This window comes from Bos taurus, chromosome 22 (assembly GCF_002263795.3).
Source record: "Bos taurus isolate L1 Dominette 01449 registration number 42190680 breed Hereford chromosome 22, ARS-UCD2.0, whole genome shotgun sequence".
Classification (NCBI taxonomy): Eukaryota; Metazoa; Chordata; class Mammalia; order Artiodactyla; family Bovidae; genus Bos; species Bos taurus.
This window is the reverse complement of record NC_037349.1, coordinates 3,557,899-3,629,987: the sequence shown is the minus strand read 5'-3', so window position 1 is coordinate 3,629,987 and position 72,089 is coordinate 3,557,899.

Below are 72,089 nucleotides of genomic sequence, written 5' to 3'. Positions count from 1 at the left end.
TAACTTTCTATGAAGAAACACCAATTGCTAAGCAACACACTAGAGAATTTATAGAAGGAAATACATCCATTTGGAACAATGGGGCAATTTAAAAGATGCACACTGGTGAGTTGTTCATAATGTGCTTACATTAGGACCCATCCTGTGTTTCAATTCCAAAGCACAAAAAGGAGTATATGGCCAAACTGGATTCTAATACGTTTCTTTGCTCACCAGCAATAGTCCTCTGGCATATGTACTAAGTAGATGACAGAACACAGAGGTTTTCACATGTTTAAAACCTCTAAACCATCTCAAGGGCAACAGCTCTATCACTTTTAAATTCCAACATCACTGATAATATGTGACACATAATTAACACGTAATGATACCGTCCATCATATCAACTTTGCAGGCCCGTAATGGGTATGCGCAGGAGTAAATGAAGGATGAGGGCAGAAAGATGAATTTAAATTGGGAGCTGAGTTACCGGCTCTCCTTAATAAATGTTAGCGAATGTGCCTAATGAATAACCCAAACCCTCATTAAAGATTCATTCCAGTGTTTTCTGAACTGATAGGGATTTTGTGGAACTTTCATTTTATTCCGGCAAAGAATGCTTAGTATTTCAAAAGATTTTCAAATGTGGAGATGTAAGACGGCTAACAAACAAAGGGAGTTGACAAACATGGGAATGTGGCATCATATGTTGAAGTATATTAAATTTTCTTAGGTCAGTATGTGCACTATTATATACAATCTTATTTGTGTAATATAGAACATAGAGGCTTGTCTTTCCAGGTACAGTCATCCCTCAGCAGCCACAGGGGACTGGTGCCAGGACCAATCCACCAAAATCTGTGGATGCTAAAGTCCCTAGGCAGCCCTCTGTATCCCCAGCTCCAATGGAAAGCCAACTGTATATTCATTGGAAAAATCCACGTGTAAGTGGACATGTGAATGAAACTCCATGTTGTTCAAGGGTGTTAGGGAAATTAATCTTGTTTAGGCTTCAGAGACAAAGCAGAGCAGGCCCCTGACCTTGGCTCTAACCTGCCTGGACACTGCCCTGAGGGTGAGTGACCGCCTGCTGTGAGCGCAAGACTAGAAGCACCATAGATAAGAGGCGGGAGGAATCTTGAGAGACTGCTGAACCCTTCCAGGGTCTGGCCAGTCAAGACAGAGGCTTAACAACATTCCAAGTTTTAGAGGACAAACAAAGAGCATTAACATGAAATCGGAAGTGCAGTTTTCTCACAGATTAGTGATGGTATCAGTTTGCATCCTGGGATTATAAACGGGAACCCAGCAATCCCAAACTGCAATATTTGAAGTCTCACCCATGGAGCAGACGGGCTTCCTGGGACCCTTTCCCATTTGGGGCTCCAGATGTGCTGTGACATGGGACTTCCCAGTGCTGTTTAAGTCTGGATGTTGGTCAAAACCCAGTTTGGTCATGCATCTCCTGCTGTTTCTATTTCTCTTTTCTTTTAATGTTAGTTAGTATATTGAAAGTAAGCTAGGTAATCCTCTAACAAATATTGGTACTATTTATTTGTATATAACGAGTGGTTTATTTTGTTAACAAATCCTTTGAACTTGAGACAAAAGTGAAAACTTTCTGCAAAATAAAGGGTCACCATGTATCCCCATAGCCATTTACTCACCTCTCACTGTGTATAAATCACACAGTGGAGTTAAGCTTGTCGGTGATGGGACCACATTCCTGCCCGCTTCGGATGAAGATGCTCTGTGGCTTCTTGTACCCTGGACTCCAGCCACACAGCAGCCTCACTTGGAGCATTTCGAACTATTTGCCTCCCACAAATGTAGCTGCGGATTCAGAGCATGAAGCTTTTACTATGCTCCTTTCTGCTTGGAATGCCTCCTTGACAGCTGCCTAGCACCTCACCACCCGTCAAACATCACTGACTGATAAAAGAAATCCCCAGTGGGTGATGCATTACCTTGGAGTCACTGTGATGGGAGAGCTATCACGTGAGCAAAAGTTTTCAGTTCTATTTGCTCAGACATTAAAGAGGTGACTGCATTAGAAAACAAAACCGATCACGAATGGGGAGGGGATATATGTATCCATATGACTGATTTGTACACCAGAAACTAACACAACACTGTAAAGCAATTATGTTCCAATAAAGAAGCGTGTGTATGTATTTTCTAAAGACTTGGGCTGCGGTTTTACCATTCTGATGTAATATTTTTTAAATTTTACATGGGATCTTCATGACTGTAGAGAAAGCAAACATTTGTAAATAGCTCCCCATATGTATTTTCCAGGCCAGTAATTCAAATGGTGAAAAATACACCGTAAAATTTTTTTAAACTATCAAAGAAAAATTTTATTCTCCTAGAGCTCATTATTGATGTAATTAATGCTTTAAGAAAAAAAAAAACTATCTTTGAGATTGATAAAGTAGTTATCATAATTATTTTATGACAAGAATAATCTTTTTTTTTTTTTTTTTGGTAATGTGTTGTTTGGTTATTTGTTTTTAAACAAATCTTACCCATGTGTCTATGGAAGAAAGTTCCTGCTCTGAGTTAAAACTAATTTAAATGTATTTAAAGAACAAATCTAGGATATAACATTTACTGGAGTTAGCACTAATAGAATATAAATTCCAGCAGTTGAAGTGATGGAAATTGTAAAATGTGCTGATAACTCAAACAACGCCAAATTAAGGTCAAGTGCAGGCTAGATCTCAAAAGAAAATTGCATCAAAAAAGTATTATTTTGATTTAATAGAGTTTCCTCTTGCATTTAGATTTTAAGTTATAAAATGTATTTTTATGGAAGCTTTTTGCTCCAGCAAAATATTTTAAAGGTGTCAATAAGTATCACAAGGTGAACTCTTGTATTTAGAGGACTAAGTTCATACATACAAAGAACTTATTGGTGATTAGACTGTCCTCTCTCAATATTCTTGAAAATTTTATGAAAAATGTGACATGAATATATGCAAGCATCTCAAAAATCTACATGTTAAAAAATAACATTTCTGCTGACCCATCTTATCTCCAAGTAACCACCAGTGGCAATTTGAATGTAGCCTTGCAGGACTTTTGAAAGTATCTACTTTGTATATATTAGTATCTGTATGGTTTTTTTTCTCTCTCATGTTATTCTGTAAACTGCTTTTGTCTCAAAAAAATAAAATAATTTGCAATCCAGATAAATCTGTTTGTAAGGTGTTGAGTCCCCGGTGCCTCATTAGTGTGAATGTCCCCATATTTGTCTGTTTGTCTACTGATTGAGAAGTAGCTTATTTCCTAATTTTAATTGTCATGAGCAATTATTTTATTACTGTGCACGCCATCTCTCAACATTAGAATACAAACAATATTCCAGTGAAAATAATTAAAAATATTTGATTACATGTTAATGTGGTGGTTCAGGTGGTAAAGCATCTGCCTGCAATGCGGGAGACCCGGGTTCGATCCCTGGGTTGGGAAGATCTCCTGGAGAAGGAAATGGCAACCCCACTCCAGTACTCTTGCCTGGAGAATCCCACGGATGGAGGAGCCTGGTAGGCTACACTCCATGGGGTTGCAAAGAGTCGGACACGACCGAGCAACTTCACTTCACTTAGTGTGCTTAAAGATATCAATCCTTCTGCTAATAAAGTAAGAAGCATCACATTGAGGCCAGAAATAGAGTTTAACCTGGTGCCGTGGACTGAGTCTTAGGGCCCCCAGAGTTCACACACTGAAATCCTGCCCCTAATGGAATGGTATTTGGAGGTGGACCTCTGGAAGGTAACTAGGTATAAGGATGGAGCCCTCATGAATGGGGCTGTGCCCCTGAAGCAGTGGCACAAGGACATAAGGAAGGCGTCCATCTGCAGACCAAGCAGAGGGCGCTCACTGGGAGCTAATCAGGACCTTGATTCTGTCTTCCCAGACTCCAGAACCATGAGAAATAAATTTCTGTTGGTTAAGTCACCTGGTAGGTGGTATGTTTGTTACAGCAGCCTGAGCTAAGACAGCCTGCTTGTATCTTCAGAAAAACAATTTTCAAATTATGAATTTGAGCATCTTTGAAAGACAAAATCTTGGGCCTTCCCTAGGTAAGAATCTAATAGGAGACACTAAGTAAACTCAGGAACCCAAAGGGCATGCCCTTGTTTATAAAAAGTAATTGGCCAGAAATGTTCAGTTCTCCCAGGGAAATGAGAGGAACAAAAAAATTCCTTTCTGGAAAAACATCCTTTCATCCTGAAATATTTAAAACATTTTCCAAAGTAAAAATGTAAAGGAAAATTAGCATCTTAGACTTCTGGTTTCCAGTTCCACACGATAGGGTCTTAAAAGTCACCACTTTATTCTAACAAGTAAAAAGCTGAAAAAACTGAAAAATCCTCAATTCTTCTTGCATTCCTATACACCAACAATAAACAGAGAATAAACTTTGAATCAATATATACAAACACCAGCAATATAATGGGAGAGCAGCCTTCCTGCAAAATGTCAGGGACAGCGGCTTGTGCCTTTGCAACGGCCACCTCAGTAGCAAATGGGCACTGGGGGCGCCATTTTCCTTTATCTCTTCCACAGGAAACAGTGATTCGTAGTGGTTACAGTAGTGAACCCTTTCTGGGTTTTGGTCTTTGGCCCTTCTTCCTCTTTTGTAACCATTACCTATATTAGTTTTCTTGTTGTTTGAAGACACCTGTGGAGTTTCTGTGGTCAGTCACTGATAGAGCTTCCTTGTACCTTTGAAAACCTCTAATGTAGCTTAGTAAGCATCTGTGATGGTCACTTTGGTCTGAAATAGTGTGAGAGTCAGTTGTTTCAGGGTTAAGCATAATTTACCTCATATTCAACATTAATCTGATCTTCCTGTATCGAAAACACAGGTTTAGATGAAGAGTAGTGACTTATTATTTTCTAGATTCATTATATACAATCTATATTTAGTAAAGTCAACCCTACTGCAATGTGGACCCAAATAATATGTGCATCTTTAAATGTATGTATGCACATATCTGTATGTCTGTATTTTACACGCATGGTATATGTATTATCTGTTATCTGTGTTTAAATATTTACCATATTGTTTAAGTATTTTCTTATTTTCTTTTAAATTTTTATATCAACTCTCCTTAAAAAGATAATATTTGACTTTAAGGGAAAATCTTATATGATCTTTTCCTTTTTTTCTTTCTTTATTGAATGAATCCAAAACTTGTGCATTTTTCTAGAAAATTGGAAGACTAGATGATTTCAGCATTTCTGCTAATACTCACATCAAGCCATTTGAGCTTCCTGCTTAAACCCAAATTTTTAATTTTCTATGAGAACAGTTTCAGCTCTGAGGCCCAACAGAGATGTAAAAGAGTCCTTTGTCAAGAATAAAACGATTACCTCATCAACTAACTATAAAATAACGGGAAGAGTTTAACTCAGACAATGGAGATAGCTTTTTGAACAAGGTAAAAATGAACTTATAAAAGTGCAGAAAATAAAATATTTTAAAAATGGTCACAGAAGTGGAGGTGGATGGAAAGGAATGAGTCAATTTTATTTTTGAATTGCTTTTCATTTTCTGCTGAAGGCTTTACCTCTCAAAGGGGAATCAGGGAGGGTCAATGACTTTCTCAATTTTTATTAATGCAGTAATATTTTCAACAAGGCTGATACATTTGGAAATAACTGCAAATTTAAAACACTTAAACAGTATATTTAACAATGCAAAGTTAAGATTATGAGCATTGAGCATAAAGCTTCATATTTTTTTTAATAAGACGATTTTTTTAGACCAGCACTAGGTTCACATCAAAACTGAGGGGAAAGAATAGATATTTCCCCTATACTCCTCCTCCCCACACATATACAGTTCCCCCATTATCCACATTCCCCACCCCCACAGTGGTACATCTGTTACAGCTGATGACTCTACATGGACACATCATAATCACCCAAAGTCCACAGTTTACCTCAGGGCTCACGCTTGGTTTTGTATATTCTATGTATTTAGAAAAATGAATAATGACATGTATCCATCATTACAGTATCATACAGAGTATTTCACTGTCCTAAAAATTTGTGCTCTACCTATTCATCCCTCTCCTACCCCCAACAGCTGGCAACCAAGTTTTTACTGTCTCCAAAGTTTTGCCTTTTCTGGAATGTCAGACAGTTGTAATCATACAGCAAGCTGCCTTTTCAGATTAGTTTTTTCACCTAGTAATGTGCATTTAAGGTTTTTGCTTGTCTTTTCAAGACTTAATAGCTCATTTTTTTTCCTCAAGGGAAGAACTTGAGATTTATTTAAATGAGGTAGGGAAGTCATCAGTGGGTTGAATTAGGAAAATGACGTGGTCTGATTTATGTAATTTTTAATTGGAGGATAATCGTTTTACAATGTTTTCTTAGTTTCTGCTGTACCACATGAATCAGCTATAAGTATACACATATCTCCTCCCTCGTGAGCCTCCCCCTGACACCCCATCCCACCTCTCTAGGTCATCATAGAGGGTTGCTCGTTTCTTTTTAGCACTGAACCCCGGTGGCTCAGCAGTAAAGAATCCACCTGCAATGCAGGAGATGTGGATTTAACTCCTGAGTCAAGATGATCCCATGGAGAAGGAAATGGCAACCAACTCCAGTATTTTTGCCCTGGAAATCCCATGGACAGAGGAGCCTAGTAGCCTAGTCCATGGGGTCACAAAAGAGTCAGACATGACATAGTGACTAAAACAACAACAACAACAACAATATTCAACCGTCTGTATGTACGACAGTCTATTTATCCATTCACTTACAGAAGGGCATTGTGTCACTTCCAAGTTATGACAAAAATGAACAAAGCTGCTATAAGTGTTCAGGTGCAGGTTTCTGTGTGGACATAAGTTTTCAACTCATTTGGGTAAACACAGAGGACTCCAACTGCCAGATCTTACAGTAAGAATGTTCTGTTTTGAAAGGAACCGCCAAACTGTCTCCAAAGTGGCTATTATGCGTTCTTGGTGCTCTACATTCACACCAGCATTTGGTGACGTCAGTATTCTGGATTTGCCATTCTACATAGCATTCTCGTGGGTTGTAGTGATATCTCACTATTATTTCAATTTTCATTTGCCTGATGATATATCATGTAGGATGCATTTTCATATGCATCCTGTCATCTGTGTATCTTCTTTGGCGAGCTGTATATTAAGGTCTTTGGTCTAACTGCATTGGTTGCTTTCTTACTGTTGAGTTTTAAGAGTTCAATGTGTATTTTAGACAGTGGTCCTTTATGTATCTCCTGCAAATATTTTCTCCCAGCCCGTGGCTTATCTTCTTACTCCCTTGACAGTGTCTGACACAGAGCAGAAGTTTGTAACTTTAGTGAAATCCAGCCTATCAATTATACCTTTCATAGAGACTGCGTTTAGTGTTGTATCTCAATAGTCATTGCCGTCATCAAGGTCATCCAAGATTTGCTTATGTTATCTCCTAGAAGTTTTACAACTTTGCATTTTGCGTTTAAGCCTGTGATCCATTTTGAGCTAATCTTTGTGAAGGGTATAAGGTGTGTGTCTAAATTCACTGTTTTGCATGAGGATGTCCACTTGCTCTGGTGCTGTTTGTTTAACAGATACCTCTGTTAAAGATCGGTTGACTATATGTTTGCAGGTTTATTTCTGGGCTATATATTATTTGCCATGGATCAATTTGTCTCTTCCTTCACCAACGCCACACTGTCTGGTTACCGTAACTTTACAGTGAATCTTGAAGTCCGGTGGCATCAGTGCTCTAACTTTGTTCTTATTCCATATTATGTTGACTACTCTGGGCCTTTTGCCTCCACATAAACTTTATATTCAGTTTATCGATATCCACAAAAAAACTTAACTGGATTTTTTACTGGGATTGCATTGCCTCTGCAGACAAGTTGGGAAGAACTGACATCTTGACAATAGTATTATTGATCCATGAACCTGGAATATCTCTCCATTTATTTAGTTCTTAGATTTGTTTCATCAGAGTTTCAACATTTTCTTCATGTGGGTCAAACATATTTGTTAGATTTATATCTTAAGTATTTCATTTGGAGGGTGCTAATGTAAATAGTGAGCTTCCCTGGTGGCTCAGTGGTAAAGAATCTGCCTGCCAAATGTAGGAGATGTGCGTTCAGTCACTGGGCCTGAAAGATTCTCTGGAGGAAGAAATGGTGGTCTACTCTGGTATTCTTGCCTGGGAAACCCCATGGATAGAGGAACCTGGTGGGATACAGTCCATGGGGTTGAAAAGACTTGGGCATAACTTAGCAAGTAAATAACAACAATGTAAATGATAATGTGTTTTTAATTTCAAGTTGCATTTGTTCACTGGTGGTATATAGTAAAGTGACTGACTTTCATAATTAACCTTGTATCCCTCAACTTAGCTATCACTGTTTATACGTTCTAGCAGTTTTTATTGTTAGTGTTGATTTTTCAGATTTTCTACATAGATGATCATGTCATCTATGCACAAAGGCAGTTCGATGTTTTCCTTCCCAATCGGTATGTCTTTTACTTCCTTTACTAGTCTCACTGCAGTAGCACCGGGACTTCCAGCACAATATCAAAAAGCAGAGATGAGAGAGAATGTCCTTGCCTTGTATCTAATCTTAGTGGGAAAGCTTCCAGTTTCTCAACATTTAACATGATATCAGCAGGAGGCTTTCTGTAAATACTCTTTATCAATTTCAGAGTTCCATTTTTAATCTTCTTAAAAGTAAAATAATGATCTGTTCTACATGAAAGAAGTTTTGTTTTTAGCTTTACTTTTTTTGGACTCTGAAAGATTTCAAAAATCTAAGAACCCAAAATTCATATTGTTTGAATTGTTAAGTTAATTTAATATAATTTCCTTAATTTAGAAGTCTGCTGAATTTGCATTATTTTGAGGATATCCTTAAACAAGATTAAAATTAAATAAACTAAGATAAGTCATTATTTAATCTAGAGAAAACAATGGGCTTATACTGTAGAAACTGGACCCCTGTCTAATCTGTATTATAAGAAGAAACTCAAGTTAGGGGGGAAAAAAAAAGGTTTTTATTCACTCTTCTGTCAAAGACATTCACCTACTACAATCAAAATCAGTTCAGTTCAGTTCAGGTGCTCAATCATGTCCGACTCTTTGTGACCCCATGAACTGCAGCACACCAGGCCTCCCTGTCCATCACCAATTCCCAGAGTTTACCCAAACTCATGTCCACTGAGTCGGTGATGCCATCCAGCCATCTCATCCTCTGTCGCCCCCTTCTCCTCCTGCCCCCAATCCCTCCCAGCATCAGGTCTTTTCCAATGAGTCAACTCTTTGCATGAGGTGGCCAAAGTACTGGAGTTTCAGCTTTAGCATCAGTCTTGCCAATGAACACCCAGGACTGATCTCCTTTAGGATGGACTGGTTGGATCTCCTTGCAGTCCAAGGCACTCTCAAGAGTCTTCTCCAACACCACAGTTCAAAAGCATCAATTCTTTGGCACTCAGCCTTCTTCACAGTCCAACTCTCACATCCATACATGACCACTGGAAAAACCATAGCCTTGACTAGATGGACCTTTGTTGGCAAAGTAGCGTCTCTGCTTTAGAATATGCTATCTAGGTTGGTCATAACGTTCCTTCCAAGCAGTAAGCGTCTTTTAATTTCATGGCTGCAATCACCATCTGCAGTGATTTTGGAGCCCAGAAAATAAAGTCTGACACTGTTTCCACTGTTTCCCCATCTATTTCCCATGAAGCGATGGGACCAGATGCCATGTTCTTAGTTTTTGGAATGTTGAGCTTTAAGCCAACTTTTTCCCTCTCCACTTTCACTTTCATCAAGAGGCTTTTTAGTTCCTCTTCACTTATCTATGTTATCTTAGAAATTAAAGAGGTCTGGAGTGTGATGCTAAAAGGCTGACTCTAGAGCCACTGAGTATAGTTTCAGACTTCAACCCACCTCTTGTTAGCTGTGTAACTCTAGGAAAGTTATTTAGTTCTCTGAGTGCCTCATCTTGTTATTTGTTAAGTGGGGTAATATCAATTTGTAAAGGTCATTTCCAAGATTAAATTAATCGATACACACAGTTCTCAAAACGAAGTCTGTAACATAGCATATATTATAAGAGGATTGTTAGTGGGACTCCCCTGTTGGCCCAGTGGTTAAGAATCTGCCTTCCAATGCAGGGGATGCAGGTTTAGTACCTGGTGAACTAAGATCCCACATGAAGTGAAGAGTTAGTTACTCATCTGTGTCCGACTCTTTGTGACCCAACGGACTATAGATCACCAGGTTCCTCTGTGCACCGAATTCTCCAGCCAAGAATACTGGAGTGGGTAGCCATTCCCTTCTCCAGGGGATCTTCCCAACTCAGAGATCAAACCTGGGTCTTCCGCATTTTAGGAGACTCTACCTACTGAGCCGCCAGGAAAGCCCAAGATCCCACATGCTGTGAGCCAACTATTGAGTCTGCACACTCTAGAGCCCAGGCACCAGAACTAGAGAAACCCACATGCTGCAACACAGAAATAACAAGCAACGACAATGCAGCAGAATCAACATTTTAAAAATAAACAGGAGAGTATCAGTACTATCATAAAGTGATGAGAAATGCAGAAAAGTACCTGCATAAATAATTCAGGTAAAAAAAACTAAGTCACATAACTTATCAGACTCTACCACCACATGTGAATGTCAGTATGACCAATACAAAAAGTAAGTTCAAGGCATTACTACGATGGGCTGAAGTGCCAACTTGTGTGTGTGGGAAAAGAAACCATACATGGATTTAACCAGCTATGAGTTTATTTGTTTTTTCTACTCTTGGTGTCTTGGTGGACACCAAGAAGTAACAAATTTGAATATTGATTCATTTATCTTAACCTGTTACCAGCAAAAAACAAACAAGACCAGAATAATGTCATTTATCTCCATAAGCGACAATCTTCCTTCAGGGAAGTTAATGAACTATTTAGAAAAGAGAAAGAAAATAAGAGACACATTGACCCCTGTTCCCAAATCAAAGTGTGTATGGAACATATTTTCTTCTGCTTAGCTCCACAGTGCTTCTGCTGCTACAGTTGGACACTTCTTTTATGAGGTACAATAGGAGGTTAATGGATCAAATGAGCAGATGGTAATATTCTGGAAAATAATGATGACACTTATGCCACTGCCAGGGACTTGACCCTGCTGAGTGATATGGTAACTCAGCAGTGGGAAATTGTTCCTGGGGGCACACAATCTGAGTGCTGCTTCCATTACGTGGCTGAGTGATCAGCTGCTAAACACACACACACACAACTTACATTAGAACACACTGGGTAAAACACACTATTAAAAACAATTATTCCAAAGAATGCTCAGGGACCATTAATTCTTCAAATCAACACATGTCTTAGGAATGTCAACTCCATGCTGGGCAATACTGCACAGCTTTTCTCAAAGTCTGTTATGCTTAAAATTAGAAATTCACAAAATAATCTTGAGCTTTATGTGCACAATTAAAAATATTTTGTGTGTGATTGCATTTATCACTGCATGCATGTGTATTTTATAATTTATGCTATATTTATGTCTCCTTAGATAATGTAGGAGTTATTTTGCATTATTTAAAAACATAAATGGTGTCATATTGTATATATTTTAAAATTATGTTTTGTGCTTATTTCTATGCATAAGGAAAACATAGTTACACAGAAAAATATTATTCCACAAATATTGCTTAAAATAAAATGAAAGTGAATTGGTAAGTTTTTAGAAAATGGCTTGGGGGATTAAACAAGTTCATTTAGATGCACTCCTTTACAAAACTCCAAAAAAATGGTAGCAAATAAAAAATGTTTTAAAAGTATATATAAACCAACAAGGACAAAAGGAAGCGAAGAGGAGATAAAAGTAATGCAATTGATGGTGTGAAATCAGAAGGACTAGGGGAAACATGTTTACCTGGTCCTGAGAAAACTGAAGGAAGAGAGAAAACAACCCCCTTTCCACTACAGAACTCCCGCAAGTGAAAAGTAGGCAGTATGGAAACTTCTAGAAGAGGGAGTGACAGTAGGCAAAATAAAAACTGAAGAGTGTTCTGCAATTTTGCCCAAGAACAACTCTGATGTCCAGATTTTTTTCTTACACTTTGTATAGCCAGGCAACTGCCCCACCCCCGCAGTTAGAATTCCTGTCAAAAAAGTGTAAATAAATGGAAGGACTGATGCTAAAGCTGAAACTCCAGTACTTTGGCCACCTCATGCGAAGAGCTGACTCATTGGAAAAGACTCTGATCCTGGGAGGGATAGGGGGCAGGAGGAGAAGGGGACGACAGAGGATGAGAGGGCTGGATGGCATCACTGACTCAATGGACGTGAGTCTGAGTGAACTCTGGGAGTTGGTGATGGACAGGGAGGCCTGGCGTGCTGCGATTCATGGGGTCGCAAAGAGTCGGACACGACTGAGCGACTGAACTGAACTGAATGAGCAATGAGGCAGAGCTAAGAGCAGAGAGATTCTGGAAACAAAATTTTACGTATGAAAGCTGAGATTACTAAAGGCTGGAAAACTCTTCTTGAGTGATTCTAACCAACCTGACTAAAAGGTGATGATCTTGAAAAAGTGCAAGTGTCAGTCGCTCAGCCGTGTCCAACTCTTTGCGGCCCTTTAGACCTTAACCTGCCATGCTCCTTGTCCACAGGATTCTCCAGGAAAGAATACTGGAGTGGGTTATCTTCCCCTTCTCTGGGAGAATCTTCCTGATCCAAAAATCGAACCTGCATCTCCTCATTATAGGTGGGTTCCTTCCAGTCTGAGTCACTGATCTTAGGGATGCTGTAATAAAACAACTGAGCCAACACACACTTGAAAACTATAATCTGCATATAAGAATTTTCAACCGTCTCTGATACCACACTGTTACCTTTGAGCAGATAAGGAAGGATAGCCAGATATTTCAGGGGGAAAAAAACATTAATATGCAAAACAGAAACTTAAAGACAGAAAAAAAAAAGGAATCTAGGGTAAGTAGAGATGATGCATAAGAAGAAAATTTCAGAAATATTGTTAATATTTTTAGAGAATGAATAGTAAATATTTTATTCATGAATCAAGAACTGGATGATATAAAAAAAACACTCAAAGAACAAAACTGAACTTTTAAAAATTAAAAAAGATATGCTAAAAGAGATTAAGACCTCAAAGACAAGGTAAAAGACAACGATATCTCCCAGAATACAGAAAAAAGATGGAAAAAGCAAAATATGAAAGAAAATATAAGCTGTTTAAAGGAGGAATCCAGAAGATCGAACATCTGAATAAGAGTAGTTCCAAAAGTAAAAACTGAGTTAAAGCAGAATGGGAAGAAAATATCAACCAAAAAATATAAAAATATTTTCAGAAACCAAGAATTTAGAATTCCAGATTTAAAGGAACACCAATTCTGCAGCACACTCAAATTATAATGTGAAAAAAAGATAAAGATCCTAATATTTTCCACAAGGAAAAGAAAAAAAGTCAGCAAAGAGTATCAGGAATCAAAATAACATCAGATTTTTAAACAGAAGCACAGAAGCCCAAACACAATGGAGTCATGGCTTCAAAGCCTACAGATACTCTATTTGCAACTTAGAATTTTTTGTTCAGCCAAACTATCAAACAAGTATGATGCAGAAAAATATAATTTCAGATATACATCACTGCAAAAAGTTTACTTCACATGTGCTCTTTGCCACAAAGATAATGAAAGCCATATTCCTTAAAAATAAAGAAATAAATTCACAATGGCAAAGGTCCAGAATCTCAGAAACAAGAGATTCATAACTAAAGAAACATAAAGGAAATTCTTAAAATGATGGTATTGGGGAGTTTTCAATAAAGAACATGCAGTATAGAATGAAGCAGTAGAAAAACTCTGGGAGATAGCTTAAACAAGATGAAATTAACACAGAGCCCAGTTGGCGTAAATAACATATACTGAGGAGAGACCTCCCAACTAATGTCTCTGGGGAGCTGAGTCACTGGTATACAAATGATTAAGCAAGTAGCGAAGAAAACCCCACAATTATTAACTCTGGGTAAAGTAAACGATTGTACCTAAAAAGTAAAGCTCTGGGATTTCTTTGGAAGGAATGATGCTAAAGCTGAAACTCCAGTACTTGGGCCACCTCATCTGAAGAGTTAACTCAATGGAAAAGACTCTGATGCTGGGAGGGATTGGGGGCAGGAGGAGAAGGGGACGACAGAGGATGAGATGGCTGGATGGCATCACTGACTCGATGGACGTGAGTCTGAGTGAACTCCGGGAGTTGGTGATGGACAGGGAGGCCTGGCGTGCTGTGATTCATGGGGTCGCAAAGAGTCGGACATGACCGAGCAATTGAACTGAACTGAACTGAACTGAAAAAGTAAACAGTATAGGCTAAAGCTGTCAAAACAACACAAATACTAAATAGACTCTGATCCAAATCATAAGATGTCTACACTGGCAAGATGGGAAGTGGCTTCTGTCTGACAGAGGTAGGTGGATAATTCCTGCACCTAGAGGAAATAGGCGCCCCTCTGGTTCATGCTCTTTCCAAGACAACTTCAGAGCTGAGTTTCCTCTCCCCACATTGCAAAGACAAATGTCTAGCCGAACATCCGAGTTAAAGGGATTTTTGATTGGTGTTGAAGCACTGCATGGATTAAATGAAAGAGTGAAATAGAATCTGCTTCTGTCACAAATCCACCTTAGGAAATGTGTGGGAAAATATGTTTTCAGCAACTTTCTGATTCATTTAAACTTCAAAATACTCTAGATTATACCTGCTCTCCATACTTCTGCCTGTTTCTGGTTTCCAAATTTTAATATGGTTTCCCTTTAAGTGAAAACTCAGCTTGCTCTCCTCATCAGCCACTTTACTGCGTATGGATGCCACATCACTACTTGGTTCCCTGAAGGTAATTTTGGAGATTTTATCTTTCTCCTTTTTAACATGTAAATTTGCTAATTCTGAGGAAATTGTATCTGTTATCAAGGCAATATACACCAGAAAATCCCTTTCAAATGCTGCTTTTATATTAGGAAAAGCGAAGTCACAAAAAGCCCTGTTGGAAATTCATTCATGGTGCTAAGAAGTGGTAAAACGGAGTTGTTTATCTATAGGATGACATGTTATTAAACCTACATTTTCCCAATTAACATATCTTTCCTATCTATGGATGATGAGAAACTGAAAGTTCAAACATTCAAACATGAATGAGCAGGAAAGTCAGAGGCAGCCCTCAGGATTCTGCATGTGGACCAGAGTGGGCAAAAACTATGGTCTGCTGGCCAAACCCAGCCTGCCACTCATCCCTGTAAATCAAGTGTCACTGGGACACAGCCACACCTATTTCTGCATGGACCACCTGAGCGGCTTTTGCCCTTCAACAGAGATTTGAACAGTTGCAACAGAGCCCATTGTGCCAACAAGGCCTGAAACATTTGCTTGTGACCCTCTATAGAGAGTGTCTGCCAGTCCCTGATAGGCAATGTAGACGGAAAAATGGGGCAGAGTGCAAAAATGAGGTTTTGTTTTTCCTATTTCTAAAACAGGGGCTAACCTTAGTAAAAAGCAGTGACTCAACATCCCCATTTATCTTCAATTCCTCCCAAAATTCCAAAAAAATTAGAATGTAGACGGGCAAAATTTACCCATATTTTAAGAATGCAATCAGAAAACAAGAAGTGTTGACAAATGTCTGCAAGATAACAGTTCAATGGGTCGATGCATTGTCAGATCAGAGGACGTAGAAGAGGCACTGGAGGTGGGTACGGCGCCCCCTGGTGGAAGCCCCAAAGGCTGAGCAGATATAGGAGTACTGGTAAACCAAGGTGGAAATAATAATGACTTACAGGGTACGCTGTGCCCAGGTGGGCTGGGCAGCTCCTTCAATTTCATCATCTGTTCAATTGACCATAGCAATGAAGACCAAATTAAGCCTCAAGAAGAGCTTTCTAATGAGAAAGATTTATTTGTAGGGTCCGTTAGTGTGTATTTTAGGCCTAGAGAAAGATGCACAGGAAGTACAATGCCATGGGTCAGTGGGGTGAAAAAGGAAGGGACCAAGAGACAGCAGTGAGCTCAGGTGTGCTTTCCCACGTGGAGGACCTGGGACACTGCAGACTGCTTCTTTCTGAGCACTCTGCTTTGGATGGTTCCCCATATCGTGAGGTTTCCCAGTCGGCACTAGTTGTAAAGAATCCACCTGCCAATGCAGGAGACCTAAGAGATGCAGGTTTGATCCCTGGGTTGGGAAGATCTCCTAGAGGAGGGCACAGCAACGCTCTCCAGTGTTCTTGCCTGGAGAATCCCACAGACAGAAGAGCCGGGTGGGCTACAGTCTAAGGGGCCTCAAAAAGTCAGGCATGATTGAACCTACTCAACACGTACACCACATTCTGAATACTGTTTCTTGAGGTACACTTTTTAAAGCCCTATTTCCTACCCTCTGTTGCAACCAGAATGTAGACATATGATAGTTCCCCTAATCAGCTGTATCTACACAAGACTTCTGCTGGGTGTGACCTCCATGAGGCAGCCGGCAGGGCACAGGGGGCATCCGTCCAGCTGCTGAGGCGAAAGCGCAGGGACAGTGCCCTTGAGCCAAGCAACTCCCTAATTAGGCCAGTTCTTCAGTGAGTTTCTGGAAACTGTTTTCTGCTTTTTTTTTTTTCCATCAGCCATTTCTTCCAGAAACTCTTTCAACAGTTGAGTGAGTTATTTAATGTCTCAATAAATACCTTCTTGATTAAACTAACTAAAGTGGATTCTTTGTTTTGCACCTAAAAATTCTAACCAATAAAATGTCAAACTAAAATGTTCTTTAGCTTCCTAACAGTGGTGAACCTAGGTCTGCCTATATATTTCCTGTTCATATACCTAAAAGGGAAATATATACCAAAACAGGTCCCTTATCTTTGTATAGAGTCAATCTTCCCTTTCAAAGCATAAGAATTTTGGGACAACAGTTGCACAACTGTAAAAGAAATGCAGAGCCCCCATCTACACTGATCAATGTGGCTCTTCATTGGTAAATAGGAATAACTGATCAATGTTCACTTGGTATTTGAAGAAAATTCACAACTTCAAAGAAAAAGATCAAAATAGACAATAAAAACACTGACCCAGAGGACATAGGCATAATGTACATTCCAATTTTTTAAGCTGGTTTTAGAAAAGGCAGAGGAACCAGAGATCAAATTGCCAACATCCACTGGATCATGGAAAAAACAAGAGAGTTCCAGAAAAACATCTATTTCTGCTTTACTGACTATGCCAAAGCCTTTGACTGTGTGGATCACAATAAACTGTGGAAAATTCTGAAAGAGATGGGCATGCCAGACCATCTGATCTGCCTCTTGAGAAATCTGTAAGCAGGTCAGGAAGCAACAGTTAGAACTGGACATGGAACAACAGACTGGTTCCAAATAGGAAAAGGAGTACTTCAAGGTTGTATATTGTCACCCTGCTTATTTAACTTATATGCAGAGTACATCATGAGAAATGCTGGGCTGGAAGAAACACAAGCTGGAATCAAGATTGCTGGGAGAAATATCAATAACCTCAGATATGCAGATGACACCACCCTTATGGCAGAAAGTGAAGAGGAACTAAAAAGCCTCTTGATGAAAGTGAAAGTGGAGAATGAAAAAGTTGGCTTAAAGCTCAACATTCAGAAAACGAAGATCATGTCATCCGGTCCCATCACTTCATGGGAAATAGATGGGGAAACAGTGGAAACAGTGTCAGACTTTATTTTCTGGGCTCCAAAATCACTGCAGGTGGTGACTGCAGCCATGAAATTAAAAGACGTTTACTCCTTGGAAGGAAATTTATGACCAACCTAGATAGCATATTCAAAAGCAGAGACATTACTTTGCCAACAAAGGTTCATCTAGTCAAGGCTATGGTTTTTCCTGTGGTCATGTATGGATGTGAGAGTTGGACTGTGAAGAAGGCTGAGCGCTGAAGAATTGATGCTTTTGAACTGTAGTGTTGGAGAAGACTCTTGAGAGTCCCTTGGACTGCAAGGAAATCCATCTTCAGATCTCCAGATTCTGAAGGAGATCAGCCCTGGGATTTCTTTGGAAGGAATGATGCTGAAGCTGAAACTCCAGTACTTTGGCTACCTCACGTGAAGAGCTGACTCATTGGAAAGGACTCTGATGCTGGGAGGGATTGGGGGCAGGAGGAGAAGGGGACGACAGAGGATGAGATGGCTGGATGGCATCACTGACTTGATAGACATAAGTCTGAGTGAACTCCGGGAGTTGGTGATGGACAGGGAGGCCTGGTGTGCTGCGATTCATGGGGACGCAAAGAGTTGGACACGACTGAGCTACTGAACTGAATTTTTTAAAAATACTATTTCTTCTCCTCTGAAAATTTGAAGAAATAGGCATTCATAACAAGACAAGCAACTATTTTAAAAAAGGATCAATTAAATGGCAAGAAAGAGATTCTGGAAATAAATCAAATGATTGAAAAATAGAAGAGACTATGAGTACAGAGACTAAGTTAGGGGTCCCCAATCCTCAGGATCTAATGCCTGATGATCTGAGGCAGAGGTGACATAATAGTAATATAAATAAAGTGCACAGTAAATGTAGTGCATTTGAATCATCCTGAAGCTGTTCCCCACCCCAATCCCGGGTCTGTGGAAAAACTGTTTTCCACAAAACCAGTCCCTGGTGCCAAAAAGACTGTGCACTACTGAACTAAATAACAGAATGGACACAGATCCTGGAAGCCCGGATGCTAATGCTGAAGCTCCAATACTGTGGTCATCTGATGCAAAGAACCTACTCACTGGAAAAGTCTCTGATGCTGGGAAACACTGAGGGCAGGAGGAGAAGGGGGTGACAGGATGAGATGGTTGTATGGCATCATTGACTCAATGGACATGAGTTTGAGCAAACTCCAAGAGATGGTGAAAGACAGGGAAGCCTGTCGTACTGCAGTCCATGGCGTTTAAAAGAGTTGGTCATGACTTAAGTGACTGAATAACAATTATAATAATAATTAAAATAAATTCAAAGAAAACCTCTAGAACATAGTCCAAAAAGATAGAGATGGAAAATATTAAAAGAACATTAAGAGACATGGAAGATAGATTGAAGAATGTCCAAACCTAATCCAAAAATTGTACAAAGAGAACAAAAAAAGGTGGGATTAAAAAGATAGAAGGAAATTTATCTCCAGTCTTCAGAGCCAATAAAAAAAGGCTTCAGGCATACACATTTTGAAGAGATTCCAGCATTCCACTGGGAGCACATCCTTAATCTTCCCCAAGAGACAAGCATGACATCTACAAAGGAATGAGAATCAAAATGGCATGAAAATGCTTTCTCATAATCAACATTTCAAACAGAACATTAAAAAGTATCAATTATGGATGATATAGAAGAACTATGGAAATTACTTTCTACCTTTTCTTTAAACAAAATAAAGCAAAGCAAAACAAAAAAATATTGAAAATCTATTCCAGTAAACTGTGAGAGAAATGCAAGAGAAAAAAAATCACAATGTCTTAGAAACAATGGATGACTTTGGGAGTAAAATTAAATAAAAAGCAATAATCAGAAAATGGTAGTTAGGATGTGTTCAAAGAAAGTCTTCAAGAAGGACATAGAGTCCATTCTAAGTATGTGATAATAAGGTGAAGGCAAGTGTTCTCTAGCAACCACAATTCCATGACTATTAGAAACTAGACAAAAAGCTTGAAAGACAAGTAAAATTTTAAACAAAAATTGTGTCATTTTGAGTAAGTGATAGAGTATAAGAATAAAAAATATATATTTATCACATACTCTTGGAATAAGACATTCTATTTTCCACTTTGATTATGAAGTAAACAATATTAATTAAATATAATTATAAAATATATTGATGAAATTTTAAAGTATAATACCAACTTATGGATAAAGCATTGAAGAATTTAATTACAGTCATAGGACAAAGTGTAAAAGACACAAGCTTGACATGCTAAGCCTAGAGGTAGGCGAAGGAAGAGGAGGAGAGAAGGTCAGAGAGACATAATATAGGGTTCAGTTCAGTTTAGTCACTCAGTCGTGTCCAATTCTTTGTGACCCCATGAATAGAAGCATGCCAGGCCTCCCTGTCCATCACCAACTCCCAGAGTTCACTCAAACTCATGTCCATGTCTTAGTTTTCTGAATGTTGAGCTTTAAGCCAACTTTTTCACTCTCCTTTTTCACTTTCAGCAAGAGGCTTTTTAGTTCCTCTTCACTTTCTGCCATAAAGGTGATGTCATCTGCATATCTGAGGTTACTGATATTTCTCCCAGCAATCTTGATTCCAGCTTGTGCTTCATCCAGCCCAGCATTTCTCATGATGTACTCTGCATAGAAGTTAAATAGACAGGGTGAGAATATACAGCCTTGACGTACTCCTTTTCCTATTTGGAACCAGTCTGTTCTTCCATGTCCAGTTCTAACTGTTGCTTCCTGACCTGCATATAGGTTTCTCAAGAGGCAGGTCAGGTGGTCTGGTATGCCCATGTCTCTCAGAATTTTCCACAGTTTACTGTGATCCACACAGTCAAAGGCTTTGGCATACTCAATAAAGCAGAAATAGAAGGTTTTCTGGAACTCTCTTGCTTTTTCCATGATCCAGTGGATGTTGGCAATTTGATCTCTGGTTCATCTGCCTTTCCTAAAACCAGCTTGAGCATCTGGAAGTTAACGGTTCATGTATTGCTGAGGCCTGGCTTGGAGAATTTTGAGCATTATTTTACTATTGTGTGAGAGAGTGAAAATGTGCAGTAGTTTGAGCATTCTTTGGCATTGCCTTTAACAATATCCTCATATTACTTAGTAGGACTGTTCAAAGTTTAAGATCAAGAAATAGAGGGCTAAGTATGTTATTTAGCAACTTATTGACCAGAGTAGTGTTAATACATCTTTTGTTACCTGAACATTATCGACAGGATTATTTCAATATTTGCCTACATAACAAATTGTTGGCAACAGGCATTACTTTCTGCAAAAACTCCCCCAGTCAGTAATGTGCTAAAATCATTTACACAATAATATTCTAACAAAATCAAGAAGTAGAGAATATATCCAAATCATAACTGCAAAGCTCCTAATTTTTCATAACAGGAGGTCAGCAGAAACTGTATGTCTTAGTTCAAGCTGCTATAACAAAGTTATCATACACTAAGTGACTAAATGGCACAATTCCTTCTCACAGAGGCTGAGTTAAATACCAGGGTACTAGCAGCTTCAATTCTTTGTGAGGGCTTTTTCCTGGCTTACAGACAGCCACCTTTTCACTGCACCCTCACATGACAGAGAGAGAAAAGTTGTGTCTCTTCCTCCTCTTAAAAGGACACTAATCCCATAATGAGGACCCCATCCTCATGACTTCATCTGAAGCTAATTATCTCCCAAAGGTCCCACCTCCAAATGCCATTACATTATGGGTTAGAATCTCAACAAATGAATTTTGAGAGGAAACAAGCATTTAGTCCATAAACTACATAAAGAAAAGTTTCATTTAAAAACTTACAAATTAGTGCATTATTTTAATTAACTGAGTTAATAATCAAGGAGTATCTGGAAAGAGAAAAAGCCAATTGTCTCTAAGAAGTGTCATTAAAAGTGGAGAATTCAAACTAGGAAGACATTTTTGCTTTTAATTTTATAACTTTCTATTTTGTTGGAATATTTTAACATTATATTTTATGATTTTAAAAAAATTTAAATTTGCTTAAATATAAACAAATTTGTGAGGATTTCATTTCAGTTCACTCACTTAGTCATGTCTGACTCTTTGCGACCCCATGGACTGCATCACCTCAGGCTTCCCTATCCATCACCATCTTCTGGAGCATGCTCAAACTCATGTCCATCGAGTCAGTGATGTCATCTAACCATCTCATCCTCTGTCGTCCCCTTCCCCTCCTGCCTTCAATCTTTCCCAGCATCAGGGTCTTTTCAAATCAGTCAGTTCTTTGCTTCAGGTGACCAAAGTATTGGAGTTTCAGCTTTAGCATCAGTCCTTCCAATGAATATTTAGGACTGATCTCCTTTAGGATGGACTGGTTTGATCTCCCTGCAGTCCAAGGGATTCTTAAGAGTCTTCTCCAACACCACAGTTCAAAAGCATTGATTCTCCAGCACTCAGCTTTCTTTATAGTCCAACACTCATATCCACACATGACTATTGGAAAAACCATAGCTTTGACTAGACAGACCTTTGTTGGTAAAGTAATATCTCTGCTTTTTAATATGCTGTCTAGGTTGGTCATAGCTTTTCTTCCAAGGAGCAAGACTCTTTTAATTTCATGGCTGCAGTCACCATCTGCAGTGATTCTGGAGCCAAAAAAAAAAAAAATAAATAAAGTCTGTAACTGTTTTCATTGTTTCCCTGTCTATTTGCCATGAAGTGATAGGGCCAGATGCCATGATCTTTGTTTTTTAAATGTTGAATTTTAAGTCAACTTTTTCACTCTCTTCTTTCACTTTCATCAAGAAGCTCTTTAGTTCTGCTTTGCTTTCTGTGAGGATTTAGATACTCCAAATTTTAAGAATTATCAAAAGTAGCATGATTAGGATGTATGCTACAAATAAAAAATGTACCCTTGTTATGCTTGGGCAACAGACAAGTACTTAGTAATACATGTGTGTCAGTCACTCAGTCGTGTCCAACTCTTGTGACCCCATGGACTGCAGCTCGCCAAGCTCCTCTGTCCACAGAATTTTCCAGGCAAGAATACTGGAGTGGGTAACCGTATCTTTCTCCAGGGGATCTTCCTGACCTAGGGATCAAACCTGGGCCTCCTGCACTGCAGGCAGATTCTTTACCTTCTGAGCCACCAGGGAGGCCCTCATTCATATTAACATGTATGATAACAAACTTCAAAATCATGTTTTATTCTCAGGCTCACGCACTTGAGTGTTTTCTTAGGTAACATCTATGCCCCGTATCTTCACAATAAGAGTTAAGTTTCTTTTAGAAAAGATGGTAGCTTCCTATTTTGTAGATCATCTGCCCAAGTAGCCCCACCTCATCAATGTCCTCAACACATTTATACCACACAGAAAGTGAAAGTGAAGTCGCTCAGTCATGTCTGACTCTTTGCGACCCCATGGACTGTAGCCTACAAGGATCCTCCGTCGATGGGATTTTCCAGGCAAGGATACTGGAGTGGGTTGCCATTTCCTTCTCCAGGAGATCTTCCTGACCCAGGGATTGAACCCAGGTCTCCCACATTGTAGGCAGACGCTAATACCACATCCTTGTTCCCAACTCTCAGGCTGCTCCTCCCTGTGTTTACCTCCTGACTAAATTTAGAATGGGGTGGAAGAGTCAGACTCAACTGAGAGACTTTCACTTTCACGTTTAGAATACATTCATCACTGTTACGTTCACTACTGGTAAATACCCCCACTCCCCCTCTGCCTCTCCACCACCTTCATGGTTTCTCCACTTAATTCAGCAAAGACTTGGGTTCTGAGTTCTCTTTCTTTCTTCCTCAACATCTGCCATCCATGGGGACCTCATAGTCCTTGGGAATCACCCATCTCATGTGGCTTCTTTGATCCTTGGATTCCTTGTCTCCAGGGATTCTTCCTCATATCATCTCAGCATCCCATTTTCCCCACAATCAGATTCTCAACTTTTAACACTGGAAATTCCTCAGTCCCTGAAGGCATCCATTCTATCATCTACTCTCTGACAACAAACTTAAACAAGGAATGGATGTATGCTTTCTGTTCCTTGTTGCTTCCTAATGGTTGGATAGGAACACCCTTTTGGACCAAGAAGTGGAAGTGGAATGATGGAGAAAACAGTATCAAACAGAGGAATCCAGATTCCTCCATACCATCCTGGGCTTAAGATCAAGTAATCTGAGAGAGAAACTTTATGCAAGTTACTAACATTTTGCGTCTAGGTCCACTGAAATCTGACTCTAATTTGCTGGCATCACTAAGTTTCTCGGTTACCTGTTCAAGTGGCTACTGGGCACTGCTTGGCATCTTCACATCATTTCCCGAATGAGTTCTCTGTCTGCCATCCTCACTGCTTCGGATACCTGTACTCTCTCCTCCCCACTTCCCACCCTTTCTCTCTCAACTCCACACCAATGTCTTACTTCCTACTTCTTTAAGACCCTAATTAATGTTTCCATCAAATCTACTACTAACTTAAATCTTTATTTTTACTTTTTCCTTCCAATAAACTTGGAGGAGGAGAGGCTCCTGCCAGCAAAGGCCAGTCACTCCACATGCTCAGTCCTACCTTCCTGGCTTCTTGGTCATCTTCCAACTTTCATTTTTAGTCCTCTTACCCTCCTGTATGCAATATCATTCTCAGTTCTCTAAAATCAGCATTTTAACTTGCTCGAACTGGTGTCAACTTAGAAAGAGCTCCATCCCTGCTTCTTCCTTTCTGGCCACTGTGCTCTCTTGCTTTACATGCAAGCTGCTCCTAAGTGTTATCTTTGCACACTCTGGGCACTCTATCATCTTCCATTAATTAATCAGCCCACTTCAAAAACACTTCTTTACCCTAAACCTGAGGATGCTGCTCTTGATAAGAAAACATGCACTTGAATTAGAAAAAAAAAAAAAAAACACATTTGAAATAACACTTGTGCTAATGCTGGTATCACAAAATAATGCAAGGTCACCAACTGCCTCCAATTTTTTAATCTCAAACTTACTTGACCTTATGGCATCACACTTTCTCTTGATTTGGGGATAACAAATTCTCCTGGCTTTCCTCCTTTCTCCCAGGCCAACCATCTTCCATTTCCTTTACCAATTCAGCTCCTTTATATTAGAAAGACCCACATCCTCAGCCTCATCAGTAACTTTGTTTTCTTGACCCTCTTGTCTGAAATACCCTCTCCTCTTCTCTTTGCAAGGCAAACTCTTACCCATCCTTCAGATGCCAATTATATGTTATTATCTCACACAGGACTTACATAAATCCCATCTAAAATCGTGTGCCACACTGTTATTTTTTAATTTTTATTTTATATTAGAATATAGTTGGTTTACAATGTTGCATTAGCTTCAGGTTTGTGGCAAGGTGGTTCAGTTATACATATACATACATTCACTTTTTTTCCCAGATTTTTTTTCCCATATGGATTATTACTGATGACTGAGTAGAATTCCCCATGCTATATGTACACCACATTGTCTTTTTTTTTTAATTTTATTTTATTTAACTTTACAATATTGTATTGGTTTTGCCATATATCAAAATGAATCTGCCACAGGTATACATGTGTTCCCCATCCTGAACCCTCCTCCCTCCTCCCTCCCCATCTTTTAAAATCTCTATCTTTTGTAATTTTATACTCATTTTGATATTTTTTATGTCAGGGCTTACACTCTATCATAATCTTTGTAAGTGTAGGGGCCACATCTGTCTATTCATTGCTTGAGCATCCTAACACAGGAATGAGGCTCTAGAATTAACTGTTGGATAAATGAATGGATACCCTAGGACTAGGACAATCTTCACTTACCTCTATTGTAACATGACTTCAGAGTAAGGAGATGGTAACTACACTGGGTATACTCATGTTTGATCCATTTGCTGTCTTCTGCATCAAGGTCAACACATGTGTGAGAAAGTTGTGTCACATCATAGTGAAAGTCACTCAGTCATGTCTGACTCTGTGATCCCAGGGACTATGCAGTCCATGGAATTCTCCAAGCCAGAATACTCTAGTGGGTAGCCTTTCCCTTCTCCAGGGGATCTTCACAACCCAGGGATCGAACTCAGGTCTCCTGCATTGCAGGCAGATTCTTTACCAGTTGTATACTGTAGCTCAATTTTTCTGTACATCCAAAACTGTTCTAAAAATAAAGGTTATTAATTAAGAAAATGAGGATGGGACCACAGCTTGGTGGTAAAAAGCATGGGCTGGAAGTCAGACTGTCTAGTTTCAGTCCCACTGCTGTTACCTAATAGCTGTGTGATTTGGGGCAAGTTCCTTAAACTCTCTCTAAAGGGATAAATGTTTCTGTTTGCTTCATTTAATTTTGTTTTAATGTTTTGGTCACTGCTATATCCACAGCCCCTAGAACAATGCCTGGCATGTAGTATGGACTCAATAACTACTAAATAAATGAATGCACTTTTTAAAATTAATTTTTATTGAAGGATAGTTGATTGACAATGTTGTGTTGATTTCTGCTGTACAGCAAAGTGAATCAGCTATATGTATACATATAGTCCCTCTTTTTTTGGTTTTCCTTCCCATTTAGGTAACTACAGAGCATTTAGTAGAGTTCCTTCACAGTAGATTCTCATTAGTTACATGAAATATATAACTGGCTCAGATAGTAAAAGAATCTGCTTGCAATGCAGGAAACCCAGGTTCAATCCTTGGGTTGGGAGGATCCCTGCAATTCACTTCAGTATTGTTGCCTGGAGAATTCCATGGACAGAGGAACCTGGCAGGCTACAGCATGTGGGGTTGCAAAGAGTCAGACACGACTGAGCAACTATCACTTTCACTTCACTTTCTTTCTCACTGCATATCTGTCAATCCCAATCTCACAATCCATTCCACCTCCTCCACCCCTCCTAGTATCTGCTTTCTGCGTCTGTGTCTCTATTTTTGCCTTGCAAATAATTTCATTGATATAAATGAATACGCTTTTTAAAAACCAAAAAACAAGTCTCAAACTTCATAAACAAGTTTGTGGCCAAAGTGAGAGTTGTCTGTTGATAAAACTTACATTATTTCTTCATTTGCCAAATAGATAGATCATAGCATCAGTACCAAATGCTTACACACTAAGATTTTTCTCCAATTCATGTTTGTCAGTATTTCAAGTATTTCTGTTTCTTCCCCTGGGGAAAAATGCAAGCTTCCCATCCACTTAGAATTTTCAATACGAAGTACCTCTTGTAAATAAAAACGAAAAGATGTTCTTCATGTCTTCGTGGACAAATAAGCACTTCATTCTGCTTGCTTGCTGTAATTAGGTGAAACAACAAACTCTAACAAACTCCAGGTGAGAGTCGTCCACTAAGATCCAGTTTCCAGCTTGCAGAAACCCTTGGTACTACTCCAGCTTAAATGTCTTAGGGAGATAATCTACTGTCACTGTCTAGTAATAATATCATGTGTATGACTCCCAGAAGTGTAGGGAAAAATAATTAATGTCTGTCTCTAGAAATTAGAAGAAAGAGAATAGCTAAAATATGAGAGATTGCCAAGATCAAAAGAATGTTCCACAAAACTTGGCAAAGGAATCAAAACATTTTTACTATGCAGGTTGGGATTATATTGAATTCATATCAACAAATCATACTTCTCAAAGGACTAGCTCAGCAAATTGATGTTTGTTTAACAGTGAAAATCAATGTGTTCTGGATGGTACAGTTATGTTAAATGCCTTCAACTCCATGTAGTACATAGAGAACATTTGTCCTGGTATTTTGAAGTTGAACAGAGTTGTTTTTTTTTTTTTTTTCCCCAATATTATACTTCTAAAGTATACTTCCAGAGGGAGATACAATCCATCCTATTGAAAATGTTACCCTTTGTTGTGGAAGGAAAAGAAAATCACTCAGTGCCATCATAGTTAGAGCATAAAGTGTGAACCCTGTTTGTCCATCATTTGACTCGTCATTAACAAATGCATCATGATTATGTATTATGTGCTGGACATTGTGCTAATCTAAAAAGACAAGTTTTCTTATCTACACTCAAAGATGTTAAAATATGATTGAAAGAAAAGGAGTCGGCACTTGTCTGTTTATCCATTTATCCATTTTTGCCCTTTATTCATTAATTCCACAGTCCCAATATTGGCCAAGCACTGTGTCCAGTGTCTAGCATCTAGAAATCATTGTCATTGTAGACCAAAATAGATATGGTCTCAGCCTTCATGGAGCCAGATCTTCTACGAGGCATTTTATGAATATTACCTCTCTTAATTTAAACCTCAAAGTTTTGATTACCAAGAAATTAGTTTCCTCTGTGGCAAAGACAATGTATCACTCACTAAATACCCACATTTGCCTATGTTTTCCAGCTCCCCCACCTCCATCTGCTTGTAGATGTGTTTGACTGTGTGATAATTTTAAGCAACAGGTGGAGATAAGAAGTAACAAGTGTCCCTTCAGACCAAAACCATTAAAGCTGATGCGCTTTCTACATCTCTAATCGCCTGTTTACGTGTGCCCGTGAGGAACACATGCTCAGGCAGTTCTGATACAAAAGACAGAATCTGCCTGGAGCCCTGAGTCACGAAATGGAAGACAGCATCCTTGGGGAAATGAACAGAACTTCACTGCAACTTGCTTGAGCAGAAAAATCATGCATTATGTTAAGTTGCTGAGATTTGTGTTTGCCCCCTCAGGAAACCCTGACTAATATACCTTCCCTCTTCTTAATTATGATCCTTAAGATTCTGAGTTAATGTAAATTAAGATAGAACTTCTTTGGCTCATGAATCCTCTAGGATCTCACTGGGGCCAACTAAAGATTGGCACTTGCCATCTGGCTCTACAAGGATTAAATCACAAGCCCTTATGACCACTGATCTTCAACATCCCCTGAAAGGAGTTCAGCGTGGAGATCAGGAATGAGGCACTCTGTTCTATGTAAAAACTGGCAGAACAGAAATTTATACAGATATTTTTAGGAGAAGATTTTATGAGTTCAGTTCTTGCATCTCCTCATGTTTAGAAAAGTATTAAAAACTTTCAGGGTAATGTCTACTCCTTGTAACTAGCAGTAACCTTTACAAGACTAGCAGTAGCCTTCTGCAAAAATGTGTGCTTGATTGCATGCACGCACCTTCACCAAAATCACATATATTACTGACCTTCCCCCACCCCGCCTCTTTGGAACAGTTTCTTGGAGCTATCTGAAATGCTGTCTTCCAGACTGCACTCCTCAATTTGGCCCAAATAAAAAGTTAACTCACAACTATCATATTGTACTTTTTTTTTAGTTGACATTGGTGATATGTCATCTCGAGAGTTGGACTGTGAAGAAAGCTGAGCACCAAAGAATTGATGCTTTTGAACTGTGGTGTTGGAGAAGACTCTTGAGAGTCCCTTGGGCTGCAAGGAGATCCAACCAGTCCATTCTGAAGGAGATCAGCCCTGGAATTTCTTTGGAAGGAATGATGCTAAAGCTGAAACTCCAGTACTTTGGCCACCTCATGGGAAGAGTTGACTCATTGGAAAAGACTCTGATGCTGGGAGGGATTGGGGACAGGAGGAGAAGGGGACAACAGAGGATGAGATGGCTGGATGGCATCACCAACTCAATGGACGTGAGTCTAAGTGAACTCCAGAAGTTGGTGATGGACAGGGAGGCCTGGCGTGCTGTGATTCATGGGGTCGCAAAGAGTCGGACACGACTGAGCAACTAAACTGAACTGAACTGAATGCCAAAGAAGTCCAGGGATATCAACTGGCCAAAGTCTGGGCAGGGTTGAAACAAAGTTTAGCAAGAGAAACAGCTGCTTATCTGAGGGGTTTCTGATTCTATCATGTCTCACAACTTTACCTCATAATTTAGCATTTCAAGTTGTCCATGTTTTTCATGCTTTATGTCAAATTCTTAAATTTACATACCAAATGGAGTTAAAAAACCATCCTTCATTATTTCCATGCCTAAACCATTTCTACAGAAATTTAGGAAAAGTTCAGGATCTAGTCAAATTTGTTTATCAGAGATATTTTGATTCTAAGTAACTAGAAAGACAAGATGAAATAAAAGCTAGTTTTTACCTGTTTGAAAGTTATATTTCCCAATATATCAGAATATTGACAAGTAGAAAATTCACCTAAAACTCAGACATTATTCTGAATATCACTTCTGTATATGATTATTCACATTATAATTCAGTATTCAAAATACATTTTGAAGTACTAAGCACTGTTTCACAATTTACAGATAAGAAAACTGGGGCTTGATTAGTGTTACTTAAGTGGTGAATAGATAGAAATCCAGCTTTATCCGGTTCCTTTTCTAGGAAGGAAGGAAGGAAGCTTGTTTTATAAAATCCATGCGAAGTCATTATATCAGCAATCTATATTTGTGCAACAAATCACCCTAAAACCTGGAGTTTACAGAAAAGTACCACCTGTTGCTGGAGGACCGGCAGTTTAGGCTGCTCTCACTGGTGGTCAGAGAAGGCAATGGCACCCCACTCCAGTACTCTTGCCTGGAAAATCCCATGGACGGAGGAGCCTGGTAGGCTGCAGTCCATGGGGTCACTAGGAGTCAGACATGACTGAGCGACTTCACTTTCACTTTTCACTTTCATGCATTGGAGAAGGAAATGACAACCCACTCCAGTGTTCTTGCCTGGAGAATCCCAGGGACGGGGGAGCCTGGTGGGCTGCCGTCGATGGGGTCGCACAGAGTCAGACACGACTGAAGCGCCTTAGAAGCAGCAGCATCCCTGGCAGTCATTCTGCTGGCCGTGTCTTGGGTCCTGTGGCTGTCCTCAGCTGGCAGGCTGACTGGGGCTAGGTGTTACGAAGTAATCTTACCTACTCATCAGGAGAGGGCTCAGCTCCTGTGAGGGTACAAATGCCCATCAGAGCAGGAAAGTCGTGGAATTTAGAGTTTTTTAAAAAGGAAATTTTTTGATGTGAGGATTTTTTGTTTTGTTTTGTAAGGGATTTTATTTTGTGTGTGTGTGTGTGTGTGTGTTGCTTATTCACTAACTTTAGGGTTAGGATGCCTATATAAAATGGAAGTCCAATGTGAAAACAAGCTCTGGCATTTAGTTACCACCAAGTGTTCTAAAGCTCCACTTGACTTCACTCAGAATGAAAACTTTATCTTTCCTAAATATTCCACCTGATGCTCTATGAAGGGATTCACTAGCAGCCCAGTGTTGGTGCTATTGCTTCCACTAATTTCACCTCACAAAACAAAATATTTCATTTTGCTAGGGGAGAAGAAATGGAGATATAAAGATTAACATGGAAAAAGTATGTTGCTGCTAAGCTTCTTCTTGGAGTTAGGTTAAAATGCTGAAAATGCAGGGAAAGGCACATACAAATTCTTTATCATATAAAAAAGTAACATCCAGTATGTCTGACACAAAAGTTAATATTTGGCCCCTAAGGCAAGTCTTGTTGAGCTGTTTCAAATCCTGAAAGATGATGCTGTGAAAGTGCTGCACTCAATTTGCCAGCAAATTTGGAAAACTCAGCAGTGGCCACAGGACTGGAAAAGGTCAGTTTCATTCCAATCCCAAAGAAAGGCAATGACAAAGAATGCTCAAACTACCACACAATTGCACTCATCTCACACGCTAGTAAAGTAATACTCAAAATTCTCCAAGCCAGGCTTCAGCAATACGTGAACCATAAACTTCAGATGCTCAAACTGGTTTTAGAAAAGGCAGAGGAACAAGAGATCAAATTGCCAACATCTGCTGGATCATCAAAAAAGCAAGAGAATTCCAGAAAAACATATATTTCTGCTTTACTGACTATGCCAAAACCTTTGACTGTGTGGATCACAATAAACTGTGGAAAATTCTGAAAGAGATGGGCATACCAGACCACCTGACCTGCCTCTTGAGAAACCTGTAAGCAGGTCATGAAGCAACAGTTAGAACTGGACATGGAACAACAGACTGGTTCCAAATAGGAAAAGGAGTACGTCAAGGCTGTATATAGTCACCCTGCTTATTTAATTTATATGCAGAGTACATCATGAGAAATGCTGGGCTGGAAGAAACACAAGCTGGAACCAAGATTGCCGGGAGAAATATCAATAATCTCAGATATGCAGATGACACCAGCCTTATGGCAGAAAGTGAAGAAGAACTAAAAAGCCTCTTGATGAAAGTGGAAGAGGAGAGTGAAAAAGGGCTTAAAGCTGAACATTCAGAAAACTAAGATCATGGCATCTGGTCCCATCACTTCATGGGAAATAGATGGGGAAACAGTGGAAACAATGTCAGACTTTATTTTGGGGGGCTCCGAAATCACTGCAGATAGTGACTGCAGCCATGAAATTAAAAGACGCTTACTCCTTGGAAGAAAAGTTATGACCAACCTAGATAGCATATTCAAAAGCAGAGACATTACTTTGCCAACAAAGGTCTGTCTAGTCAAGGCTATGGTTTTTCCAGTGGTCATGTATGGATGTGAGAGTTGGACTGTGAAGAAGGCTGAGTGCTGAAGAACTGATGTTTTTGAACTGTGGTGTTGGAGACTGAGAGTCCCTTGGACTGGAAGGAGGTCCAACCAGTCCATCCTAAAGGAGATCAGTCCTGGGTGTTCATTGGAAGGACTGACACTAAAAAGCTGAAACTCCAATACTTTGGCCACCTCATGCGAAGAGTTGACTCATTGGAAAAGACCCTGATGCTGGGAGGGACTGGGGGCAGGAGGAGAAAGGGACGACAGAGGATGAGATGGCTGGATGGCATCACCGACTCGATGGACATGAGTTTGAGTGAACTCCGGGAGTTGGTGATGGACAGGGAAGCCTGGCATGCTGCGATTCTTGGGTGTGCAAAGAGTCAGACACGACTGAGCGATTAAACTGAAATGAACTGAAAGCAAGTCTGTGTTTGACTCCGTAGATTCCCATAATCGGAGATACAGCAAGATTCTTATTTTTCCATTTCTTCCATCCAGTTCATCTTCCTTCCAACCACTAGCTTTGCATCTTCTAAATTATGTGATGTAAAAAAGAAGTAAGAATAAAAGTTTTCCCAAATGCTTCCTCCTTTTTCTCTCTAAAATCAGTGCCATTGTCAGCTTTCTGGATGATGTAGGGCAAGGAGGGACCTTAAATCTGTTCTAAGACTATTCAAATTGACTGGAAGGACATAAATGTGTGACAGCTTTCAGACTGACTTAACTAAAGAACCTGCCTTCATAATTTGACAAGACGATATTAATGGTTGCCTCTTAGCCTTCAATTTGCAAGCTAGCACTTCTGATGTGTAAGAATTCATATGGAATCAGAATAAACTCAACCAAAAATGTCTACGAAGTCAAACAATAGAAAATGTTTTTCAAAATGGCTTTAATTTTCATCAGTGGGTGTGACAAATGGTCAGATAAAAAATCACTTTCCGATACAAGATATTGGCAAGTATCATTTTTCCAAAACAATCTTTTTTTCCCAGAGAGCTTTACAAAAAGCCACTGAAATTCATCTGCCTACTAAACATTAAGGAAAATCGTCTTTTGTTTAATATTCTTTGTAAACATGATACAGTTTGAACAATAAAGAGTTAAAGCAAAAGTCGTAGGATGACCTAGTGCACCATTCTCAACTCATTTTACAAAGTGTTTTAGGAGGAAAGTGCTGGAACTGCTACAATTTTTTTTAGAACAGAAACATTAAAATAATGTCATAGGGGTGTTCTCAAGGCAATAAAATGATCTTCCCATGAGAAAAGAGAAAATATTTTCCTTCTTTTTTTTTTTTTTAACCTGATACACCTTGGTTGAATTAACTCCAACTTCAGACTGAGAGTTTAAATGCTGCTGCATGAAAGCTGAGTAGTCGGTGAATAAATCTAATGGCAAATACAGAGGTCCTGTGCCTGAAATAAGATATAAAATTTACCTAGGACTGTGCAGAAACACATTCTGTAAATGCTCAACAAACTGAAATGACCTGAAGAGATCGCAACACTTTCTACTCCTACTCTCTAGAAGAAACGGGGGAAAAGAGGGAGAAATATCCACTTCCACTAAGTTTCAACGCTGTGACTATAAGGACCATCCTCTTAACCCATCTCTTCATTTCTCGTAGAGTGATGAAAAGAGCAGAATGTCACACCTAGGTTTGGTGTGACAGTGAAATCAATGTGAAACACTCCCTGTTTAAACACTCCATTTAAACAATGTGTTTAAATTCCATAAAAAAGGTTATAATTCCTAACTACAAGCCTGGACAGGTATTGCCAGGGACAGTTTTTCATGGAGACAGAAACTGCTCCTTTCCCTTTGCAAGAAAGACCATTTTAAAGAGGACATTTAGGTACATATGAAATGTCCTCTTTAAAAGTAAAGATATGACATACTCATTACTTTCCACAATTTGCTCATTGAATGTATTATAGGCTATGAAAATTCTACACTCAGTTCTTTTTGTTTGCCTGTCTATGACCAACTACTATTTCTCTCTGTCTCTCAAATGTATATGAATAAATAAATACACACATGAACAAATATATATATACACACACACATACAAACATAAAAGAAATTTTTTTCTTCTTATAATGTTAAAAAGAGATTTTTTCTTCTTATGAACTCAGAAGAATGCAAGCCTTCTTACCCAGTTTCACCTGATTCTCCAATTATAAACGTGCAAAAACATGACGTTGGCACAAAGGCCCAACAGGCTTCGTCTTGTCTGCCAACTCTCTTCTATTGCTAGTGTCTGTCCAGAGTGAGGAGTTGAGAAGGATTCGAAGGCCAAATCTAAGTTCAGCCAAAAAGGGTAATCACCTGCTGATGGCCTCTCTGGGAAGGGGTGGAAAACTACATATTTTGCTCTTTGTTTCAGATCTGTCTCTAAACACTGTTTGCTTTAAAGGACATAGCAATACAGACTTCAGAAGACAAAACTAGCAGCTACCAAACCAACGGCTGTTCGGTCGGTGGGTATATTAGGTGCACAAGGGTAGAGGGGTGTGGAGAAGCAGGTATGTACTGCTGAGACAGTCAGTATGAAGCAGCATCATTCAGTTACATATTTATCAGCTCAATTCATCACAAGAAAACTTCTGCAACTACCACACAATTGCACTCATCTCACATGCTAGTAATGCTCAAAATTCTCCAAGCCAGGCTTCAGCAATATGTGAACTATGAAATTCCAGATGTTCAAGTTTTAGAAAAGGCAGAGGAACAAGAGATCAAATTGCCAACATCCGCTGGATCATCAAAAAAGCAAGAGAGTTCCAGAAAAACATCTATTTCTGCTTTATTAACTATGCCAAAGCCTCTGACTGTGTGGATCACAATAAACTGTGGAAAATTCTGAAAGAGATGGGAATACCAGATCACCTGACCTGCCTCTTGAGAAATCTGTATGCAGGTCAGGAAGCAACAGTTAGAACTGGACATGGAACAGACTAGTTCCAAATAGGAAAAGGAGTATATCAAGGCTGTATATTGTCACTCTGCTTATTTAACTTATATGCAGAGTACATCATGAGAAACACTGGGCTGGATGAAGCACAAGCGGGAATCAAGATTTGCCAGGAGAAATATCAATAACCTCAGATATGCAGATGACACCACCCTTATGGCAGAAAATGAAGAAGAACTAAAGAGCTTCTTGATGAAAGTGAAAAAGGAGAGTGAAAAAGCTGGCTTTAAGCTCAACATTCAGAAAACTAATACCAGGGCATCCGGTCCCATCACTTCATGGGAAATAGATGGGGAAAACAGTGGAAACAGAGGCTGACTGTATTTTTCTGGGCTCCAAAATCACTGCATATGGTGATTGCAGGCATGAAATTAAAAGACGCTTACTCCTTGGAAGGAAAGTTATGACAAACCTAGACAGCATATTAAAAAGCAGAGATATTACTTTGCCAACAAAGGTCTGTCTATTCAAGGCTATGGTTTTTCCAGTGGTCATGTATGGATGTGAGAGGTGGACTATAAAGCAATCTGAGCGCCAAAGAATTGATGCTTTTGAACTGTGGTGTTGGAGAAGATTCTTGAGAGTCCCTTGGACTGCAAGGAGGTCCGACCAGTCCATCCTAAAGCAGATCAGTCCTACGTGTTCATTGGAAGGACTGATGTTGTAGCTGAAACTCCAATACTTTGGCCACCTGATGCGGAGAGCTGACTCATTTGAAAAGACCCTGTAGCTGGGAAAGATTGAGGGCAGGAGGAGAAGGGGACGACAGAGGATGAGATGGTTGGATGGCATCACTGACTCAATGGACATGGGTTTGCGTGGACTCCAGGAGTTGGTGATGGACAGGGAGGCCTGGCGTGCTGCAATTCATGGGGTCGCAAAGAGTCGGACATGACTGAACGACTGAACTGAACTGAAACTTCTGCATAAGACACAAGTACTTAGTATTGGCGGGCTTCCCAGGCGGCTCAGTGATAAGGAATCTGCCTGCCAATGCAAGAGATGCAGGAGACATAGGTTCAATCCCTGGGTTGAGAAGATCACCTGAAGAAGGAGATAGGAACCCACTCCAGTGTTCTTGCCTGGTTAATGCCATGGACAGAGGAGCCTGGCAGGCTACCATACATGGGTCACAAAAGAATCAAACACGACAACGACTAAACACACACACACACATTTAGCACTGGCAAACTCACAGGTAACAAGTAACATAGCTTAAGGAAGAAGTCACACTTTCTTTTTCCACACAGATGATGAATCAGGCACCATCTCCAAGCCTGACAGGCCTTTTATCATCCAAAAGGAGCATCTCTGAAAACGGGTCAGGCATACTTGGTTTAACTGTGTGTATTTCCTAAGGAGGATACACTCTCATTAAAGAGCACAACTTTAAGACTTCCCTGGTGATCTGACAGTTAGGACTTCACCTTCCAATATAGTTGGTGCTGGTTCAGTCCCTGGTCAGGGAGCTAAAATCTCACAGAAGCAATATTGTAACAAATTCAATAAATATTTTAAAAATGGGGGAAAAAAAAGAGCAGGACTTCAAGGTGCCAGCCTTTCGCTGTCTGGAGGATTATGTCCCACAGAAAGGAAGGAGGGGCCCCTTGGCTGCCTGGTCTCCTTCTCTAATGCTCCACAGGGTCTGCAATGTAGAAGGGCACCAACCCTTTACAGCTTCCTCTGGAGGCCACCCATGTCCATAAACTCTTAAAGAATGTTAGCTGTTTACCCTACACTTAACCTGGTACTGTTCCCTAACTCCATGCTGTTCCCAAGGAAGGCAGGAATGAAAGCTTAGGGGAAAGGTACATAAAGTTTCAAATTTTGTAACATGAAAACACCATACTTTAAAATCATGAGCTCTTAATAAGTTGCAAATTTGGTTCTTAATATTCAGGAAAAATCATAGGCACTTAATAATTGTATTTTGAATCCTAAAACTATTGACTATTACCACATTAAAAAACTAAGTGTTTGATAACAGCAGGGAGGGGATTTGAACTCTGTCTTCCTTATATTTTCTCCAGGAGGGTTTCTGCACTGGTGGCATGGACCACTGTAATATGATTTAAAGTCAATAAAACATCATGTTTTGCAAAGACATTGGTTATAAGGTAACCAACTTCAGCGTTTGGCTGACAGTAGATATCAAATAAATAGTAGTTCCTTTCATTTTATGAACTTTCATGCAAGGGCAGAAGTGAAGCCGGGTCTTTACAGAGTTGCCCAATGAGCATCTATGTCTTTAACTAGGTTTTGGTTCATACAGATTCATATAGAAATTAAACCCAGTTTCTTTTTCATAATCTAATGTTATGGCTTAGTTTTTCTTCTAAGATAGTATCATTCCTCTTCTGATCTCTGTGCTTGGAATAATTGTTCATTCACTTGGTTAACTTCTACTTGTCCATGATCCACGATTCAGCCTAGACCTCATTTCTTCCAGGAAGCCATTTGCTTGTCATCCTCTTCCCATCATTCTCATCATCTTGGCCATAATGCAATCATAATATCTATCCTTGTTCTGTTATCATCCTTTGTTTTACTGTTTTCTCCCTATATTCTGAATTCTTTAAAGGCAAGGACCTTGAATTCATATCCAAAGTGCCAGACATGTTTAATAAATGTATACTGAGTGCCAATTTTATTTTAAACAATATAATCATATTTCTACTGAAGATGAAACTTTCCTAAACATTTGCTTAACATCTTTATCAAAATAAAGAAAAAAAGGTAAATTCTATGGGACTTCCCTGGTGGTCCAGTGGTTAAGACTTCACCTTCCAATACAAGGGATGCAGGTCTGATCCCTGGCTGGGGAACTAAGATCTCACATGCCTCACAGCCAAAAAACCAAAAAACATCAGATAGAAATAATGTAACAAATTCAATAAAGAGGTGAAATCCACTGAGCCCTTAATTCTTGCCAACGCATGCTAAGGAATTTATGTATAGAATATCATTAAATCCTCTCAAAAACTCTATAGAAAAGATTCTATCATGATCCCTATTTTAAAGAAGGAGAATTTGAGCCTCAGAGAGAAAATCAATTTGCCTAAGTAGGCACAATTAGTAAATGGGAAAGGCATAACTTACATGTATGTGTTCTCACCCCCAAATCCTACCTTTAACCACTAAGTTATGCTGCCTTCTATAATATTCCCCAGTTTGCAATTAAAAACTTGTTTAAGGTCAACCTTGGTGTGCATTAAACTACACACCTACACTCACATACGCATACATACGCAAATAAAAATGCTAGATAATAAATCAATACATCATGATAACACTACCAATTCCAGCATAGAGGCAACCATGACTATTTTGAGAACTTTTGAATTATACGGGCACCACAAAATCTAAAGTCAGGTGGAAGATGGGAACTGGGAAGGTTTCTGATAAGGCTAACTTGCTTTGATTTGATGGCAGGGGGTTTGAATCCTCCACACAGATTTTGTAAAGGAACTCCAGGTGGACGCCAATATTTGGGGTCAGGAGGCAGACTGATGGCAAGTGAAATTAACTCTGGAATAATAATACACGGGCAAAGCATCAGAACAACTTTCAGTGCCACATTGTGAATTTCTTTTAACCTTGATATAAAAAGTCAGCTCACACATTTCCCTGTCACAGAAGCAGAGCTTCTGACTGCAAGAGAGTCAATATCACAGGATGATAACTTTTTCCTTGTAACTTATATCAGTCAACAGCTAGGCTGTTAAGTGACCAAAGATTCTACAGAGAAGATATTTTGAAGTTATTCTGGAGTTACTTTGATGATGTTCTTCACTGTGGAAAACCAATTTCCAGAAAGCAAACAGGATGCTTGGCAGAATGTTAAGAACAGAGTCTTGATACACTGCCTGGGCCTTAGAACCAGGGATGAAACTGCACTAGTCAGGAAAGAAATCATCTCTCTATATAAAGAGCAATATTTGGACCAGAACACAAGGGCCATGAAGCAGAGCATAGGAAAATGCAGTCATACATTTAAATTTTATGAAGTGACAAATATAATTAATATTTTAATTTGTTTTGATAGATGAGCCTGAGAAGTGCTGTTTTAAGGCTACAATGAGCTGGGGAGAGGGAAGGTCTTTTGCTTCCTCATGCAATTTTACAAAGCAAGAACTAGAGTCACTGGGAGGTGATGGCAAGTAAACAAAATATATGAAAAGAAATCTTTCTTCTGCACAGGACATAACTAGCTGTGACATTCAAGATCACTGAAGGCAAGAGTGTTAAATGCTGTGGTTGGAGTTAAAAGAAGTTTGAAATATTAAGATCCACAGTAATAATGGCAGTGGGGTAGCTGAATGAGGTGTGATCAGAGCCCCAGCCAAGATATGAACAAATAACCTTATTAGTGTTAAAAGGTTTCAATTAGCCTTTCATCAACCTTGAACTAGAAATCTGACTGGGCCAAGCCCTGCCTCCCCTGCCTTTATGAGTAACTTCTTTATGATTCTTTATAGCATCACCTTCAACCTCAGAGAAATGACAAAGCAGGGATATTCCCACCTTTCCACTAATCCAAAGATGCTCTTTGTTTATTGTTGACATACTTCTACAAACAGTGGTCTTACTAGTAAACATTTAATACCAGGTTCGATGCACGATACTGGATGCTTGGGGCTGGTGCACAGGGATGACCCAGAGGGATGGTATGGGGAGGGAGGAGGCAGGAGGGTTCAGTATGGGGAACACGTGTATACCTGTGGCAGATTCATGTTGATATATGGCAAAACCAATAAAATATTGTAAAGTTAAAAAATAAAATAAATAAAATCCCCCCCCAAAATAAATTGTTCAGGAGTAATTTAGAATTCAAAGAAACTTTTTTAGGGAAATAAATGGAGTTTTCCACTCTCTGTTTATCATCTGTGCATCCATATTTATCTATCTATCTGCTTTTCACTAATCAGTTAATCTTTCCTCTTTTAGAAATATAGTTTTTTATATATAATTCTATTTTTCGTACCATGAAAGAATACTATTTGCTCCATATTTGGGCTTTAATAGTACAAGAAAACATCTAGAAAGGTGGGTAGAATCATGCCCCATCCCCCTCCCTCCAAAGATGCCCATGTCCTAATTCTCAAAACCTATGAGTATATTATTATCTCAAATAGCAAAGGGGACTTTGCAGACAGGATTAAGGGCACTGAGATGGGAAGATTATCCTAGATGATCTGGGTGAGCCTGTGTAACCACAGGGGTGCTTATAAGAGGGAGGCAGTGGTGTCAGTGTCAGAGAAGGAGACGCAACAGAAGGAAAGGCAAGAGGCGGAGAGAAGAGGAGAGTTGAAGATGCTGAGCACCTGGCTTTGAAGATAGAGGAAGGGGCCATGTGTCAGGAAGGTATGTAGCCTCTCCAGGCTGGCAAGGGCAGAAGAGTGACTTCTCCCCTAGAGGCTCCAGGAGGAGTACTGTCCTGCTAACACTCGATACTTTGTTGTTTTAAGCCCCTAAATATAGGGCAAGTTTTCACAGTAGCAGGAGGAAACAGACACAGACTAGGCACTGCAAGTGGGCTTCTGCTATTAAAAACAAATGAAAATGTGGAAGTAGCTTTGGAACTGGGCAATGGGATGGAAAAATGCTCCTGACCAGGACAGGAAAAGTCTAGATCACCTTAAAAAGACTGTAGGTAAACATGTGGATATTGACGACTTTGCTAGGGAGGACTTAAATGAAAATGAGGAGTGCAGTGAAGAAAACCTACATTTTCTTAAAGAATATTTAAGTAGGCTGATTCTTGTTGATGCATGACAGAAAACTACAAAATTCTGAAAAACAATTATCCTTCAATTAAAAAAAAAACTAAAAAAAAAAAAGAATAAGCAGACTGCTGGTAGAAATGTGGATTTTAGAGGCATTGCAAGCAAGGGGTCAGGACAGGAGGAATGTGACTGAAATTGGAGGAAAGAGGACTCTTATACATAATGGCATAAAGCTTAGCTGACACGGGTCTTTCAAACATGTGGAAAGTGGTCGCTCTAAGTGGTAACTTAGGATACTTAACTAGAGATTCCCAAGCAAACTGTTCAAAGTATGTCCTAGTTTCTTTTTGCTGTTTTTAATAAAGTGTGACAGGAAAGAAAAGATTTGAGGAAAGAAGTTTTAAGCAATTGAAGAAAACAAAAACCCAGGACTTGATGATTTTAGAAATCCTCAGCCAATCCAGATGTTTTTTTTTTTTTTTTAATGGTAATTTGGAAAATTTTATTATCTGGAAATACATTCAATTTACAGAAAAAATAATAAGAGTAGCAGTAGCATACAAACAACATCATTAGACCCTGTACATGATTCACCTGTTAAAACTTTGCCCACCTGCTTTGTCATTTTGAGGATAGATAGATGATAGATAGATGGATAGCTAGATAAATAGATACTTAGGTGAGAGGTAGATAACAGTTTAGCAAATTGATATTATGAAAGGAAAAATCAAAATTGAGTCAGTATTACTAAGAGAACTCTGTAAAACGAAGCCTGGGTGGAGCAGGGCATGTTTTTTAAAACTTGTGATTTTAGGACTTCTCAACTCTAGAACTATAAAAGAATAAATTTATGTCATTTTAAGCCACTAAGTTTCCGGCATTTGTTGCACTGGCAAAAAGAAGCTAACACAGTACTCAAAATGAGAAGGCCCCTGTGGATAAGAACACAGTCATCGGCAGGAAAAACATCTGAGAGGCAGGACTCAGCTGGTGACTCTCGTGGACACTGATACTTCCTGCTGCCCCATTTCATTCACTTCTGTGGGGTCTGTGACAATTGCAGCATCAACAAACCAGCCCCAAATGTGGTGACCTACACACCCCAATATATAATCTATCACGAGTCTAAGGGTCACCTGGCACCTGTGATGGGCTCACCTCTGGGCAGCAGTCAGCTAGGAAGTCTGTTGGGTTCTGGCTGGTCTCACCTGGCCTCAGCTGAGATGACTTGGCTCATCTCCACACTCTGTCTCCCTCTCCTGGAGGCTGGCCTGGCTTGTCCTCATGGCAGTGGCAGCGCTCCAGAAAAGAACCCAAGAGCATGCAAGGCCACTTGAGGCCAAGACTCCAAACCAACACCCCATCCCTTCTGCTTCCCAAAGGAAGCCCCACAGCCAGCCCCAAGCAAAAGGTATGGAAACAGACAGACTCTGCCTCTGAAATGGAGGTGCTGCAAAGCCCTGCTGACACAGGTTACAGGGATGGGTGAAAAAATGGACAAATTTGTACATCAGTGTAATTCTGTATTCATGATAAGACTCTTCAAATGGGAGTTAGGCCCAGGAACCTAGATGGACCTGCAAAACTTCAGTTTCTTAAATCATTCAACTAATAGCATGGCATGGAGCCTGGAGATAGAGGGGAGGAGGGAAAGAGAAAAGAACCAAAAACTGACTCAGTAGTATACCCTTTGATGGCAGAGCCAGAAAAGAGACTACAAAGTGTGGCTTCCCTCTCCAGTGGGGATGAACCACTGAGACCTGGTTTACTACCACTGGGATGGCTTTTTCTGCAGCCTCACAAGCACAGAATCATCCTGATCATCAACAACCTCAGATTTGCAGAAATCATCTTCTGACATATTGATTAGCATTCTTAGGTTTACTTTGAATCTATTAAAGAATGTTTCTTTTAAAAAGAATGAACCTACATAATCAACTCTTAAACAGAAAAAAAAAAGTATGCAATTAACCTGAAAGTCAGCCAAAACAGAGCAAAGATTGAAAATAAGGGCCATTACATTACATTTTTAATTCCTTAGAAACAATATTGCCCAGTTATCTAGAACAATAAAGACCTGACTGGTACCACAAAATGTTTAACAGGGAAACATGTGAGATAAGAGGTATTTTTACCCAAAGAAACAGTTTGATGACTCATATCCCCTACTCCCACCAGGAATTCATAAAGAATAACTCAAGATGTGTTGGCTAGACCAACATAAATAGACAATATTGTAAAGATGCTTAGATCAATTGTAGTTTGATTGCTGAGTTCTACCTAAATTGATTCCAGTATTTTTTAAGATTTTTCTAGATTAAAAAAAAAAAAAAAAGATATTTGAAACTTCCCTAGTGGTCCAGTGGTTAAGACTCTGCACTCCCAGTTCAGGGGGCCGGGTTCAAAAGTTTGTCAGGGAACTAGATCACCACATACCGCAACTAAGAGCTTACATGCTGTAACTAAATATTGCACGTGCTGAGATGAAGACCCATACACAGCAACAGAGACCTGCCTGCCACTACTAAGACCCGGCACAGCCAAGTACATTTAAAAAGTAACACACTTTAAAAAAATTGTTTGGAAGCTGAGCCTAAGCTATTTTAGCCTAATAATATAAACACTTTCCTTTGCCAGCATTGGACAAGCGTGTCATGTATGTAAAGTATTTTCATAAAAGCTGTGCAATTGAATCTTCATTACCACCCTATGAGGTGGGCACTACTGTCCCATTCAAAGTGATTCAACAGTTTATGCAAGGCTATGCCATAACCAAGCTGTAAGGTTGGAATTCGATCTGAAATCAAAGGAAGTAATCTTGTTGCTGCTCTTCTTGCCTCCTATGACTTCCTATGTGAAAATGGGAGTGATAGGCTAAAGAGTAAACCTGCGATACTAAAGGCGAAGGTGTGTGCTCAGTGGTGATACTCAGATGTGTTCCAGGTCACAGTCATTAATAGGGTTTACCAGATCTCACTGGATCCCTACCTCTTGCATGTAGAAGATTTGCACCCTTTTCCACTTGTGAATGGATGGGATCAAGTGCCTAGATCTGGTCCCTGACATGAGGGAAGTGAAAGGTGAGTCACACCTGAGGCACACCTGGTCAAGGAGCAACCAAGGCTTCCTTTGTCTCTGGACCATGTCAGTTATGTTGAACATGCCTGGGGTCTCAAGTGAGGCCAGGAAAGCAGTGAGGGAGTCCTGTTGCCTGGGACGGGTGGGCCCTGGGAGCCAGGACCCAAGCTTTGCTGATCTAAGCCTGTGACACGTGGGGGCTGTTGGCTACGGCAGCACAGTCTAGCACATCCTCACTGCTACACGTGATGCTCATGCTCCCCAGGAGAAGGTGCTCTGTGGCTTGCACCAAATGCATACACTAATCTACCTGCTAAGAGTAACCAACTAATTTCAACATCACAACAAAACACAGGGCTGGGGGGGAGTGCAGAAGATAGTGTAGGAATAGGATAGGGAGACCACTTTCTTCCCCAGAAAATCATCAAAAGATGATTCGAATGCCGAGCAATTCCACAAAACAACTTCTGAATGCTGGCAGAGGACACCAGGCACACAGAAAGGCAGCCCATTGTCTTCAAAAGGAGGTAGGACAAAATATAAAAGATAAAAAGAGACAAGAGTTAGGGACGGAGACCCGTCCTGGGGAAGGAGTTGTGAAGGAGGAGAAATCTCCAAACAGTAGGAAACTCTCACCGGCAGGTCTGTGGGGAATTTTGGAATCTTGGAGGGCAACATAACTAGGAGGGAAATAAAGAAAAAGAACCCACAGATTATGCACCTAGCCACGACTTCCAGTGGAGAGGTAACCGGATGCTCCAGCCTGCCAGCAGCAATGGGGGCTGAATAGGAAGATGCAGGATGCATGCTTAGTGTGGGGACTGGGCCTGAATGCCCTGAGGACAATCTGAGGGAGCTAACATGACATAGAAACCCAAACTGTGGGATAGCCAGAGGAAAAACAAGATAGAGAACTTTCCTGCAACAGCATGGCTCAATTACAGAACAAAGGATTGAGCAAACACCAGAGGAGAGCTAGCCGGCTGCAGACCAGCCCCTCTGCCCACTGGAGGCAGAGAGGTAGGTGGGCGACAGCCAGAGCCGGAAGGTGAGGGGCAATCTTGACCCCAGAGATGGCATCCTCTACCAAACTGTGAGCAGGCTCCCAGTTACCAACAAAGTCTTCCTCCAATCCTGGATGGTTGACATCTGCCAGGAGGGTCGCAGACAGAGATCAGCTCCCCAGAGGAGACACACAGCACACCTGAGATGGTGCTCCCACTATGCACCTAGGAAACCGAGAGGCTGGCCGGGGAGGTGATAAGACGCACCACCCACCTAAGGAGAGAGCTCTCACCAAACACCTGGTCACCTGAGCTGCTCGGACCTGGGAAGGGCACAAAATGCAGGCCCAACTGAGTTTGTGCCTTTGTGGAGTACCTGAGAACCTGACCAGAGCGGCTTAGACCTGGGAAGTGCATGCAATCCAGGGTCTGCTTTGGAAAGAGCCCCTGCAGAGCAACCTGGAGCCTGAGCAGTGTGGACTGGGAAAGCACACACACTGCGAGCGGGGCAAACCCAGTGTGGCCCAGACACTCCGAGCTCTCCCCACACACACCAGTGATATTTGTTTGCAGTGTTCCTCCCTCCCCACACACAACTGAACAAGTTAGCTTAAATAAGTGACCACCTTCACCCCCTTGTTGTCAGGGTGTAAATTAGACACTGAAGAGACTTGCAAACAGAAGAAGCCAAAATAAACAAAGAAGAGGGAACTGCTCTGGAAGTGACAGTTACAACAGATTAAAACCCTGTAGTTAGCACCGACTACACTGGATGGGGCCTATAGACCTTGAGAAGAAGTATAAGCTGGAACAAGGAACTATCAGAACTGAACTGACCCCATACTGCCCTCAACAGCTCCAGAGAAATTCCTAGATACATTTTACTATTATCATTTAAAAAAATTTTAAGTTCTTTATTACTCCTTTAATTTTCATTTTTATAACCTGCTGCTGCTAAGTCACTTTAGTTGTGTCTGACTCTGTGAGACCCCATAGATGGCAGCCCACCAGGCTCTTCCGTCCTGGGATTCTCCAGGCAAGAATACTGGAGTGGGTTGTCATTTCCTTCTCCAATGCATCCATGCATGCTAACTCACTTCAGTCGTGTCCGATTCTGTGCGACGCTATGGACAGCAGCCCACCAGGCTCCTCTGTCCACAGGTTTCTCTAGGAAAGAATACTGGAATGGGTTGCCATTTCCTTCTCCTTTATAACCTACTATTACCTTGCAGAAAAAAAAAAAAAAGACCCTATTTTAAAAGCAAATTTCATATATATATATATATATATATATATATATTTAAATAATTTTTCTGATTTTGTTTTTTTAATATCGTATTTTTGAGAGTCTAACCTCTACTCTAGATTTTCAATTTTTGCTTTTTGGTATTTGTTATCAATTTTGTACCTTTAAGAATCCAATCTTCAGTACCCAGTTTTACTTAGGAGTGTGATTACTGGCTTGATTGCCCTCTCCCCCTTTTGACTCTCCTTTTTCTCCCCCAGGTCACCTCTATCACCCTCCTCCCCCTTCTATTCTCTACACAACTCTGTGAATCTTTTTGGGTGTTCTGAGCTGTGGAGAACGCTTAGGGAACTAATTACTGGATAGATTGGTCTCTCTCCTTTTGACTCCCCCTCTTCTCCTGGTCATCTCTATCTCCTTCCTCCCTCCTCTCTTCTCTATGTAACACTATGAACCTCTCTAAGGGTTCTAGACTGTGGAGAGCACATAAGGAATTGATTACTGGCTAGATTGCTCTCCCTTCTTTTGATTCTTCCTCTTCTCCTGGTCACCTCTATCTCCTTCCTCCCTCTTCTCTTCTCCATGTAACTCTCGGAACCTCTCTGGGTGTCCCTCACTGTAGAGAATCTTTTCACCATTAACCTAGATTTTTTATCATCTGTGCTGTATGGATGGAGAAGTCTTGAGACTACTGTAAGAATAAGACTGAAAGCCAGAGGCAGGAGGTTTAAATCCAAAACTTGAGAACACCAGAAAATTCCTGACTCCAGGGAACATTAACCGGCAAGAGCTCATCCCAAAGCCTCCATACCTACACTGAAACCAAGCTCCACCCAAGAGCCAACAAGTTTCAGAGCAAGACATACCAAGCTAATTCTCCAGCAACACAGGAACATAACCCTGAGCGTTAAAATACAGGCGGCCAAAAGTCACACCAAACCCATAGACACCTCAAAACTCACTACTGGACACTTCATTGCACTCCAGAGAGAGGAGATCCAGCTCCACCCACCAGAATTGACTCAAGCTTCCCTAACCAGGAAAACTTGACAAGCCAGTCATCCAACCCCACTCACAGGGAGGAACCTCCACAATAAAGAGGAACCACAAACTACCAGCATACAGAAAGGCCACCCCATACACAGCAACCTAAACAAGATGAAAAGGCAGAGAAATAATCATCAGGTAAAGGAACATGATAAATGCCCACCAAACCAAACAAAACAGGAGGAGATAGGGAGTCTACCTGAAAAAAATTCAGAATACTGATAGTAAAAATGATACAAAATCTTGAAAACAAAAAGGAGTTACAGATAAATAGTCTGGAGACAAGGACTGAGAAGATGCAAGAAAAGTTTAATAAGGACCTAGAAGAAATAAAAAAGTCAATCAGTAATGAATAATGCAATAACTTAGATCAAAAACACTCTGGAGGGAACCAATAGTAGAATAACTGAGGCAGAAGACAGGATAAGTGAGGTGGAAGATAGAATGGTGGAAATAAATGAAGCAGAGAGGAAAAAAGAAAAAAAGAATTAAAAGAAATGAGGACAACCTCAGGGACAATATCAAACGCCCCAACATTCGAATCATAGGATTTCCAGAAGAAGAAGACAAAAAGGAAGGCCATGAGAAAATACTTGAGGAGATAATAGTTGAAAACTTCCCTAAAATGAAGAAGGAAATAGCCACCCAAGTCCAAGAAACCCAGAGAGTCCCAAACAAGATAAATCCAAGGTGAAACACCCCAAGATTACTCAAATTAACAAAGATCAAACACAAAGAACAAATATTAAAAACAGCAAGGGAAAAACAACAAATAACACTAAAGGGGATTCCCATAAGGATAACAGCTGATCTTTCAATAGAAACTCTTCAGGCCAGAAGGGAATGGCAGGACATACTTAAAGTGATGAAAGAGAAAAACCTACACCCCAGATTACTGTACTCAGCAAGGATTTCATTCAAATATGAAGGAGAAATCAAAAGCTTTACAGACAAGCAAAAGCTCAGAGAATTCAGCACCACCAAACCAGCTCTTCAACAAATGCTAAAGGATCTCTAGACAGGAAACGCAGAAAAGGTTTATAATCTCGAACCCAAAACAACAAAGTAAATGGCAATGGGATCATACTTATCAATAATTAACTTTAATGTAAATAGCTTGAATACCCCAACCCAAAGACAAAGACTGGCTGAATGGATACAAAAAAAAGACCCCTATATTTGCTGTCTACAAGAGACCCAACCTCCAAACAAGGGACACATACAAACTGAAAGTGAAGGGCTGGAAAAAGATATTTCATGCAAATAGAAACCAAAAGAAAGGAGGAGTAGCAACACTCATAACAGATAAAATAGACTTTGAAATAAAGGCCGTGAAAAGAGACAAAGAAGGACACCACATAATGATCAAAGGATCAATCCAAGAAGAAGATATAACAATTATAAATATATATGCACCTCACATAGGAGCACTGCAATATGTAAGGAAAATGCTAACAAGTACAAAAGGGGAAACAGTAACACAATGATGGTGGGAGATTTTAATACCCCACTCACACCTATGGATAGATCAACTAAACAGAACATTAGCAAGGAAACACAAACTTTAAATGATACAATGGAACAGTTAGATCTAATTGATATCTATAGGACATTTCATCCCAAAACAATGAATTTAACTTTTTTCCAAGTGTACATGGAACCTTCTCTGGGATAGATCACATCCTGGGCTATAAATCTAGCCTTGGTAAATTTAAAAAAAAAAATGAAATCATTCCAAGCATCTTTTCTGATCACAATGCAGTAAGATCAGATGCAACTATAGGAAAAAAACTATTAAAAACACAGACATATGGAGGCTAAACAACAAGCTTCTGAATAACCAACAAATCACAGAAGAAATAAAAAAAGAAATCAAAATATGCATAGAAATGAATGAAAATGAAAACACAATAACCCAAAACCTATGGGATTCAGTAAAAACAGTGCTAAGGGGAAGGTTCCTAGCAATACAAGCTTACCTCAAGAAATAAGAAAAAAATCAAATAAATAACCTAACTCTACACCTAAAGCAACTAGAAAAAGAAGAACCCCAGAGTTGGTAGAAGGAAAGAAATCATAAAAATTAGGGCAGAAATAAATGAAAAAGAAACAAAGGAGACCATAGCAAAAATCCACAAAGCTAAAAGCTAGTTCTTTGAGAAGATAAATAAAATAGACAATCTATTAGCCAGACTCATCAAGAAAAAAAGGGAGAAGAATCAAATCAACAAAGTTAGAAATGAAAATGGAGAAATCACAACAGCACAGAAATACAAAGGATCATAAGAGAATACTATCAGCAACTATATGCCAATAAAATGGACAACTTGGAAGAAATAGAAAAATTCTTAGAAAAGTACAACTTTCCAAAACTGAACCAGGAAGAAATAGAAAATCTTACCAGACCCACCACAAGCATGGAAATTGAAATTGTAATCAGAAATCTGAAATCTTCCAACGAACAAAAGCACAGGACCAGATAGCTTCACAGCTAAATTCTACCAAAAATTTAGAGAAGAGCTAACACCTGTCCTACTCAAACTCTTCCAGAAAATTGCAGAGAAAGTAAGTTTCCAAACTCATTCTATGAGGCCACCTTCACCCTAACACCAAAACCAGACAAAGATGCCACAAAAAAAGAAAACTACAGGCCAATATCACTGATGAACATAGATGCAAAAGTCCTTAACAAAATTCCAGCAAACAGAATCCAACAACATATTAAAAAGATCATACATCATGACCAAGTGGGCTTCATCCCAGGGATGGAAGGATTCTTCAACATTTGCAAATCAATAATGATGCACCACATTAACAAATTGAGATAAAAACCATATGATTATCTCAATAGATGCAGAGAAAGCCTTTGACAAAATTCAACATCAATTTTTGATAAAAACCCTCCAGAAAGCAGGAATATAAGGACCATACCACAACATAATAAAAGCCATATTATTACAGCAAACATTATCCTCAATAGTGAAAAATTAAAAGCATTTACCCTCAAGTCAGGAACAAGACCGGAGAAGGCAATGGCACCCCACTCCAGTACTCTTGCCTGGAAAATCCCATGGACGGAGGAGCCTGGTAGGCTGCAGACCATGGGGTCGTGAAGAGTCGGACACAACTGAGCGACTTCACTTTCACTTTTCACTTTTCACTTTCATGCATTGGAGAAGGAAATGGCAACCCACTCCAGTGTTCTTGTCTGGAGAATCCCAGGGACGGCGGAGCCTGGTGGGCTGCCGTCTATGGGGTCGCACAGAGTCGGACACGACTGAAGCGACTTAGCAGCAGCAGCAGCAGCAGCAGCAGCAGGAACAAGAAAAGGGTGCCCATTCTCATCCCTACCATTCAACATAGTTTTGGAAATTTTAGCCACAGCAATCAGAGAAGAAAAAGAAATAAAAGGAATCCAGATTGGAAAAGAAGAAATAAAACTCTCACTGCTTGCAGATGACATGATCCTCTACACAGAAAACCCTAAAGACTCCACCAGAAAATTGCTAGAGCTAATCAATGAATATAGTAAACTTGCAGGATATAAAATCAACACACAGAAATCCCTTGCATTCCTATACACTAACAATGAGAGAACAAAAAGAGAAATTAAGGAAACAATTCCATTCACCATTGCAACAAAAAGAATAAAATACTTATGAATAAATCTACCTAAACAAACAAAAGATCTACAGATAGAAAAGTATAAAACACTGATGAAAGAAATCAAAGATGACACAAATAGATGGATAAATATACCATGTTCATGGATCGGAAGAATGAATACAGTGAAAATGAGTATACTACCCAAAGCAATCTATAGATTCAAGGCAATCCCTATCAAGCTACCAATGGTATTTTTCAGAGACCTGGAACAAATAATTTCACAGTTTGTATGGAAATACAAAAAAACCTTGAATAGCCAAAGCAATCTTGAGAAAGAAGAATGGAACTGGAGGAATCAACCTCCCTGCCTGCAGACTATACTACAAAGCTACAGTCATCAAGACTGTATGGTACTGGCACAAAGACAGAAATATAGATCAATGGAACAAAATAGAAAGCCCAGAGATAAATCCATGCACCTATGGACACCTAATCTTTGACAAAGGAGGCAAGAATATACAATGGAGAAAAGACAATCTCTTTAACAAGTGGTGCTGGGAAAACTGGTCAACCACTTGTAAAAGAATGAAACTAGAACACTTTCTAAAAACCATACACAAAAATAAACTCAAAATGGATTAAAGATCTAAATGTAAGACCAGAAACTATAAAACTCCTAGAGGAAAACATAGACAAAACACTCTCTGACATAAATCACAGTAAGATCCTCTATGACCCACCTCCCAAAGTAATGGAAATAAAAGCAAAAATAAACAAAAGGGACCTAATTAAACTTAAAAGCTTTTGCACAATGAAGGAAACTATAAGCAAGGTGAAAAGACAGCCTTCAGAATGGGAGAAAATAATAACAAATGAAGCAAGTAACAAAGAATTAATCTCAAAAATATACAAGCAGCTCCTGCAGGTCAATTCCAGAAAAATAAACAACCCAATCAAAAAATGGACCAAAGAACTAAATAGACATTTCTCCAAAGAAGACATACAGATGGCTAACAAACACATGACAAGATGCTAAATATCACTCATTATCAGAGAAATGCAAATCAAAACCACAATGATGTACCATTTCTCGCCAGTTAGAATGGCTGCGATCCAAAAGTCTACAAGCAATAAATGCTGGAGACGATGTGGAGAAAAGGGAACCCTCTTACACTATTGGTGGGAATGCAAACTAGTACAGCCACTATGGAGAACAGTGTGGCATTGAAACATATGAAATGTCATGTATGAAACGAGATGCCAGTCCAGGTTCAATGCACGATGCTGGATGCTTGGGGCTGGTGCACTGGGACGACCCAGAGGGATGGTATGGGGAGGGAGGAGGGAGGAGGGTTCAGGATGCGGAACACATGTATACCTGTGGTGGATTCATTTTGATATTTGGCAAAACTAATACAATTATGTAAGGTTTAAAAATAAAATAAAATTAATTAAAAAAAAAATAAACCACCAAAAAAAAAAAAAAAGAGAACAGTGTGGAGATTCCTTAAAAAACTGGAAATAGAACTGCCATATGACCCACCAATCCCTCTTCTGAGCCTACACACCAAGGAAACCAGAATTGAAAGAGACACATGTACCCCATTGTTCATCACAACAGTGTTTACAATAGCCAGGACATGGAAGCAACCTAGGTGTCCATCGGCAGAAGAATGGATAAGAAAGCTGTGGTACATAAACACAATGGAATATTACTCAGCTATTAAAAAGAATACATTTGAATCAGTTCTAATGGCATGGATGAAACTGAAGCCTATTATACAGAGTTAAGTAAGTCAGAAAGAAAAACACCAATTCGTGTATTAACACATATATATGGAATTTAGAAAGATAGTAATGATGACCCTAATGCAAGACAGCAAAAGAGACACAGATACAAAGAATACACTTTTGGACTCTGTGGGAGAAGGTGAAGGTGGGATGATTTGAGAAAATAGCATTGAAATATGTATATTATCATATGTGAAACAGATCACCAGTCCAGGTTCGATGCATGAGACAGGGTGCTCAGGGCTGGTGCACTGGGATGACCCTGAGGGATGGGATGGGGAGGGAGGTGGGGGGGGTTCAGGATGGGGAACACATGTACACCCATGGCTGTTTCATGTCAATGTATGGCAAAAACCACCACAATATTGTAAAGTAATTAGCCTCCAATAAAATAAATAAATTAAAAAAGCAAAACAAAACACAGGGCTAACTTAACCAGATATGAATAGAACTGACCTATGCATGAATGAAATAAGAAGTCATTTCCAGGTAATAAAAGAAATATAATTTTTTTTTTTAAATGCAGAGTCTTAACCACTGAATTGCAGGGAAGCCTCCACTATAAGATATTTTATATTACTTTTTAAAATATTAATAGTGAAGTTGTGGGTATTTTTTAAAAATATCTAATTTGTCATAGACCAATATGTGATTTTGCCATGAGAGTTTATGTGATTCCACTATTTTTTAGCTACTGATCTCCTGTGATCCTCTTTGTGAATTTTCAAATTATTTGGTGACATGTACATGGTTAAACTTCTCTAGAAGTTTCTAATAGCTCACTTTTAATTTCTATACCAAAGTCATCTCAGACCAGTGGTACTTTGGCAGTTCAGGTAACCATGCTTTTAGTAGCACTGCTTAACATAACAAAATTTCTTTGATTTGTGTTTAAAGTGAGCTTTACATTCAATGCGATCCCTATCAAGCTACCAGTGGTATTTTTCACAGAGCTAGAACAAATAATTTCACAATTTGTATGGAAATACAAAAAAACCTTGAATAGCCAAAGCAATCTTGAGAAAGAAGAATGGAACTGGAGGAATAAACCTGCCTGACTTCAGGCTCTACTACAAAGCCACAGTCATCAAGACTGTATGGTACTGGCACAAAGACAGAAATATAGATCAATGGAACAAAATAGAAAGCCCAGAGATAAACCCACACACCTATGGACACCTTATCTTTGACAAAGGAGGCAAGAATATACAATGGAGAAAAGACAATCTCTTTAACAAGTGATGCTGGGAAAACTGGTCAACCACCTTTAAAGAATGAAACTAGAACACTTTCTAACACCATACACAAAAATAAACTTGAAATGGATTAAAGATCTAAACATAAGACCAGAAACTATAAAACTCTTAGAGGAGAACATAGGCAAAACACTCTCTGACATAAATCACAGCAGAATCCTCTATGACCCACCTCCCAGAATATTGGAAATAAAAGCAAAAATAAACAAATGGGACTTAATTAAAATTAAAAGCTTCTGCACAACAAAAGAAACTATAAGCAAGGTGAAAAGACAGCCTTCAGAATGGGAGAAAATAATAGCAAATGAAGCAACGGACAACTAATCTCAAAAATATACAAGCAACTCCTGCAGCTCAATTCCAGAAAAATAAATGATAGAAAAAAAAAAAAAAACAACATTATTCTAAATTATGCTGTTAGCATGAGATTCTGGTGTCAATTCTTTGAATATAGTGATTAATTTAAAAAGTAACCATGTAGACTATCTATTTTAAGCTTTTTTTTTTTTTTTACACAAAGTAGGGACTTCACAATCTGTGTGGTTTAGCGAAGAAACATGTAAATTAGCCACTTAAGGTAAATTTAAGATTATTTTCTCAACTAAATAAAGAGGTTGAAATTAGTAATTAACTCAGTTTAATGAGTTCATCATCTCTGTGTTCTTTCAGATTGGAGAATGAAGGGAAACAAATGGTATGGAAAGATAAAAATGGGAGAGAACTTATGAACATTAAGTCACTTTCACGTGAATCAACTTGATGTTCTCTATGATAAAGGTCTTGTTTACTTCCTTGTACCTTTTCTAATCTTTTACTCTCTTTTGTTGCCTGAAATTCTACCTCTTCCATGAAACTTTCCCCAGTTCACTAACCCACCGAAGGTCTCCTCTCTGTAAATACTCATAGTGCACACAGTCCATTCTACCCAAGGCCATGTTAATTATACTTTGGATTGGAGAGGTCTGTAAAGAAAGGAATGAGGGCATTCAATTTTGGAAAGTAAAAGGATTTGAGAAAATTTCAATCCTCCCCCAATCCCTCTCCCACCCCTGCTTCTCAGTTTGGCCTACATTCTTCTCCCCTTCTTTTATTTTTCCTATGAAAATTATTTTACAAAGTCATTAAGACACTTTCTAATACCCTATACTTTTGGTGAAATTCTGCATTCCTTTTGAAATTATAAAATGTCATAGTGTTATGCATGATAAGAACAGACCCAGAGATATAATGTCTGACCTTTGTTTGGTCAGGGCTCTGCACCTAAAATGTTTGTCCTGTGTATTGATGCTGGACATTGGGGAAGAAAATGTGGCTATTCAGTAGGCTCGTTAGCATCAAGCTGTTGGTGGCAACCTTGATTGGTTAGAAAACAGTTCTTCACCTCTCAGGAGCACTTGAGGTCCCCAGTTATATCAACAAAACCAATAGCAATGCTTCCTTCTTCCCTTCTGAAAAAAAAATATATATATACACACAACTCTTGCAGCTCAATTCCAGAAAAATAAACAACCCAATCAAAAAATGGGCCAAAGAACTAAATAGACATTTCTCCAAAGAAGACATACAGATGGCTAACAAACACACGACAAGATGCTAAATATCACTCATTATCAGAGAAATGCAAATCAAAACCACTATGAGGTACCATTTCACGCCAGTCAGAATGGCTGCAAACCAAAAGTCTACAAGCAATAAATGCTGGAGAGGATGTGGAGAAAAGGGAACCCTCTTACACTGTTGGTGGGAATGCAAACTAGTACAGCCACTATGGAGAACAGTGGAGAGATTCCTTTAAAAACTGGAAATAGAACTGCCTTATGATCCAGCAATCCCACCGCTGGGCATACACACTGAGGAAACCAGAAATGAAAGAGACACGTGTACCCCAATGTTCATCGCAGCACTGTTTAGAATAGCCAGGACATGGAAGCAATCTAGATGTCCATCAGCAGATGAATGGGTAAGAAAGCTGTGGTACATAGTACAACTCTGTGAGACCCCATAGATGGCAGCCCACCAGGCTCCCCCATCCCTGGGATTCTCCAGGCAAGAGTACTGGAGTGGGTTGCCATTTCCTTCTCCAATGCATGAAAGTGAAAAGTGAAAGTGAAGTCGCTCAGTCGTGTCCGACCCTCAGCGACCCCATGGACCGCAGCCTACCAGGCTCCTCCATCCATGGGAGTTTCCAGGCAAGAGTACCGGAGTGGGGTGCCATTGCCTTCTCCGAATGGAGTATTACTCAGCCATTAAAACGAATTCATTTGAATCAGTTCTAACGAGGTGGATGAAACTGGAGCCGATTATACAGAGTGAAGTAAGCCAGAAAGAAAAACACCAATACAGTATACTAACACATATATATGGAATTTAGAAAGATGGTAATGATAACCCTGTATGCGAGACAGTAGGGGAGACACAGATTATAGAACAGTCTTTTGGACTCTGTGGGAGAGGGAGGGGAGAGATGATTTGGGAGAATGTCACTGAAACATGTATAGTATCATATGGGAAATGAATCGCCAGTCCAGGTTCGATGCGGGATACAGGAAGTTTGGGGCTGGTGCACTGGGATGACCCAGAAGGATGGTATGGGGAGGGAGGTGGGAGGGGGGTTCAGGATTGGGAACACGTGTACACCCGTGGCAGATTCATGTTGATGTATGGCAAAACCAATACAATATTGTAAAGTAAAAATAAAATAAAATAAAACACTTGTTCAAAAAAAAAATAAAAATAAAAAACATAAAGTGGGCTTTACATTTGTACAACCAGAAATTCAGAATTTTCAATAATTGTTTAAAAAAAAAAAAACTTGACCAAGGAAACTATGCTGGATAATATTGGATAGAAATAAGATGCACAGTGTGAAGAGCATTAGCAGGACTTTGATGAAAAAATGAGCAATCTGGATTCTGTGGATCAGAAACATTTCCTCAGCAAAACTTACTAAGTGTTCTACAAGTTCCTAATGGAAAAGAGTTGATTGTTAATACCAAAGCATTTTGTATATTATAGTTCATTGCATAGAAATCATTCCTAGAGACAGAGTAAACTATATATAGTTTCCACTCCCTAGAGAATGCCTGATGTTCTCAGGTAATCTTTTTGTAGTTGGAAAAAAAAGAAAAACAATTGCAGTATTGGATAGCTTAAAAAACTTGAATAGATAAATCTGGATCCAAGACTGTTAACTCTTATGAGACTTCTAGTTACCAGTCAGAGCAGACGGAGCAAAAACAAATTAGATTAAAAAGGTGCCTTCACATGGTTTACTCCTATATGAGCATGCTACACATTAGAATTTTTATTTAAAACCTGTGTGTATGTATATACATACACAACATACAAATATTACATCTGTGTATATACACCATTGTTTCTTAACCATGGCACTTAATTACATAACAATGTAGGCCTGTAAACCATGTTGTGGGAACTGTTCTGTGCATGACAGAATGTTTATTGATTATTATTACTATTTGAGCTTCCCTGGTGGCTCAGACGGTAAAGTGTCTGTCTGCAACTCAGAAGACCTGGGTTCGATCCCTGGGTTGGGAAGATCCCCTGGAGAAGGAAATGGCAGCCCACTCCAGTATTCTTGCCTGGAAAATCCCATGGACAGTGGAGCCTGGTAGGCTACTGTCCATGGGGTCGCAAACAGTCGGACATGACTGAGTGAAGGGAAGAAGAAGATGATTATTATTTGGGCTGTGATGTGAAGCATGCAGGACTTAGTTCCCCAACCAGGGATTGAACCTGCACTCCCCGCATTGGAAACGCAGAGTTTTAACCACTGGACCACAGATAAGTCCGCATTATAAGATGTTTAGAAGCATCCATGGACTCTGCCCACTAGATACTAGTAACATGGCCCCAGTGCTGACAATCAAAAACATCTTTGGATACTGCCAAGGGCATCATGGGGGAAAAGTTGTCCTTGAATGAGAATCAGTGATATATACTATGTACATATCTGTTTTAAGCTATTCAGACTGTTACAACAAAATATCATGATGGAATATCTTATAAATAATAGAAATTTATTTCTTACAGTTCTCAAGGCCAGAGTCCAAGCTCAAGGTGCCAACATAGTCACGTTTTCCATGAGGGCCCTGGCTCACAGCCTTCTCGCTGTGCCCCTCTTGTTGGGGAGGGGCTGAGGGAGTCTGTCTGGAGCATCTTTTACAAGGATATTAATCCCAATCAGTACTTCACCCTGGTGACCCGAGTACCTCCCAAATGCCCACCTCCTCACACCATTATTCTGGGGCTTAGGATTTCAATACATGAATTGGGGAAGGGAAGGATGCCACAAATATTCAGTCCATAGCAATATCTTTCAACAAATAATCTTAATTTCTTGGGGAAACATGCATGAATCCATCATAATTCATTAAAAAAGCATGCTGATGCATTCATTTCATGAAAGCAGGATGGGACAAAGTGTTAAGAAATGCATTACTTAGTCAACTTTTTATGAAAGTGATTTAAAGATACGTAAATCATGTCCTGATTGGATTTTAAACATACTGTATCAGATACTTGTCTCTGTGAGGGCAAAGTTTCAAATACCAACCAAAAGTAAATGTTAGATATAAAATACTCCCATTATTTGAAGCGGTTAGGAAGGACAAAATAATGTGGAGACATGTGGGTTCTGCATGTATATTCCAGTCTGTGGGAGGACTGGTCAGAAGACATTCTTTCACTTTCCTCCCAGGACTGGAGGATCCAGCTGGAGTAACCTGCCTCGCCGTGGAACAGGGAGGGTTCCGTCTAGTCAGGGTTTTGGCAGAGTCCTGGCAGCCTTGTCTGTGGACAGGCGGTCTCCTCACATTTCTGTTATTTTATCCTTGAGAAAGTTGCCATGGAGACTGGCATGAAGATGGCAGTCAGCCAGGCAGAGAGAGGGAGAGTTTCAAGTAGAAAGAAAGAAACAAGCTCACACACATTCATGCTCCCAAAACACAACCTCGTGTGTACAGAACGAACTTTAAAAAAGAACACATGATGTCATCACCTGTTTGGGTAAATGGTTTAACCATTGTTTCTTTTCTAACTTGCCCTAAAAAACCACCAGCTAAGACCAGTTAATTAAGTAAGAAATAGTACCTATTAAAAGTAATCCATCACAGCTCAAGAGCAGCCAGCTAGTGGGCATCTAATGGCAAAATCTGTTTGCTTGGGGAAAAAGAATCATAAGAAAGAAAAGTGAAATGATACAGTAAACGAAAGTGCATTCTTCTTTTGGTGAAAACAAATGTGATTTTGTCAAATTAAATATTATGAAAAACGATCCAACATTTTTTACCTGCACATAAAAGCTATAAAAGGAACATAAGACTTTGCAGGTTTGGTTTTAATTTTGGAAGAATAGCTGAATGAAGATTATCATTAGCATTCTTCACAGCCTCAGATTTTATCCAATATATGGTGTTTGGAGCAGTTTGCACTACAACCTTTGACTCAAGGTATTATGTCAAAAGTGATGAGAAATTCCTGAAGGATGTCTGAATTGCCATCACTTCATGGCAAATAGATGGGGAAACAGTGGCCGACTTTATTTTGGGGGGCTCCAAAATCACTGCAGGTGGTGATTGCAGCCATGAAATTAAAAGACGCTTACTCCTTGGAAGGAAAGTTATGACCAACCTAGACAGCATATTCAAAAGCAGAGATTACTTTGTCAACAAAGGTCCATCTAGTCAAAGCTATGGATTTTCCAGTAGTCATGTATGGATGTGAGAATTGGACTATAAAGAAAGCTGAGCACAGAAGGGTTGATACTTTTGAACTGTGGTGTTGGAGAAGACTCTTGAGTCCCTTGGACTGCAAGGCAATCCAACCAGTCCATCCTAAAGGAAATCACTCCTGGGTATTCATTGGAAGGACTGATGTTAAAGCTGAAACTTCAATATTTTGACCACCTGATGCGAAGAGCTGACTCATTTGAAAAGACCCTGATGTTGGGAAAGATTGAAGGCAGGAGGAGAAGGGAATGACAGAGGATGAGATGGTTAGATGACATCACCAACTCAATGGACATGAGTTTGGGTGAACTCCAGGAGTTGGTGATGGACAGGGAGGCCTGGTGTGCTGCAGTTCATGGGGTCACAAAAAGTCGGACACAACTGAGCGACTGGACTGATACTGAACTGATACATGCAGGAAAGGCATAAGTCCTTCAGAACCCCCTAAAAGAACATCAGAAACTTCCATGCTATGTACACATAAATCAATTAACATTTCTTTGGAAAGTGAACTTCTGTAAGCCGAATGCTCATAATAAAATCAGAGTTTCTATCAATATATGCTTTTATTCCCAGCATAAAGACATGCATATAAACAATATGTAGGAAAGCATCTCTGTAATTCAGACTATTGGAATGATGATGGTGCAAATAAGCCATCAAAGAGAAAGAAAAAACATAAGAGAAAAAATTCCCTAAGATTAAACTTTCCTTTCTGTTTCTTATGAAAGTGGTTTATACTTTTCAAAGGCTGGTGGCATCTATGCATGACCAACTAACTCAGAGAGATAACTTGACAATTATGAACTCTTTTCCTCTCTTCCCTAAAAACACGTTCTCTTGGACATATTGCCACATGGGTTTCTGTGTTACCCCAACAAGCTAACCTAAAGCAGTTCACTTAAGGTTTAAGCTGAGGCTTTGTTTCCAAGTTTGGTGAACACTGAAACATCTTACTCCAGAATAATTGCGTATGTATCAAAATTTAGTGTCAATGACCAAACATGCCTGGATTTTACACGGTCCTTTTGTCACTTGAGAAACAAGACCTGGTGAAATTGCCAGGAAACTATACAGTCATTCAAGTTGACGAGCATCATGCTGATGATACCATTCACATCAGCTTGTGGTCCACATGTCAGCAACTCGATTTCCTGATCCCCTTGCTTGATGAGGAACAGAGCAAAAGGCAGAAGTCTGTGTAGACAAAAGTAATTTACCCAAAGCATCTCCTCTGTAACCCACAGAAAGAGATACCACTCTTTCCATGGTCACACACATGTGACCATGGAAACTGACGGTAATTAAGGTGAAATTTCACCATGTCATTAATAGCAATGTGATGCCTGAATGAAAACCAATTCATTGATTTTGATTGAAAGGAAACCAATTAAAATCAATTTTTATTTTAAGGCAAAGGGCATGCTCTGAAATACAGAAGAGTTGGGTTTTTATTAGCGAATAAGAAAGTGAGTCCTCATGCTGTGACACAACTCTGATTGAACTACAATACATTTATGGTACATCGATCTTTCAGAATTCTCACAAAGACATCTTGATAAACCTGTCTAAAAGTTGAACTAAAACTTCCCCCACCTCTATACATACTCCTGCAATGTTTTGGCATTATTTTCAGCAGCAATGAAGGCAAGAATGTTCAACAAGAGCTATGACTTACAATTTCTCACGAATGAAAGGAGCAGTGTGCTTTTCAATCTCCACTAACACATCACTCTTTCACATTCCTTTGATTAAAAGATTTGCAAGTAAAAATCTTATGAAGTTAGTTTAAAGGTATGCTAGGGAAAATACAAAATAAAAAATAGTGATTTTCTTAAAGAGTTGCAATTGTACAGAGGGTAACTTTCCTTCACTAAGAGAAGGCAAAAAGCAGACAGATGGACACTTTACCACAAATTATTTTGTTTATATAAATAAATTTCTTCTCTAAGCACTATTAAGCTTAGAGTCATTTCCAACATGCATGACTCTGTCATTAACCTTGGAGGGCATTGAGATCAGATTTTGGTTTTGTGTTTAGTCATTGTACTCACCCTCCTATCTGCTCCATTTTTAAGCATTTCTCTATATTCTTGGGACTTCCCTCCTCCTGTCACTTCCATCCCATCTCTTGAAACCAGACCAAAGTCTTCACCTGACAAGGCAGCTTCCTACTATCTTTCTCTATGAAAGCTGACCTGTCTGTGTTCCACTCCTCCATTGCCTCAGATGGTGTTTCCTTGTGTGAAAACCTGATCTAAATGAATCCTGTGCATGCCAGGGCACTTCAGTCATGTCTGACTCTTTGAAACCCTATAGGCTGGAACCCTCTGGGCTCCTCTGTCCTTGGGATTCTCTGGATAAGAATACTGGAGTGGGTGAGTGCATTTAGCGATAGGTGATCTGCTGTTTGGGGATCAACCACAGTAGACACAGTGCCCAGGGCTCACTGTACTTTTAGAGGTCTATGATAATGCTAATTAAAAGAAAAAATATGAACTTTTGGGTCACAAAAATGTTTATCATATAGTGGTATATTTGTCTTTTCACCAACAATTTAAAATGTTTTTATAGAGAAAGGGGCCATGAAAGTCCTAACATGGAAATTTTGCTTTCCAGTGACTTATCCTCTGGATAGCATTTCCCATGTATTACTTTCTTTATTTTCTGCTACCCGTTCCTAATTCTTTTGAGAAAATATTTATGTGATGTGAACTTTCCTCAAAAAGAAAAAAAAAAAATCATGAAGCAAGGATCAGATGAGCTACTTTCTAATAACAACCTGAGAATAATCAAACTAAAAATCTAACCTTCACAGAAATGGACGGATGGTTATAGGTCTAAGATAGGACCCTGGGTCATGATGACGAAGATGATATGATGAGTCACATTTGCAACATGAAGTTTTTTCATAAGCTTTATTTCATGTATAATGAGACGATATGTCTTTTTAAAAATATCTCCCATGATAGTGAGTGGTGTAGCTCTTGCACCCTTTAGGACCAATTTCCTGTACTTACCCTCGTAAAGTCTAGGATTACTATAATATTTTAGCACTATTTTAGGATTCTCAGAGCAATGAGACTGTGTGAGAATGGTCTCATGTTTAAAGATTTTTGTAAACCATGTCACATAAGAACACTGAAGAAACCTGGAAATTCAACTTGTCAATGTGTCCTTTATGTGACAAATGACACACAGCTCTGAAATACAAAGAAATTCAATAATAATAAAGCAAAAAGGAAATCAGAGGACATGGGTAAATATGAATATACACCTTTATCACTAAACATAGCTCATGTTTAGTGTCATCATAAGCAGCAGAAATCCACCCTACACTATAGAAAGGACAGGAGAATTATCGGCTCACAGACTTGGGGTTGGGGGCGCAATAATCATAGCCCAGGAGGGAACACATACAAATGACTGTGAGAACCAGTGAATCCAAAGACTCGAATGCCTCCAGGGTTTATGATTTGCTTATTTTCTCTGCTTCTCTATGTGTAAAAGAGGCTCAAATTTACAAAGAAAGTAAATGATGGACCTGGGATTTTAGAGTTCTTTTAATCACTCCTCTACACATGACAGAGAATGAGATTGCTGGATGGCATCACTGACTTGATGGACGTGAGTCTCAGTGAACTCCGGGAGTTGGTGATGGACAGGGAGGCCTGGCGTGCTGCGATTCATGGGGTCGCAAAAGAGTTGGACACGACTGAGCAACTGATCTGATCTGATCTGATCTGACACACAATATTTATTTCAGTGGAAACTGTGACTGAAAATGGAATCACATAAAAAACTGGGCATTTCATAAAATACACATCCCTCTGATTTTCTGGTTTCAAACTGAAATACGTAACTGAAAACAGTCAACAGAGTATAAGATGTCATGAGTCTGAAAGGCATATGTCCCCCCTTTGCAATGTGGCTTTTAGGAGCTATGACCATGTGGTCAGCACTCAGGGTTAACCACCAGTGATGGATCTATCATCAGAGAATGAGACCTCAGATAAGAAAGCTATTGGGAAATCTACGTTTACATGAATATGAAGTTAAAAGTGCAAATATCAAAAGGTTGGGCTTCCTAGGTGGCTCAGTGGTAAAGAACCTCCCTGCCAACGCAGGAGCCACAGGAGACACGGGTTTGATCCCTGGGTTGGGAAGATCCTCAACGGTTGAGAAGGAAATGACAACCTGCTCCAGTAGACCTGCCTGGGAAATTCCACGAACAGAGGAGCACGGTGGGCTACAGTCCATATGGTTGCAAAGAGTCAGACATGACTTAGTGACTGAGCACATATGCATCAAGCGTGTTACATCCCCAAAGTCATTACTTTGGTGTACATGTTCTCTGGAATTGGCCCTTCACTGAGCTTTTGGATCTAGGTCTATATTCTGTTAACACAGAGTTTTTAGTAATGAATTGATTAATCAAGTATTATTATTTGGGACTAAAATAGCATTTACTATTAATTTAATTTTTCTTGTTTTTTTTTTTTGTAACAATAAAGATACATCAACAAAGGTCTTTCCTAGTGGCACAGTGGATAAGAATCTGCCTGCCAATTCAGGGGACACAGGTTCAATCTTTGGTCTGAGAAGACTACACAAGCCACAGAGCAGCTAAGCCTGTGCTCCACAACTACTGAGGCTGTGCTCCAAGCCCGCGAGCTGCAGCTACTGAGCCCGCGCGCTCTGAGGTCCATGAGCCCCTGTGCTGCGACCGCCGAAGCCCCTGCGACTAGAACCTGTGCTCTGCAACAAGAGAAGCCACTGCAATGAGACGCCTGTGCACCACGGCTAGAGAGTAGCTCCTGCTCCCCATGACTAGAGAAAGCCCACAGGCATGCCAAAAATAGATAAACAAAAGGGGAAGAGTATCTAAATGAATGTTTCAATTTAAAGAAATTTTTGAAGTTGTGTTTACTTTGAAAGGTAAGCAACCAATCATTTTAAAAATAAATCCTGTTAAGATAACCTAGTGTAAGTGTCTTGTCTGTCAGCATGCAAACATTGGCAGAATTGCATTGCATCACACACTGAGTGTGACAAGAACCTCCATGTGCTATGCCAGACAGACCCAAGCTGCAGGCTCCTTGTTTCTGTGTGTACACTTCTGCAGGTCTTCTATGTATTCTCACTTAGATATCTGACTGATTTAGTTTGTGAGGCAAGGCAGTCCAATGAGCAGTGTGGTGAAAAAGCGTTTCTCCATGCTTAATAGCAGAGACTCAAAGAATTAGATGCATTAAAGACCACTCAAGAAAATGCTGAAGGAAAGCCCTGATTTTGTTTGATATCCTTAATACCATAGTGTAAGTATACTTTTTTATTCACCAGAATGAAACACAAAGGCCTCCACATGAGATCTGTTATCATGCTATATAAGTGCTTTTATGCCGAAAGGTGGAATTTTTTGAGTCAGTTTTCCAAGATAGCAAGACTATAATTTAGATTAGGAAAGTAATGATTTTGTTTGATGTTAAATTACTGAGCATAAACCAAGACATTTCCCCCCCTGAATTAATATACTTGGGCAAGAAAACTGCCCCTTTGCTCTTTCCTTTGGTCAAGATGGGAGGGGTTAAAAGTTCATAGCTGCAAAGAAGTAGAGATTTATATTGAAGTTCCTACTGAATAGGGTCATTTTTAAAACTACTATAGACCCCTCTCAACACATTGATTCTGGAAGCTGACCCTGATGCCAAATTTGCCTCACTTCCATATGGACAGGTCTGGAATGAACTGTGAATTCTGCAGCCATGAAATTAAAAGATGCTTGCTCCTTGGAAGAAAAGTTATAACTAACCTACATAGCATATTGAAAAGCAGAGACATTACTTTGCCAACAAAGGTTCATCTAGTCAGGCTATGGTTTTTCCAGTGGTCATGTATGGATGTGAGAATTGGACTGTGAAGAAGGCTGAGCACCGAAGAATTGATGCTTTTGAACTGTGGTGTTGGAGAAGACTCTTGAGAGTCCCTTGGACTGCAAGGAGATCCAACCAGTCCATTCTGAAGGAGATCAGCCATGGGATTTCTTTGGAAGGAATGATGCTAAAGCTGAAACTCCAGTACTCTGGGCACCTCATGTGAAGAGTTGACTTATTGGAAAAGACTCTGATGCTGGGAAGGATTGGGGGCGGGAGGAGAAGGGGACAACAGAGGATGAGATGGCTGGATGGCATCACTGACTCGATGGACGTGAGTCTGAGTGAATTCTTGGAGTTGGTGATGGACAGGGAGGCCTGGCCTGCTGTGATTCATGGGGTCGCAAAGAGTTGGACACGACTGAGCAACTGAACTGAACTGACTGAAAGGCAAGACCAACGTGGACAAACAGGAGAATGGTTTTCACAAGACCTAGAAATAAAAGCAAGTACAAGACAGGGAGAAAAGCACTGGAGTCTTTCGCTTGGGGGCAGATCTCATCACATAGCAGGGTAAGCTTGACTTATTCCAGCTCAAAAAATCTGTACATTCAACAGGTTGATTTACAAATTAGACAGTAAGCAGAGGAGCAGGAATGACATTATGGGATTAAGGGAATGGGCAACAGGCAGATGGTCACAAAGTAACTGCCACAGCGCCCAGGACATTCCCTCAGCTGGAATGGGGGCTGCACAACAGCACAGATGAAACCCCAAACATGGGCAATTCCGTCATACATTGAGATGCCTTGAGTCACAGGGCTAACATCAAAGTGTGTATTCTGGAGGACTGTCCAGGGCTCCTGGAGATGAGAGATGTGAAATCACTGTCAATGCACATTTGAAAAGGTGATTAATCACATAAGTCATTGGAAAACGGCAAAATTATAATAATATATCTAAGTGCACAAACTAAGTTGCTAAAACGAAAAAGACTGACAACCCAGTACTGTCAAGGACCTTGAAGAAATGGATCTCTCATGTATTTCATGTTGCTGAAAACCAATTGTAAACAGTGCTTGGCAACACTTATTACAGCTGAATGGATGCATCCCTATAACCCAACAATGCACTTTAGCATTCTTGCCTTTAGAACCCCATGAAAAGTATGAAAAGACGAAAAGATATGACACTGAAAGATGAACTCCCCAGGTCAGTAGGTGCCCAATATGCTGCTGGAGAAGGGCGGAGAAAAAGCTCCAGAAAGAATGAAGAGGCTCAGCCGAAGTGGAAACAATACCCAGGTATGGATGTGTCTGGTGGTGAAAGTAAAGTCTGATGCTGTAAAGAACAACATTGCATAGGAACCTGGAATGTAGGTCCATGAATCAAGGTAAATTGGAAGTGGTCAAACAGGAGATGAAAACAGTGAACACTGACATTTTAGGAATCGGTGAACTAAAATGAACCAGAATGGGTGAATTTAATTCAGATAACTATTATATGTATTACTGTGAGCAAGAAATTCTTAGAAGAAATAGAGTAGCCCTCATAGTCAATGAAAGAGTCCAAAATGTAGTATTCAGGTGCAATCTCAAAAGACAGAATGATCTCTGTTCATTTCCAAGGCAAACCATTCAATATCACAGTAATCCAAGACTATGACCCCTGTGACCCCAATCACTAATGGGAAGAAGCTGAAGTTGAATAGCCTATGAAGACCTACATGACCTTCTAGACATAACACACAAAAAAGATGTCCTTTTCATCATAGGGGACTGGAATGCAAAAGTAGGAAGTCAAGAGATACCTGGAGTAACAGGCAAGTTTGGCCTTGGACTACAAAATGAAGCAGGGAAAAGACTAATAGAGTTTTGCCAAGAGAACACACTGGTCACTGCAAACACCCTCTTCCAACAACACAAGAGATGGCTTTACACATGGACATCACCAGATGGTCAGTAACAAAATCATATTGATTATATTCTTTGCAGCCAAAGATGGAGAAGCTCTATACAGTCAGCAAAAACAAGACCAGGAGCTGACTGTGGCTCAGATCATGAACTCCTTATTGCAAAATTCAGATTCAAACTGAAGAAAGTAGGGAAAACCACTAGACCATTCAGGTATGACCTAAATCAAATCCCTTACAATCATACAGTGGAAGTGACAAATAGATTTAAGGGACTATATCTGATAGGGTGCCTGAAGATCTTTGGACAGAGGTTTATATCATTGTACAGGAGATGGTAATCAAAACCATCCATGAGAGAAAGAAATGCAAAAAGGCAAAATGGTTGTGTGAGGAGGCCTTACAAATATCTATAAAAAGAAGAGAAGTGAAAGGAAAAGGAGAAAAGGAAAGATACACCCATCTGAATGCAGAGTTTCAAAGAATAGCAAGGAGAGATAAGAAAGCCTTCCTAAATGATCAATGTAAGAAATAGAGGAAAACCATAGAATGGGAAAGACTAGAGATCACTTCAATAAAAGTAGCACTACCAAAAGAACATTCCTGGAGGAGGAAATGGCAACCCACTCCAGTATTCTTGCCTGGAGAATCCCCAAAGACAAAGGAGCCTGGTAGGCTACAGTCCATGGGGTCGTAAAGAGTCAGACATGATTGCGCGACTAAGCACAAGGGAACATTTCATGCAAAGATGGGCACAATAAAGAACAGAAATGGTATGGACTTAACAGATGCAAAAGATATTGAGAGGTAGCAAGAATACACAGAAGAACTATACAAAAGAGATCTTAATGACCCAGATAACCATGATGTTGTGATCACTCACCTAGAACCGGACATCCTGGAGTGCAAAGTCAAGTGGATCTTAGGAAGCGTCACTGCAAACAAAACTAGTGGAGGGGATGGAATTCTAGCTGAGCTATTTCAAATGCTAAAAGATGATGGTGTTAAAGTGCTGCACTCAATATGCCAGCAAATTTGGAAAACTCAGCAATGGCCACAGGACTGGAAAAGGTTAGTTTTCATTCCAATCTCAAAGAAAGGTAATACCATGAATTTTCAAACTACTACACAATTGCATTCATTTCACACATTAGCAAAGTAATGCTCAAAATTCTCCAAGCCAGGCTACAGCAGTACATGAACTTTCAGATGTTCAAGCTGGATTTGGAAAAAGGCAGAGGAACCAGAGATCAAATTTCTAACATTCATTGGATTATAGAAAATGCAAGATAATTCCAGAAAAACATCTACTTCTGCTTCATTGACAATGGTAAAACCTTTGACTGTGAGGATCACAACAAACTGTGGAAAATTATTAAAGTGATGGGAATACCAGACCACCTTACCTGCCTCCTGAGAAACCTGTATGCAGGTCAAGAGGCAACAGAACCAGACACATGGAACAACAGGCTCGTTCCAAATTGGGAAAGGAGTATGTCAAGGCTGTATATTGTCACCCTGCCTAGTTAACTTACATGCAGAGTACATCATGTGAAATGCCAGGCTGGATGAAGCACAAGCTGGAATCAAGATTGCCAGGAGAAATATCAATAACCTCAGATATGCAGATGGCACCACCCTTATGGCAGAAAGTGAAGGGGAACTAAAGAGCCTCTTGATGAAGATGAAATAGGAGAGTGAAACAGCTGGCTTACAATTCAACATTCAAAAAACAAAAATCATGGCATCTGGTCCCATCACTTCATGGCAAATATTTGGGGAAACAATTGAAACAGTGACAGACTTTATTTTCTTCGGCTCCAAAATCACTGTGCTGCTGCTGTTACGTCGCTTTAGTCGTGTCCGACTCTGTGCGACCCCATAGACGGCAGCCCACCAGGCTTCCCGTCCCTGGGATTCTCCAGGCAAGAACACTGGAGTGGGTTGCCATTTCCTTCTCCAATGCATGAAAGTGAAAAGTGAAAGTGAAGTCGCTCAGTCGTGTCTGACTCTAGCGACCCCATGGACTGCAGCCTACCAGGCTCCTCCGTCCATGGGATTTTCTAGGCAAGAGTACTGGAGTGGGGTGCCATTGCCTTCTCCGAAAATCACTGTAGATGGTGACTGTAGCCATGAAATCAAAAGATGTTTGCTCCTTGGAAGAAAAACTATGACCAAGCTAGAAAGCGTATTAAAAAGCAGAGACATTATTTTGCCAACAGAGGTCCGTATACTCAAAGCTATGGTTTTTCTGGTAGTTATGTATGAATGTGAAAGTTGGACCATAAAGAAGATGAGCCCTGAAGAATTGATGCTTTTGAACTGTGGTGTTGAAGAAGACACTTGGGAGTTCCTTGGACTGCAAGAAGATCAAACCAGTCAATCATAAAGGAAATCAACCCTGAATATTCATTGGAAGGACTGATGCTGAAGCTGAAACTCCAGTACTTTGGCCACCTGATATGAAGAGTCAACTCATCAGAAAAGACTCTGGTTCTCGGAATGATTGAAGGCAGAATGAGAAGGGGACAACAGATGACAAAATGGTTGGATGGCATCATTGACTCAGTGGACATGAGTTTGAGCAAGCTCTAGGAGATGGTGAAGGACAGGGAATCCTGGTGTGCTACAGTCCATAGGGTCACAAAGAATTGGACTCAACTGATCAACTGAACAATAATAACAACCACTCCTAGATGTATAGCCAACTGAACTTCATTTGTGTCACGAAATGTGTTCAAAAATGCTAAAGGCAGCATTCTCTGTAATAGTAAAAACTGAAAAATGAACTGTCCTTTGAAAAAAAATAAATACAGCATACAATAAAATATTATACAGTAATGAAAACAGGCTGGTGCTTAATGGAAAAACCTACATGAATTTCATGCACAGAGTATACAAAAACGGCAGACAAAAGGAGTACATTCCCTATGATTCTACTTATCTAAAGATTAAACATAAGCAGAAAAATCCATATTGCTAGCAGTCAAGATCAGGATTTCCTTTGTGGTTGGCTACCTAATGGAAAGGGACTGAGGAAGATGAAGAGGGCTTCTGGTACTAAGGATGTCCTTCTAGACTTTGGGTGTGACCTCATATAGCTGTGTCTACTTTGTGAAAATGTATCGGCTACAGAGTCATCAGTTGTTCATTTTTTTTAGTTATTACTCTTCACAAAATTTCAAAAAAAATGGTGAAAAAGTTATCAATAAATGTCATAAGCAGATGGAATACAGTGTTCATTAAAAAATGAGAGACAACAGCAGGGAGATTCCTATAAAAGAAGGTACTTGAATAGACAAAGAGAGCTGATGTTAGCACCAGATGTAGAAAAGCTGGCCAAGGGCACACTTCCTACCAGAACATGGGTAGCCCTCTATGCCCATGTTTTCCCAGTTTCTCATGACCTGTGTTCTTAGACTAGTAATTTGAACTCTCTAACACCTGATTGTCTCATCTGTAACTTGGAAATACCTTGAAGCTTTATTAGAAATATCAAATGAGAAAAGGAAAATGTCTGGTAAAGTACCTAGAATTATTCTTGGTACATAGTTGATAAACAACAAATATGAATCCCTCTGTGACTTTCTTCCCTTATTCAGTTAGCCCACATGAGAAACCATTTGAGAATAGAAAAAGCTAGAAATACAATGTGCTCTGCTTTTGTTGTTGTTGTTCAGTCACTAAGTCATGCCTGACTCTGCAATGCCATGGACTGCAGCACACATGGCTTCCCTGAGATGATGAGCATTTAAAACCTAATACCCCTGTATACGAGACAGCAGAAGAGACACTGATGTATAGAACAGTCTTTTGGTCTCTGTGGGAGAGGGAGAGGGTGGGATGATTTGGGAGAATGGCATTGAAATACGTATAATATCATATATGGAACGAGTCGCCAGTCCAGGTTCGATGCACGATACTGGATGCTTGGGGCTGGTGCACTGGGACGACCCAGAAGGATGGTATGGGGAGGGAGGAGGGAGGAGGGTTCAGGATGGGGAACACATGTATACCTGTGGTGGATTCATTTTGATATTTGGAAAAACAAATACAATATTGTAAAGTTTAAAAAAAAAAAAAAAAAAACAGCCTAATACGTGGAAAGCAAGGTCCCTGTGTGTGGCAATGTGGGCCTGGAATCCAGAGGGGCACAAAGGAACGTGACCTATGACAGCCACCAGGATCTAGCAGTCCAGGCGCAGGGTGACAGGCTTTTGAGGACAGCTAGACCACATGACTGTGCGGTGTTTCCAGGGTGGTAGGAGACCACAAGACTCACGTACAGAATGACAGTTTCTTGCCCTGCACCACTGCAATGGCATGGTTCTGCTTTCTTGCTTTCTGGTGTTGCTCATTTTCTAAGTAGCCAATCAATAATTTCCATAGTTGATTTGGCAGATTTTCCTCAACATCTTTCTCCCGAGTTGAACTCTAAGTACAGAAAGACATAACTGTTTCCAGCTCATGGGCCAAATATGTTGCATCTACTTCTTTCTCTTCACTTACTAACTCACTGATTCAATCAGAAAAGTGTGACCAAAGTTGTCTAGCCCAATTTGTGCTCTATAAACCAAGTTCATTATTGCTAATGTTCTGCTACTCCCGCAATATGTACAGATTTTTTCCTCCCTATTTAGGTCTCATTAATAGAATTTGAAGCTATATTTAGTGGCTGGTAATTGACAGGACCACAGGTGTAACTTTTTGTTTTTATTGGT